General features: G+C 41.9%; 6 protein-coding genes and 2 pseudogenes across 6 annotated transcripts; all 8 read right to left on the bottom strand.

Moving 5' to 3' along the window:
- Positions 1–4,831: 4,831 nt before the first annotated feature.
- On the bottom strand, positions 4,832–6,315 carry LOC125899544 (trace amine-associated receptor 9-like). Its single transcript, XM_049593933.1, has 2 exons — positions 6,068–6,315; positions 4,832–5,651 (listed from the first exon to the last, which is right to left on the bottom strand). Exons 1-2 carry the CDS (start codon positions 6,313–6,315, stop codon positions 4,832–4,834), a joined length of 1,068 nt encoding a protein of 355 aa, XP_049449890.1.
- A 4,585-nt stretch (positions 6,316–10,900) lies between these two features.
- Positions 10,901–12,382, bottom strand: LOC125899543 (trace amine-associated receptor 8a-like; annotated as a pseudogene).
- Positions 12,383–16,959: 4,577 nt separating this feature from the next.
- On the bottom strand, positions 16,960–18,215 carry LOC125899318 (trace amine-associated receptor 13c-like). The gene is made up of 2 exons (XM_049593518.1): positions 18,046–18,215; positions 16,960–17,779 (listed from the first exon to the last, which is right to left on the bottom strand). Exons 1-2 carry the CDS (start codon positions 18,213–18,215, stop codon positions 16,960–16,962), a joined length of 990 nt encoding a protein of 329 aa, XP_049449475.1.
- Positions 18,216–22,835: 4,620 nt separating this feature from the next.
- LOC125899542 (trace amine-associated receptor 4-like) lies at positions 22,836–24,024 on the bottom strand. The gene is made up of 2 exons (XM_049593932.1): positions 23,855–24,024; positions 22,836–23,646 (listed from the first exon to the last, which is right to left on the bottom strand). Exons 1-2 carry the CDS (start codon positions 24,022–24,024, stop codon positions 22,836–22,838), a joined length of 981 nt encoding a protein of 326 aa, XP_049449889.1.
- A 7,225-nt stretch (positions 24,025–31,249) lies between these two features.
- On the bottom strand, positions 31,250–32,513 carry LOC125899342 (trace amine-associated receptor 8a-like; annotated as a pseudogene).
- Positions 32,514–33,538: 1,025 nt separating this feature from the next.
- On the bottom strand, positions 33,539–50,179 carry LOC125899305 (alpha-tectorin-like). Its single transcript, XM_049593499.1, has 19 exons — positions 50,074–50,179; positions 48,570–48,635; positions 47,899–47,996; positions 45,431–45,658; positions 45,216–45,299; positions 44,898–45,003; positions 44,617–44,746; positions 43,664–43,907; positions 41,598–41,754; positions 39,294–39,381; positions 39,103–39,165; positions 38,693–38,895; positions 37,792–37,926; positions 36,131–36,318; positions 35,484–35,638; positions 35,111–35,356; positions 34,857–35,019; positions 34,581–34,674; positions 33,539–34,032 (listed from the first exon to the last, which is right to left on the bottom strand). The coding sequence occupies exons 2-18, from the start codon at positions 48,613–48,615 to the stop codon at positions 34,582–34,584; spliced, it is 2,427 nt and encodes an 808-aa protein (XP_049449456.1). The 5' UTR covers positions 48,616–48,635; positions 50,074–50,179; the 3' UTR covers positions 33,539–34,032; position 34,581.
- A 4,136-nt stretch (positions 50,180–54,315) lies between these two features.
- On the bottom strand, positions 54,316–55,524 carry LOC125899312 (trace amine-associated receptor 13c-like). The gene is made up of 2 exons (XM_049593512.1): positions 55,352–55,524; positions 54,316–55,132 (listed from the first exon to the last, which is right to left on the bottom strand). The coding sequence occupies exons 1-2, from the start codon at positions 55,522–55,524 to the stop codon at positions 54,316–54,318; spliced, it is 990 nt and encodes a 329-aa protein (XP_049449469.1).
- A 6,902-nt stretch (positions 55,525–62,426) lies between these two features.
- On the bottom strand, positions 62,427–63,634 carry LOC125899315 (trace amine-associated receptor 13c-like). The gene is made up of 2 exons (XM_049593514.1): positions 63,462–63,634; positions 62,427–63,243 (listed from the first exon to the last, which is right to left on the bottom strand). Exons 1-2 carry the CDS (start codon positions 63,632–63,634, stop codon positions 62,427–62,429), a joined length of 990 nt encoding a protein of 329 aa, XP_049449471.1.
- Positions 63,635–71,177: the final 7,543 nt, after the last annotated feature.

Below are 71,177 nucleotides of genomic sequence, written 5' to 3'. Positions count from 1 at the left end.
AGGTAAACCTCAGTAAGTGTCTGTAGTTTGGTGTAATAGGCATATGAAAACAGGCATCCTTGAGTTCTACTGACACAAACGAGCCCCCCTGCATCACTGACTGGAAAACATCTGCCATCCATAACATGGATGCCTACTAAACACCTGTCCCTAACATTTGACCTGGAATGACTGAAAGGGGACAGAGGGTGTGTGGACATCCCTCTAACAGAGAGGACTGCACTAGCCAGACCTGGTGGTGTGCCAGTGTCATTGTTGATATCAACCTTCCAGACTTCCCGAAGATGAAAGCAAAAGCCTGAAGGGATGCATCACTGAGGGTCTGGGCAGAGGAGTCTGCACCAGATTGCTTCAGGGTCTGAGAGAGAGCCAGGATAAGGTGAAAAGGGAAATTTCCAGTATGTTATAACTCTCAACAAGGGGATCATCAGTCAGCCCAGACAGAGGATGGGGGCAGCAGGCATCAGGTCTGAGAGCCTAAATTAGTGACAATATCAAAGAAGCAATGGCAGGTTCATCTGGGGCCATAGGGTTTAAGCCATAGCTACCTGCCTCCTGCATGGCATTGTTGTAATGGGAGAACAATTTAGTGCCTGACCAACACCTCTGACACATTCAATGTAGGGCTTAAAAGGAAGGATCGAAAGGGCAACCAGCTGTAGCGTGAATAAAGCATTTGATGGAGCTGCTGCAACAGCAGTGTCATCCAACCCCAGGCATGCTGAAGCCATCCAAATTCTTCCCTTGATTGTGGTATGGACAACTTCTGATCCATGTCATGACCCACCAAAGTAACCCTGAGAAAAAGCATAAGGTACAGGAAGCTGTGTCCCCATCCATGTCTCTGCATACTTCCATCTTTTTCTATAAACACACTGCTGAAGGCTGCAGTTAGTAGCAAAACATCTATTTGGCACAGTGAGTTCATTGTGCCAGCGTCACCTCCAGGAGCTGGCACCCTATTATCAGGCTGGAGACTGAGCAGGAACTTCTTAACCTGGGCAAACTCAGAAGAACGACTACCAACCCAGAGAGCCAAAGTGTCCACCTTCTTACTTTTTTAGGTGGGCCGTGTAAGAGTGTGTTGCATCTCTTCCATACTGTTGGGTCCATAGCCATCCTTGCAGACAGCAGTGCAGAATCATCTTGAATCTGATCCACCCCTTTGGTTGTACATTGAGTCATTACAGTCTATGATGCGCATGTGTCAGAGTTTTGTTTGTCGGCCAGAAAGCTTTGTCACAATTGTATGGCTTTGTCATATTATATTTGACCAACTACGTGATCATTTGAATATTAATACTGAATAAGATAGATTTCAGTCTGGCTATTGGCCCAACCATAGCACTGAAACCACTTTATTAAAGGCAGCAAATAACCTGAGATTTTCAAATGATTCAAACAATGGAGCTGTCCTCGTTTTTTTAGATTTAAATTCTGCTTTTGATAGTATTGATCATAGCATTCTAATCAATCGACTTGAGAAATAGGTTGGTCTCTCAGGCACAGTGCTGGACTAGTTTTGTTAATACCAGTCAGACATTTTATTTATTTTTTTTGTTAGTTTTGGTGATTATGTGTCTCAGAAATTTGCTATTGAATACGGTGTTCCTCAAGGAAGCATTTTAGGTCCTATTCTTTTTCTTATTTAATGCACCCTCTTGGCAACATAATTTGTCACCATCATCTGAAGAACACTGCCACATTTCAGCCATTTTTAATTCACAACGATGCTGAAATGCAGATACATGCTTTCATCACAAGCCGTTTAGATTATTGCAACTCTCTTTTTACTGATTTCCCTAAAAAGTCTTTGACAAGATTACAGTTAATTGAGAATGCTGCAGCCAGAATTTTTACCAATATATATAACAAAACTCGATCACACAGCAGCTCTCCTTGCATCAATGCACTGGCTACCTGTATCTTTTAGAAGTGATTTCTGAGTCCTTTTCACTTATCTAAGAAACCTTGCATAATCTAGCACTTTCATGCATCAGCAACTGCCTTTCATTTTATGTCCCAACAAGAACCCTCAGATCTACCAGTGCTATTGTTTTATAACTTCCTAAAGTTTCCCACAAGAAATCTGGTAAGGTTGCTTTCTCGCTCTCCTTCGATCTTAGAAAGGCAAACTCCCTTGAAATTTTAAAAAATAAATAAAAGACCTGCCTTTTGAATTTGGCCTTCAATTCGGGCTAATTTTACCATTCTCATTGTAAAAGTTTTGGTTTTTTTGGAAACCAAATTGTTTTTGTTTTTTCTTATGTATTGCTATGGTTATATTTTCCACTTATTCTTATTTTATTGTTACTGTTCATTTCCATCTGAAATTTCTTGCTAAGCACTTTGGGCTGTATCTCTGTATGAAAAGTGCTACATAAATAAAGCTATTATTATTAATATTATCTTCAATTTCTGCAAATCCCATTCCTACTGTCAGTGGCATAAACCTACTGTTCATACAAGGGTTGTCAAAGTCACCTGTCCTCAGGTGTTCAGGCCCCAGACAGGCAAGGCATTGGTCATGGCCATCCTCCATACAGAGGGGGGCCATACAGGAGTTAAAAGCACACATGTGCTATGTACACTGCAAGTCAGAATCCATGGAAACACTGTGCTAATGTCCGACACACAACCTAGGCTGAGGCTAGGTGCCTCAAACACTCACACAAATACACAAGAAAAGGCTATCTTGCAGAAGCAGTCCTCTCTTGCCCACAACACCAAAAGTGCAAGGTACGGCACTGTTGACAAACTAAATTGACTTACTCTCAGCTTCTTTATTGCAAAAACATAGAGGTAGCAAATTTGGGTGACAATGTTGGGGTTTTGTACTGAGGCAGGTGACTTTGTGGGTATAACAACTTGACCTCCATATATGTGACATAGAAACACCCAGTGCCAAGGCATCACTGTCAGGAGGTCAGGAAGAATGTAATAATATATTCTGTATCGTCCCTTTATTGAACTGTTTTAGTACACAGCCTTTGTCAGGGTTTTTAGAGCAGATTTGTATGGCATATTGTCACCAAGTTATTTTATACAACAGACAGTTATTTTATGACAGTGGAAATGTTGTTCATGAATTTGGGTTACTGAATTCAACAATCCTATATTAGCTAAAATAATCTGAACATGTATGAGCATTATCATGACTCATTTATTCTGAGTATGTGAACCAACCCACATGAAAGATGAATTGTTTTCCCTTCATGCTGTTGAAGTTGCCTGCCTGGTTGTTGAACATGATCAATAAATTTGACTGATTATTTTAGTTACTACTTTGGCTTGTGAAAGGATTAATGCTGGGGGTGTTTCATAGTAAAGAACTGATTTTGTGTCAAACATATACTTTAATATCAAACCCTGTTGTGTTCTTATTATGGTCACAGTGTATTTATGTAATTGTGCATTTGTAGAAACAAAACAAGACAAAATGTAAAATGTATGCACAAATGAATCGTGGAAGAACTAGTGCAAATGTGGTTTCACAGGTTTACACTTTAAACTTGTATTTGTGAATTAATGAAGGAAGATTAATACTATAATTCTGTAATTTGTACAGATTAGTGATTGGTAATGCAGATTTGAAGATACTGCTTTTCCATCCATTACTTTTTCAATATTCAGTTGTTTTCTCTGACTTTAGGTTGTGTACATTCAGTGTAGTGACAACTTAAATAATTTCCACTTCAGAGGGAGAGAATAGTTTTAGTCTCTCTGTCACAGTCTGTCTCTACACTATGTTAGCCTCAGAGGAGCCAGGCTTCAGTATCTGAAGGGTTATAATGTGTTTAATAGCTTTCCTGAACCAGGGATAGAAAAAGACATATATCACAGGGTTTAGACAGGAATTAAAATACATCAGCCAAAGTTCAGTTGTTCCAGATGACGCCCCAACCAAGTTGTTCTCAGCTGCAACAGTGAAACAATAATATGGACAGTTGCACACAATAAACACAACTACAACGATACCAAGAGTCCTGGCTGCTTTCATCTCAGATTTCTTAGCAGTTATTGGCTTTGAACGCTGAAGTGTATCAGCTGCAGTTTGGGAGCGCATGGCACGAGCCTGAGTCACAGCCACCACAAACACTCTCATATACAAAACTATGATGACAAGAAAGGGGCCCAAAAAGGTAACAACAAGGTCAACAGCTCCATCAATATAATTAACTACACTTGCACACTCCCCATAACAGGAGATATACCTGCCTGGCTGTTTCAATGAATCCCTCAGCATCCAACTGCTGTGAACAGCAGAAAATATCCAACACAGACAAATGCAGAGTTGAACTGTTTTCCTTCATGCTGTTGAAGTTACCTGTCTGGTTGTTAAACATGATCAATAAATTTGACTGATTATTTGAGTGAGTAATTTGCACAAAACACCACAAGCTTCAATCCTATCATTAACATAGAGAAATCTCCAACTAAAGCATTGTTTGCTATTGTTTTTATTTCAGTTTGTTTTTATTAAGACTAACTTTCACATGATGTCCAACATAATGTTACTTAGCAAGTGACTTTGTGTCACACTCTTACATCAAACACTGTCATTTTTATGGTCACAATGACCTTTGTATCTGTGTGTTTGTGAAAATAAAATTGTATTAAAAAAATGCACAAATATGTTGTGGTACAAATGCTGTTTCAAAAGTATCCCCCATAAACTAATACTTGTCAATTTAGGAGAGAGGACTAGTGCTGTAATTCTATAATGTGTTAAGATTAGGGATTGATAACAATGATTTAATTGATTCTGCTTATAGACCCAGTTCTTTTTCTCTTTTGAATGGTTTTATAGTCTCTCTGTCACAGTCTGTCTCTACACTATGTTAGCCTCAGAGGAGCCAGGCTTTAGTATCCAAAATGTAACAATGTGTTTAATAGCTTTCCTGAACCAGGAGTAGAAAAAGGCATAGATCACAGGGTTTAGACAGGAGTTAAAATACATCAGCCAAATTTGAATTACTGCAGTTGACACCCCTACCAAGTTGTTCTCAGCTGCAACACTTAAACAATAATAAGGAGAGAAGCACACAAGAAACACAACTACAACAACACCAAGAGTTCTGGCTGCTTTCATCTCAGATTTCTTGGCAGTTATTTTCTTTGAACGTTGTGCTTTGACAGCTGTAATGTGGGAGCGCATGGCACGAGCCTGAGTCACAGCCGCTACAAACACTCTCATATACAAAACTATGATGACAAGAATGGGAGCAAAAAAGGTCACAACAAGGTCAATAGCTCCTTCAATATAATTTACCACAATTACACACTCTCCATAACAGGAGTTATACCTGCCTGGCTGTTTCAATGAATCCCTCAGCATCCAACTGCTGTGAACAGCAGAAAATATCCAACACAGACAAATGCAGAGTTGAACTCTTTTCAGAGTGACTTTAGTGGAGTAAAACATGGGGTCACAAATAGCAATGTAGCGGTCAACTGATATGAGAACCATGTTTCCTACTGAAACACTCACAGTAAGGACACCTAAAAAGTAATTTGCAGTACATATTAAGTCACCCAGAGTCCAACAACCTCGATAGAGGAGGATTTCAGCTGGCATCTGCAGGCAACCCACAAGGAAGTCTGCAACAGCCAGAGACAGGAGGATGAAGTTGGTGGTGGTGTGAAGCTGCCTGAAACGGGAAAACAACAACACTGAATACACTTGTTATATGTATGTGTAGAAATGAGTGTTATTAGCAGTTATGACACTAGGAGCATGAATTATCCTATAACAATGAGGCCTAAATATAACACAGATGTAAAAGCATTTGCAATAACCAGTATGCAGTAATGAAAGGCCTAAACAAGAGAACATTACTCTTATGCACTACTTATGAACATGGGGAGAAGGTTAGTGGATGTGCAGCAGCCTGAAATGTGTGAAATCATCACTAATTGTTTCAGTAACACATCTCAACAGCACCATAATCAAAGTTATCATCAGCTTAAATGTGACATCATGCTGCAGAGCTCAAAGCCATTTCTTCATGTAACTGTAACCAAAGAATAAACACTTTGTAAGCCAAGCAGAAAAGTGTATCTCTGCCTGAAGTGGGAGATAGAGGTGATGACCAGCAGGTTAAGAACCACAGTGAGCATAGTGATGCAGGACAGCACACTGAGAGTGACTGTGGCCTCCAAGTGAGGGCGACTTGTCTTCCTGCAGGAGGTGTTGACTTGGGGAAAGCAGAGTTCATCCTCCTCCATGGCCACTGACAGGGCTTTGATCAGAAAGCTGCCAGAGCTCAGCAGGTTCTCCTGTCTCGCTGATTCGTCTCTGTCCACTCTTCCCATATGCAAATTCTATCTATTCAGTAGGCCAAAGGTAATTACCTAATACTCATGGTTCCCAGTAGTAGTCAAGCAGAGTGACCACATGCTGCTTTGTGGGTCACATGATGCAATGATTTGCTATGTTTTTACACCAAATTTTGATGCAATGTTGTGTGGCAACTCACACTCAAATTTTCAACTTAACAATAAAAAAGCAAAAATAAACTAAAGATAACACATGGTTAGCTTTCAACAAAGTAAGCCTGCCTAGGATGCCGAAATTGCGAAGCACAGTACTGTCAACAAACCAAATTCACTTACTTTCAGTGTCTTCAACTGCGATAACATTGGAGGAGCAGATTGGGTGATGACATTGGGGTTTTGTACTTGGGCATGCACCCTACTTCTCTTCATGGTCAAAGCTGACTTTGTTGGCACGACAACTTTACCTGCACATGCGCGATATAAAGATATCCAGTGCTAAGGCACCACGAGCCAGTAGTCAGGAAGAGTAAAATAGAACATTCTGAAAATTAATTGTCTTGTAATAGACACATTTTATCCACAAATACAACATGCTAACATTATTAGCATAAGCCTATGACAATTTACATTGCATAAATTAACCTAGCTGCTAGCAGACTTTTTCTGTATTCACATGGAGCCAGGATAAATCACACACAGGACTTGAAATGCAGTTCTGCATTCAGTTGCCACCCATTTAGCAGCGCTGTAGTTAACGCCTTTGAAGTAGTTTCATCCACAGGTCTGTGGCAATGCACTCAATCCAAAATGGTGCTTTGCTGGCTTCGGCAATATGGTTGTCTGCTGACATGAGTTTGATCAGCTGCACCTGTGTGATAAGCTCGTAGGTGGTAGCTCAAACTTCACATTCTTCAGTGATATTTTAATTCCATTTGACACATGGTGCAGATTATTTTTGACTTTTGTCAACTGAACCGTCTACAAGCCTCTGCAGCTTGGCTACAAGTGAGGGTACATTAAAGGAGCCAGGTCTCATGCCGTTGTTGATATCCAGCACTTTGGCAGTGACTTGTGGTGTCGGAAACTAATGAAAAAGGCATCCTTTAATGTTGGCAAATGCGACTGGTTGCCGTTCTAGTTTAACTGCCCAACGGCATCAGGGGGACACGTGGCGGGACAAAAGTTAAGGTAGGGAAAGTCCGACGAGGGTGGGCAGTGAGGGGTGGTGCTTGGGTCCAGCAAGCACCCACTTTCACCTGAGAGAGCGGCTTTTGTGTCCAGTAAGATTCTCAAGCCTAATCATGTTCATTTTTCCTAAACCCAGCCACATATTTTTGTTGTTAAAGAAAAGAAAATGGTCAATTTGCAGTGTTGTACCGCCGTAGTGCTTTTATTTTGAAAGAGACTGTATGTAAACTGTACATTTCCTGTGAAAACAGAAGTGTATTTTGACAACAGACAATGCATGTAACAGGCTGAAGTTGACACGGCGTCCCAGAACGTCAACAACCAACACACCCAGGGTACCTTGGACGTCATATGTGGACGTGGAAAGTCCATGACCAAACGTGGACATGTGACGAGGTCAGAGTCAGAATGTGTTGCTTTAATACATTCAGCATCATACTTGCATTTGGCTACATCTTTGGGCTAGTTTGCTGTCTCTGTTAAGAAGCTGTCCGTTTGTCACTCACTCTACAGGAAATAGTACTTCAAAACAAATGCTTTGTGTCAGAAATTCACTTCACTTAAAAATTAAATGTTTTTTGTTGTATTTTTTTTCAAACAACACATTTGCGAGTCACTTGCAGTCCATTCAGAATGGACCAATGACCCACTTTTGGACCACGACCCACCAGTTGGGAACTCTAACCTGTTAGTTGCTTTCAGCATCAACTATTGCTGTGGATTTGTTCTTATTTGAATAATTTGAAACCTCAATTAAGATGCTAAGGTGCCCTTTCACATTGATATTGCACACTGACGGGCGTCACATGCGGCTGGTATCTGACGAAACGGGAAGGAGAATGGGTTAACAGTTCGACACTTGCTTTCAGATTGCACAGTATTAGTCTCATTCATTCGAATTTAGTGCCAGCAAAAGCTGCACAATCCATTTGTGAATTTGCTTTCAGTGTTTGTGTCTGTCCTTCATTTCTAACCAGACATTGTTTGGTTAATGTTTGTACCTTTTGTCCTTCTCTACTTGTGTAATTTCCCAGAAAATCCATCCTCAATTCATTAATAATTAATTAATAACTATCACAGGACTGACACATAGAGACAGACAACCATTCACACTCACATTCACACCTACAGACAATTTAGAGTCACCAATTAACCTGCATGTCTTTGGACTGTGGGAGGAAGCTGGAGCACCTGGAGGAAACCCACACTGACACAGGGAGAATATGCAGACTCCTCACAGAAGGGCTCCCTCCTGGGATTGAACCAAATTAAAAACAAATTCCAAACAACAGACAACTGGCAACTTGCTTCTTCACTTATTGTGTTCTGATTATTAAGTAGGCGAAACATGTGTGTCAGTATAGTAAATAAAACATAACCATATATCGTTTTATGTAACTGACTGTATATAGCCCCACATGACCCCCCCTGGACATGTGCAGTGACATGCGTAAATTTGCACCTCATGATAAACACCACAGCACTTTACAAATGTACCACCTCTTCTCAACCCATCTTAGCACACTCCAACAAGAAATCCTGTTCTGGTCTCTGCATTGTTGCACCTTCATTCCATCTATCCACCTTTGACAGCTCATTTCTCCCATTCTAAATTACTCAAATTCAACTTAAACTTAACCTTTACAGTGAAAACTGTTGTGAGCACTGCAGCACTTTATTACCTTCCTAATTATATTCATATGATACATTATGTCAATGATCATCTGTATTATTTTGCACTGTATGTATTGGTTTCGTTGTGTTTCTCAATCCATCTTAGCACAACTCCAACAAGAAATCCTGTTTCTGGTCCTTGCATTGCTGCACCTCCATCCCATTTCTCCACCCCTGACAGTTTCATCTCTCCCAATTTAACTTACTGTAATTTAATTATATTTAGACTTTTACTGTGATGACTTTTATGGGCACTGCAGCACTTTATAAATTCATATATCATATACACTATGCCAATGATTCATGGACTTGCATTGTTTCGTCTATTCACTATCCAAAGCCTCTCGATCAACTATTTTGCACTGTATCACATTGCACTGTATGTATTGTTTTTTTGTTGTGAATTATTGTCTCTGTTTGTTATTTGTTTCACATATTATGATGTTCCTGTTTTTGTTTATTTGTTGTTTTATATATTATGACTTCTGTGTTCCTGTTTTTGTGTTTTTTAATGGCCTGAGGTCTTTTTAACAACATGCCGGAGGACTACAGTTGAAAATTGGCACATTTACAGCAATGTTCATTAATGTGCACTGTCCTCTAAATAAATAAAAAAATAAAATAAAATTATGCATATTTTTATGATTTGAAAAATACTCTCCTGCTCTGTTGAATAATGTGATTTGGACAGAAGAATATGAAACAAAAACTTTGGTTTTTGAACAGAAAATACATATGAAAATGTAAATAAGTAAGTAAGTAAAATTTATTTATATAGCACTTCTCACAGAGAGGACTCACAAAGTGCTTCACAAGATAAAATACAAAAAATACAATAACAGAAACAATGCAAAATACACAAAAACAAATAAAAAGTAAAGTGCAGCGAAATACAGAGATGATACAATGCACAATTAATGGAACGCAAGCCTAAACAGATGTGTTTTTAACTGCTTTTTAAAAGTGTCCACAGAAGAGGCCACTCTCAGCTCATGAGGTAGTGCATTCCACCATTTAGGTGCAACAGCCTTAAAGGCTCTATCACCTTTCGTCTTGTACTATGTACTAGCCCATTTGTACACCAAACATATAAAAGTAGTCAGATATTGAAAAATTAAGTTTTTGTTGATGTCTGTCTGCCTTGAGCTAATCATGGAAATACCATATACACTGAACATGAAGAACACATGCTGTTAGGCCTCTGTTTTTTGCTGTACTAGTCCAGATTTTCAAAGAAAGTCATCAACTAGAACTGTGAGAAAAAAAAAAACACACATGCAGTGACATTTACTGAGAAACAGGTAATCTGGAGACAGTGTAATCACTCGCCCAGTCTTAGTTCTTGTATTTAAAATTGATTTTATATTTTATGAACACTCTTACAGTACCTTCAGCTGTTACACTTAGTCATACATCTGATGTACAAATATTATCCTTTTTGATTTTACATTGAAGATCTGTTTAAATGAATCTGTGATTATGTTAATGTTTCAGTGATTATTACCAAAACATATGAACCACAAGTCACAAGGTTTCACATCAGCGTCAGTGTGTATGTACATTCATACGTTAGGGATGAAAACTGAGAGCAGAATGTTTAACAGACAACAAGATTATTCACGATTACATTATGAGGAAAAGAACAGGCTTTCACTTGATCTGATATGTTTCTGCTCAAGGACAAAACAAACTATCAAATTTCCCCAGTCATAAAGAACATCTCAGTTAAAAGACAAAGTCCAAACACCCCTGCATGTCTCTACAAGATTTTAGCATCGCAGGAGCCAGGCTTCAGTACCTGAAGTGTCAGGATGAGTTTAATAGATTTTCTGAACCAGGGGTAGAAAAAGGCATAAATGACAGGGTTCAAACAGGAGTTAAAATGGGCCAGCCAGATCTCAAAGGCTGCAGAGGAAGCATCAACTGAGGTGTCTTCACCTGCCAGAGTCGGGTAATAGTAGGGACAGAAACAGAACAGAAACACGACAACAACAATGCCAAGAGTTCTGGCTGTTTCATCTCAGATTTCTTGGCAGTTATTTTCTTTGAACGTTGTGCTTTGACAGCTGTAATGTGGGAGCGCATGGCACGAGCCTGAGTCACAGCCGCTACAAACACTCTCATATACAAAACTATGATGACAAGAATGGGAGCAAAAAAGGTCACAACAAGGTCAATAGCTCCTTCAATATAATTTACCACAATTACACACTCTCCATAACAGGAGTTATACCTGCCTGGCTGTTTCAATGAATCCCTCAGCATCCAACTGCTGTGAACAGCAGAAAATATCCAACACAGACAAATGCAGAGTTGAACTCTTTTCACAGTGACTTTGGTGGAGTAAAACATGGGGTCACAAATAGCAATGTAACGGTCAACTGATATGAGAACCATGTTTCCTACTGATGCACTGACAGTAAGGACACCTAAAAGTAATTTGCAGTACATATTAAGTCACCCAGAGTCCAACAACCTCGATAGAGGAGGATTTCAGCTGGCATCTGCAGGCAACCCACAAGGAAGTCTGCAACAGCCAGAGACAGGAGGATGAAGTTGGTGGTGGTGTGAAGCTGCCTGAAACGGGAAAACAACAACACTGAATACACTTGTTATATGTATGTGTAGAAATGAGTGTTATTAGCAGTTATGACACTAGGAGCATGAATTATCCTATAACAATGAGGCCTAAATATAACACAGATGTAAAAGCATTTGCAATAACCAGTATGCAGTAATGAAAGGCCTAAACAAGAGAACATTACTCTTATGCACTACTTATGAACATGAGGAGAAGGTTAGTGGATGTGCAGCAGCCTGAAATGTGTGAAATCATCACTAATTGTTTCAGTAACACATCTCAACAGCACCATAATCAAAGTTATCATCAGCTTAAATGTGACATCATGCTGCAGAGCTCAAAGCCATTTCTTCATGTAACTGTAACCAAAGAATAAACACTTTGTAAGCCAAGCAGAAAAGTGTATCTCTGCCTGAAGTGGGAGATAGAGGTGATGACCAGCAGGTTAAGAACCACAGTGAGCATAGTGATGCAGGACAGCACACTGAGAGTGACTGTGGCCTCCAAGTGAGGGCGACTTGTCTTCCTGCAGGAGGTGTTGACTTGGGGAAAGCAGAGTTCATCCTCCTCCATGGCCACTGACAGGGCTTTGATCAGAAAGCTGCCAGAGCTCAGCAGGTTCTCCTGTCTCGCTGATTCGTCTCTGTCCACTCTTCCCATATGCAAATTCTATCTATTCAGTAGGCCAAAGGTAATTACCTAATACTCATGGTTCCCAGTAGTAGTCAAGCAGAGTGACCACATGCTGCTTTGTGGGTCACATGATGCAATGATTTGCTATGTTTTTACACCAAATTTTGGATGCAATGTTGTGTGGCAACTCACACTCAAATTTTCAACTTAACAATAAAAAAGCAAAAATAAACTAAAGATAACACATGGTTAGCTTTCAACAAAGTAAGCCTGCCTAGGATGCCGAAATTGCGAAGCACAGTACTGTCAACAAACCAAATTCACTTACTTTCAGTGTCTTCAACTGCGATAACATTGGAGGAGCAGATTGGGTGATGACATTGGGGTTTTGTACTTGGGCATGCACCCTACTTCTCTTCATGGTCAAAGCTGACTTTGTTGGCACGACAACTTTACCTGCACATGCGCGATATAAAGATATCCAGTGCTAAGGCACCACGAGCCAGTAGTCAGGAAGAGTAAAATAGAACATTCTGAAAATTAATTGTCTTGTAATAGACACATTTTATCCACAAATACAACATGCTAACATTATTAGCATAAGCCTATGACAATTTACATTGCATAAATTAACCTAGCTGCTAGCAGACTTTCTGTATTCACATGGAGCCAGGATAAATCACACACAGGACTTGAAATGCAGTTCTGCATTCAGTTGCCACCCATTTAGCAGCGCTGTAGTTAACGCCTTTGAAGTAGTTTCATCCACAGGTCTGTGGCAATGCACTCAATCCAAAATGGTGCTTTGCTGGCTTCGGCAATATGGTTGTCTGCTGACATGAGTTTGATCAGCTGCACCTGTGTGATAAGCTCGTAGGTGGTAGCTCAAACTTCACATTCTTCAGTGATATTTTAATTCCATTTGACACATGGTGCAGATTATTTTTGACTTTTGTCAACTGAACCGTCTACAAGCCTCTGCAGCTTGGCTACAAGTGAGGGTACATTAAAGGAGCCAGGTCTCATGCCGAAGTTGTTGATATCCAGCACTTTGGCAGTGACTTGTGGTGTCGGAAACTAATGAAAAAAGGCATCCTTTAATGTTGGCAAATGCGACTGGTTGCCGTTCTAGTTTAACTGCGCCCAACGGCATCAGGGGGACACGTGGCGGGACAAAAGTTAAGGTAGGGAAAGTCCGACGAGGGTGGGCAGTGAGGGGTGGTGCTTGGGTCCAGCAAGCACCCACTTTCACCTGAGAGAGCGGCTTTTGTGTCCAGTAAGATTCTCAAGCCTAATCATGTTCATTTTTCCTAAACCCAGCCACATATTTTTGTTGTTAAAGAAAAGAAAATGGTCAATTTGCAGTGTTGTACCGCCGTAGTGCTTTTATTTTGAAAGAGACTGTATGTAAACTGTACATTTCCTGTGAAAACAGAAGTGTATTTTGAAAACAGACAATGCATGTAACAGGCTGAAGTTGACACGGCGTCCCAGAACGTCAACAACCAACACACCCAGGGTACCTTGACGGCATATGTGGACGTGGAAAGTCCATGACCAAACGTGGACATGTGACGAGGTCAGAGTCAGAATGTGTTGCTTTAATACATTCAGCATCATACTTGCATTTGGCTACATCTTTGGGCTAGTTTGCTGTCTCTGTTAAGAAGCTGTCCGTTTGTCACTCACTCTACAGGAAATAGTACTTCAAAACAAATGCTTTGTGTCAGAAATTCACTTCACTTAAAAATTAAATGTTTTTTGTTGTATTTTTTCAAACAACACATTTGCGAAGTCACTTGCAGTCCATTCAGAATGGACCAATGACCCACTTTTGGACCACGACCCACCAGTTGGGAACTCTAACCTGTTAGTTGCTTTCAGCATCAACTATTGCTGTGGATTTGTTCTTATTTGAATAATTTGAAACCTCAATTAAGATGCTAAGGTGCCCTTTCACATTGATATTGCACACTGACGGCGCCACATGCGGCTGGTATCTGACGAAACGGGAAGGAGAATGGGTTAACAGTTCGACACTTGCTTTCAGATTGCACAGTATTAGTCTCATTCATTCGAATTTAGTGCCAGCAAAAGCTGCACAATCCATTTGTGAATTTGCTTTCAGTGTTTGTGTCTGTCCTTCATTTCTAACCAGACATTGTTTGGTTAATGTTTGTACCTTTTGTCCTTCTCTACTTGTGTAATTTCCCAGAAAATCCATCCTCAATTCATTAATAATTAATTAATAACTATCACAGGACTGACACATAGAGACAGACAACCATTCACACTCACATTCACACCTACAGACAATTTAGAGTCACCAATTAACCTGCATGTCTTTGGACTGTGGGAGGAAGCTGGAGCACCTGGAGGAAACCCACACTGACACAGGGAGAATATGCAGACTCCTCACAGAAGGGCTCCCTCCTGGGATTGAACCAAATTAAAAACAAATTCCAAACAACAGACAACTGGCAACTTGCTTCTTCACTTATTGTGTTCTGATTATTAAGTAGGCGAAACATGTGTGTCAGTATAGTAAATAAAACATAACCATATATCGTTTTATGTAACTGACTGTATATAGCCCCACATGACCCCTGGACATGTGCAGTGACATGTAAATTTGCACCTCATGATAAACACCACAGCACTTTACAAATGTACCACCTCTTCTCAACCCATCTTAGCACACTCCAACAAGAAATCCTGTTCTGGTCTCTGCATTGTTGCACCTTCATTCCATCTATCCACCTTTGACAGCTCATTTCTCCCATTCTAAATTACTCAAATTCAACTTAAACTTAACCTTTACAGTGAAAACTGTTGTGAGCACTGCAGCACTTTATTACCTTCCTAATTATATTCATATGATACATTATGTCAATGATCATCTGTATTATTTTGCACTGTATGTATTGGTTTCGTTGTGTTTCTCAATCCATCTTAGCACAACTCCAACAAGAAATCCTGTTTCTGGTCCTTGCATTGCTGCACCTCCATCCCATTTCTCCACCCCTGACAGTTTCATCTCTCCCAATTTAACTTACTGTAATTTAATTATATTTAGACTTTTACTGTGATGACTTTTATGGGCACTGCAGCACTTTATAAATTCATATATCATATACACTATGCCAATGATTCATGGACTTGCATTGTTTCGTCTATTCACTATCCAAAGCCTCTCGATCAACTATTTTGCACTGTATCACATTGCACTGTATGTATTGTTTTTTTGTTGTGAATTATTGTCTCTGTTTGTTATTTGTTTCACATATTATGATGTTCCTGTTTTTGTTTATTTGTTGTTTTATATATTATGACTTCTGTGTTCCTGTTTTTGTGTTTTTTAATGGCCTGAGGTCTTTTAACAACATGCCGGAGGACTACAGTTGAAAATTGGCACATTTACAGCAATGTTCATTAATGTGCACTGTCCTCTAAATAAATAAAAATAAAATAAAATTATGCATATTTTTATGATTTGAAAAATACTCTCCTGCTCTGTTGAATAATGTGATTTGGACAGAAGAATATGAAACAAAAACTTTGGTTTTTGAACAGAAAATACATATGAAAATGTAAATAAGTAAGTAAGTAAAATTTATTTATATAGCACTTCTCACAGAGAGGACTCACAAAGTGCTTCACAAGATAAAATACAAAAAATACAATAACAGAAACAATGCAAAATACACAAAAACAAATAAAAAGTAAAGTGCAGCGAAATACAGAGATGATACAATGCACAATTAATGGAACGCAAGCCTAAACAGATGTGTTTTTAACTGCTTTTTAAAAGTGTCCACAGAAGAGGCCACTCTCAGCTCATGAGGTAGTGCATTCCACCATTTAGGTGCAACAGCCTTAAAGGCTCTATCACCTTCGTCTTGTACTATGTACTAGCCCATTTGTACACCAAACATATAAAAGTAGTCAGATATTGAAAAATTAAGTTTTTGTTGATGTCTGTCTGCCTTGAGCTAATCATGGAAATACCATATACACTGAACATGAAGAACACATGCTGTTAGGCCTCTGTTTTTTGCTGTACTAGTCCAGATTTTCAAAGAAAGTCATCAACTAGAACTGTGAGAAAAAAAAAACACACATGCAGTGACATTTACTGAGAAACAGGTAATCTGGAGACAGTGTAATCACTCGCCCAGTCTTAGTTCTTGTATTTAAAATTGATTTTATATTTTATGAACACTCTTACAGTACCTTCAGCTGTTACACTTAGTCATACATCTGATGTACAAATATTATCCTTTTTGATTTTACATTGAAGATCTGTTTAAATGAATCTGTGATTATGTTAATGTTTCAGTGATTATTACCAAAACATATGAACCACAAGTCACAAGGTTTCACATCAGCGCCAGTGTGTATGTACATTCATACGTTAGGGATGAAAACTGAGAGCAGAATGTTTAACAGACAACAAGATTATTCACGATTACATTATGAGGAAAAGAACAGGCTTTCACTTGATCTGATATGTTTCTGCTCAAGGACAAAACAAACTATCAAATTTCCCCAGTCATAAAGAACATCTCAGTTAAAAGACAAAGTCCAAACACCCCTGCATGTCTCTACAAGATTTTAGCATCGCAGGAGCCAGGCTTCAGTACCTGAAGTGTCAGGATGAGTTTAATAGATTTTCTGAACCAGGGGTAGAAAAAGGCATAAATGACAGGGTTCAAACAGGAGTTAAAATGGGCCAGCCAGATCTCAAAGGCTGCAGAGGAAGCATCAACTGAGGTGTCTTCACCTGCCAGAGTCGGGTAATAGTAGGGACAGAAACAGAACAGAAACACGACAACAACAATGCCAAGAGTTCTGGCTGCTTTCATCTCTGTTTTCTTTGCAGTTACAGTCCCTGATCGCTGAGCTGCTACAGCTGCAACATGAGCGCGCATGGCTCGAGCCTGTGACACCGCCACCACGAACACTCTGGTGTACAGAACTATGATGACTAAAATTGGTAAAATAAAAGTCAGAACAAGGTCAACAACACCCGCCATGTTACTGATGACAACCACACACTCTCCAAGGCAGGAATTAGACCTGCCTGGTTGCGCCAGGTGGTCACGTAGAAGGAAAAACCCGTATAAAACTGAACAAAACCAACACAAACAGACACAAACTTCTGCTCTTCTCTTGGTGACTTTGGTGGGGTAATGCAGAGGGTCACAAATAGCTATATAGCGGTCAACTGATATGAGCACCATATTGGCTACAGAAGCAGAGGCAATAATGTAGTCTACCACATAATACAGAGTGCACAGGATGTCACCAAGAAACCAGCAGGCCTCTATGTAGATGATTTCAACTGGCATCAGCAGGAGACCTATGAGGAGGTCTGAGACAGCCAGAGAGAGGAGGAGGAGGTTGGTGGGAGTGTGGAGCTGCCTGGAAAAGGAGAATATTATCACTTCACATGGTAGTCATAAATTCATATCAAAAAATGACATAAGGGTTTCTTCACTACAGCAACTTTAAATTGAGTAATGCAACAATGTGTCTAAATGCAAGCAGGAAATGTTATCAAGAACTGTAAATCACTGTCCAACAGCCACAATATAACTTGTGTTTGTGATAACTTTTAGAAAGCAGATCAAAACAATGTCGTCTCAGTTATTTATAGACATTATCACATTTTAGATTATTATATCTGCCTGAAGTGGGAGATGGAGATGATGACCAGCAGGTTAAGAGCCACAGTGATCACAGAAATGGATGAAAGCAGAACATAAATCAGCATGGCCTCGGTGTGTGGTTTTGTAGGCTTCTTGCAGGAGGAGTTCAGCAGAGGAAAGCAGAGTTCAGCTCCCTCCAGCGTCTCCATCATCAGAGAGGAGGAGCTGCTGGACTGCGCCAGCTTTCTGGACAAAACTCTATGGCGCAGCTCTTTTATAACTCTCCTCCCCTTGCCTCCTCTACACTACTTCTTACGGTTTCTCCCCCTCCTCCCTCAACCTTTACATCAAACCTTGTTTTTTCATATTGTATGCCTATTCTCCTTTTTTGTTTTCTCTTTGTCTCCATCTCAACATCGTCAGCAGTTAATTCTTAAAGTCATCAAAAACTGTTGCTTTGTCACTGATTTTAGCACCAAAATCCAACTTTTGCAGGGAGTATGATACCCGGCTGGGCAGCGTCAGTGTGTAACGCAGCCTGTTGTAACCTTTAGCGGTGTTATGATATCTGCTGGTCAGCCATACGGCACCTGTTGCGGCAGTATGATACACAGAAGGGTAGCATCAGGTCATAATGTGGCCGGACAGCACTCATTGCGGCGGTATGAAATGCCTCTGAAAAGCCCAGTCTCACTCTGATGTCATCAAAATCTGGTGATTGGGCAGTGACTTGCAGCGTCAGAAACCAACGAAAAAAGGTGTCCTTTAACGTCAGCATGATACGCAGTCGGTTGCTGTCATAGTTTAAAGGCACCTGGGGGCATCAGGGGGAAAGGTGTCGGGACAAGGACGAAAGTTAAAGGACAACTTTGGTATTTTTCAACCTGGGCCCTATTTCCCCATGTGTATGTGTGCACATGATTCATAGGTACAACTCGTTCTAAAATTGGTTCAGTATTGAGGGAGCCAGCAGCCGCAAGGTAGATATGGGGGCAAATGCGTCCCGTATAAGTTTGCGCATTAAAAGTGCTTTTTTCGCCACTGACTGGTTCAGATCGGCAGTGTTATTATGTAGTTTGTTATGGAGTCCATGATTATGAGGCTCTGGCGTCTTTCAGTTGTCTCTTTGTCTTAAACGTCACACAGCTCGGCTTTCTCTCGTATGCATTCTTCCTACTTTCCTCTGTGCTCTCTCAAGTATTGACATAGATTGGTCGTGTTGCCGCGGGATGTGGCGACTTTAACTTTTAAAGTTTTAGACAGCACGTCTTTCTGTTCAACGTCGCCGTACCTGAATCCAAAGTATCGCCATGTAACAGACGTGTTTTTTTGCCACCAACTCAGCCTGTTCATGGTCGTGCTCATGCTCTTCTTCAGCGTCTGTGTTGGTCACTGCTGCACACACCAGGATAGCTTGTGGACGTGATGTCAACAAACTCCACACACTACAAGAGAGGCAGTCACGTTCACAGGCATGCACCTTAACTTTTATTTACATTAAATCGCAAATCGCAGCCTTTTATGCGGTTATGTAATCGCACAGCCTGACATTGCGATTGCGATTAGATTAATCGTGCAGCACTATTTGACTGTTACACAGTAGCCTACATTTCTCAAAAAGTAATGACCAGATTGCTGAAATTGATGATGTGTTAGGTCTACAACCAAACTGCAACGACAAAACTGCAGACTTGGAGAATGACAGTATGTGGAAGCCTCATATTGCAACACTATTTTCTCCAAAAGTTAAGATTGAGTTTTGATCAAATCCTCTTGTAGGTAGGTGCATATGGTGTAACATGGTGAAGATATTAGGTTTAAAATGTTCACGAATGTGAATGGAAATTATGAATCAGATAATTAAAAACACCTCACAATGTAATGAATTCAAAGACTGGTCTATTTAGTAATGTTTTAAATGTACTTCAGGCTATGCTAATGTAGCGGTTGTGTACTCTCTCTTGCGTTGTGTATAATCACGAGAAAAATCAGTCATGAAGTACTGTTGGCACCCGCCGTTTATTCCCGCATCTGGTAGAGGAAATGTTTTCACAGTCAGTCTTGGCCTCATTCATTCACGTGCTCTCACACTGGGAATATTAAATAAAAAAGGAGTGCAAGTTAGCTAAACCCTGAGTTATGCTAACCACGTTACACACAAATAATTAAAAACACTGTCAACTTTTACGGGAGGATGTGCTCAACCGATCGGGAGCTCCAGTTTTACAAAAGGTAACATACACAACCCCTTAGATATAAAGTTAAGATAATTAATGCAAAATAATTACGGAGCTGATAACATGTGCACCTACCAGGAAGACAGCGCAGCCAAAGTGTTGCTGTCTTCCGGGGTACACGACCCTAGTCTGCAGGGGTGTTGTGTTCACTGACCATAAAATAAATCAGTTTCACAAAAGGTAAAATAAAGCAGTGTGAGCCATGGCAAGTGGGATCATACATACTGTATATTAACTCCGTTACACTAACTTCCCATGATCATTTGCCATAACTTCGGACACTCTACAGACTAAATGATTAATCAATTAATCATTAGATTAATCTAATAAAACAACAGAGTATTCTAAAATGAAAATAATTATTACTTGTTGTGTGGTTCAGTATGTTGCAGCATAAGTGGGCCATACGTGACTTTCTGTGAACAGTGCAGGCCAGCGTTCCATCGTCCTTTTGACTGGAGGCTGTTCTTCCACAATTTCTTTGCGTTGCGTTGTGTGTCCATCATTTTCTTCACATCAGCTGTAGAAGATCGGTTGCTTTTATAATCACGGCAATGTTCGTTATTAACCTGCTTGAGTTTTTAAGCCTAACTCGCTTACATACCAATTATCCGCACATACTTGCCTCACAAGTATGAAATTAATGAATTACTTAAGTATGATTGCTTGAAGTATTAAGTATGAAATTAATTATCTTCGTGTTATACTCATTTTTTCAAGTAGTGCTTTAACATAATAATGGAACTCAGTACAACCTGTCCTTACACCAATTTAAGATAAAATAAAACATATTTTTTGTACATAATTCAATTACAAGGAAGTTACCATGGCAATCATATTTTACAGTGTTGGACTAACCGTTTTAAGCTTGCAATAAGGTTCACTTAGAGGAAGAAAAATGTTGCATTCACTGTAACTGTGCATTCACACCAAAAGTGTCATGAGCGCCAGCGGTCGCTCAGGTCACTGGCATCGCACTGCCTGGCAGCTCTAGCAGGGCTTGCAGAAAGCTGCCAAGGGGCGGGGCTTTCAAGCTGCACTGCAGATGTGTTGTGTGCATTCTAGTTAACCCACCTGTTCACCCAGCTTACATTTTATATGCTTTGCATTTCGACACGAGCCTATATTACTTACCAGACAAACCAACAATTTAAGATACCATTTTCCAGGCATCTGACTTCTTCTGGATGTCTCTGTAAATAAACAGAGACACATCATATAGCTCCGAGAAACCGGAGACCGCCACAATCAACTTCTCCTCCATTTTTGTCTTCTCTTTCTTTTTCTTTCACTGTCCCACCTAGAATATTAACGGGCTGCAATTGGCTGCTGCTCGCTGCTGCTCCGGCGGCGTCGCTGCTCATTTGCATAAAGTTGAGCTTCTCTCAACTTTTACTTGATGCTCCGGTCGCTGGCATCGCGCTGCTCACTGTCACTGACGCTCCAGACGCCCTTCGTAGCAAGCATACATTGAAAATGAATGGCTGCCGGCCTCTTACGACGCTATGGCGCTTTTGGTGTGAATGCACTGTAACTTTCTGCTGGCTTGAAATGAAGCACAGAGACAGCAGGTGCTGCCTCCCTCCACAGCCTGTTAAGTTACTGCTAACTTCAAAACAGCTAATGTAAGTTAGCAGCACGCTACTCCGGCAGCTAACAGCTAAGGGCTATCTATGACGGCGGGGCTGGTGCAGGAACAGGGGGAGACATGTTGCAGATTAACAACTACACTGGAGTTAGCTCCAGGCCGCTTAGACTGAGCCAAAGAACTTTTATTCTGGTTCACTCATGTTGAGCTGCTGCTAACTTTTTAATGTCTGCTCTCTGAACACGCACGCGTGCACACAGACTGACATGTCGGAGTTGGACCAAAAATTAAATTACGTATACTGACAAGATTACAAACAGAAGCTTTACACTTACTGATATCTACGTTAGAGCCACTCTTCTTCAAAGCACTGGCGCACCGCTTGCATGAGCTGCCTCGCGTTTGGTTCCAGTGGAGCATGCATGGATGGAGCTCTGGCGCTACGCCACAAACCGGAAATGGACATTTGCACAGGGGCGCACAGGTCGGTAACTTGAGTCCCACAATACAAACCATGCTACACACTCAGAAAAACCAAGTACACATAATTAAATGAAACGAGTAAGCGGTTAAGAAGTACAGAAAAAAAAACTAGTATAAATTAAGTTAAATGCACTATTTCATCTTTAGTCAGGACATTGTTTGCATTTACAGTGCAATTAAATCAGTACCTGATGCATTCATATTATCACACAAATATGAAAAAATCACACACTTGTTAAAGTACTGAATATGAGGAAAGGTTCCTCTGATCATCAGCCAAGTACGATGGATTTTATTTAAGAATCGTTTTAAAACATTGGGAGGAAAAAATTACCTTCAAACCTAACTCTAATCTTTTGAAGGATTATGTTCTCTGTATGTTGCTCATACACGTTCTCAGGAAATGAGTTACAGCATAAAACCTTTAGTCTATAATATACATTCATGTAGACACATGTATGCATTAAAATGTACACACAGCATAACAACAGTGATGTTTTCACTCATTCCACAGTGTCTCTTTACAGTATCACAGCCAAGTGGGAGTTAGACTGCAGTATCTGACATGTGACAACAAGTCTAATAGTTTTTCTAAACCATGGGTAGAAAAGGGCATAGATGACAGGATTTAGACAGGAGTTAAAATACATCAGAAAAATCATAAAGACCTCAGTTGAAGAACCGATCAAGATATCGTGGCCTGTGAGAGAGACGCAGTAATATGGAGAGTAACACATCAGAAACACAACCACAAGAACACCAAGTGTCCTGGCTGCTTTTATCTCTGATTTCTTAACTTGCACAATCTTTGAATGCTTGTGAGATACAGTTGCATTGTGAGACCTCATGGCTCGAGCCTGAGACACAGCCACCACAAATACTCTCATATATAGAACTATGATGATAGTAATGGGTGTGATAAAACCAACAGCAAGATCAACAGCTCCTGTAATGCTGACCACACATTCTCCATAGCATGAATTATGCCTGCCTGGTTGCTTCAGGTTATCATATAGAAGAATAATGCTGTAAAAAACAGAACAAATCCAACAGAGGAAAACACATATCGTAACAACTTTCTGAGTGACTCTGGTGGAGTAATGCAGAGGGTCACAAATAGCCACATAGCGGTCAATAGATATGAGAACCATGTTTCCTACAGAGGCACTGATTGTAATGATGGGTAACAGATAATACAGTGCGCACATGAGATCGCCCAGGATCCAGCAGGTCTCTGTCAGGAGGATTTCAACTGGCATCACCACAAGGCCCACAAGAAAATCTGAGACAGCCAGAGAGAGAAGGAGGATGTTGGTGGGGGTGTGGAGCTTCCTGCAGTGGAATATAATCATTGTGAGCATTGTCAGCAATATTATCAATAGCACTTGTTAAAAAAGCAGAAATGGAAAAACACACAGTACATCAAAATAGTACATTAGTTGTAGTACAAAAAGTCATGTGCAAAGCTGAAGCCACTTCTTCCTGTAAATCTAAAGACAGTGTAACAACATTTTAGCGTATGCTGTAAAGGGTTATGTGCCTGAAGTGTGAGATGGAGAAGACGACCAGCAGGTTGAGAGCTGCTCCAAGCAGAGAGATGGAGGACAGTAGACTGTAAAAAAGCACAACGTTAGAGTTAGGAGGCTCTGGCTTCCTGCAGGAGGAGTTGAGGAGTTGTGGAAAGCAGAGCTCAACTCGTTCCAACTGCATCATGAAAGAGAGGAAAAGGAGAGAAGCTGCTTAGCTTGGGCAGCGCTCTGACCAAATGTCAGATAGCTTACTTATCTCTACTCCTGATGGATGAGGAGGAGGAGGAGGAGGATGATGATGATGATGATGATGATGATGAATTGAGGTAATCTTGCATCATACTCTTCATCTGCTTTTCATCACTTTGTCCTTGAAGCCCTCCCCCTGATCTTGATCTGGGGCCTAATCAGTTAACGTGGCATACGCACAGAAGGCAGCGTACGCCACTTTCTACACAAACTTTGGGATTTATAAAAAACAAACTTGACAGGAAAATGTGCGGTCTTCCACAGAAGCTCTGACCCATGCGTATGCACAAAAACTGTAGACATGAGAAACTGCGACCCCCATGGTAGAAAGATGAAAAGGAAGAAATGTTGTGAATTTGACATCAGTGTGTAAAATAAAGACAGATATGACCGCTCACGTTTCATATATGACGAGTGCACTTGCAAAAATGGATAAACATGAATAAAGGAACAAACATGTCTTTGACTGATAGTCCCTGGTGTGCACACATAAAAAAACATGAGTTAGGAGATTAAATACAAGCAGATAGCTTCATTTTTAAAGAACTCCTCAGGTATATTCTTCAATCATTAGATAATCTGATGAACTTTAGTCTGTGAAACAATGATGTGAACAGTTAGACAAATCCAGTGTACACTGCTGCTGTTTCAGATGTCTTAGTCAGGCAGATACGCGTGACGAAAGCAGGCCTCATTTCCCCTTTGGGGATGTGGCTTTCAGATTATGATGCGTTGCGCTCTCTCTCTATATGCATTGAATTCAGTATGCAAAGTTTATCTGCATAACCTTATTTGTGTATGACGACTTAATGTCTTAGGGTGCAAAGGCCTTAATGAAGGTTACACTATTGTAACTCTAGTTCTATTAGCACAGGGGGAGCCCTCCGTCAGACTCTTAATACTCCTCTATAAAGAACACACATTCACACAGCTGGAAATTTAGGAGACGCCTACATGAAAATGTGTGGGTGTTACTCCACAGTCTAGGGGTGTGGGTGCGTAACATAAAGATACACAGGAACACGGGAGTAAATGTACCGGTGAGCAATTTATTGCTACACACTCCAAAAACACACTGTACAATATCGCACACAAAATGGAGCAAATGACGTCAGGGTGAGCCCAGGCCAAAACAACAAACAAAAAGCAACCTGCAAAAAGCACCGACCGGCGAAATAACTAATCCCTATCAAAAACAAAAGAAACAAAAATACAATACTAAGCCTAACTCCCTAGGCTAACGAAAAACAGGAGAAAACAGGTATAACAAAAGCTGCTCTGGTCTGAACAAAAGAAACATTATTTAGCAACGCAAGCTAAACGATCACACGATAGTCACACAGCAAAGTACTTATCAATCACAAAAACCAGCGAAATGATACAATGTGCTGCTGCCATGTAGGAGAGTGGTCTCGCGGCTTCCGTGTGGCCGGCATTATGAAGGCCGAGCCCCTTGCTCAACCAATCCAGCCGTAGCAACGTCACGATCGTTGAGCGAATCACCAGCACACCTGTTAACAAGCATACGATTTCCTGACAGAAAGAGAGGTCTGACTCTCCACTAAACATACAGGTTAAATGCATACACATAGACATACACACATACACATAATAAATACACAGATCACAATGCACATATACACATAATGAATACACGGGCAGAGGGACGTAACAGTGGACCCCACTTCAGACATCCTACACCCTCTTCAGTGAGCAGCGTAGGAGCGAGAGAGCCCCTGGGCAGATGATTCTGCTTGTGCTAATAGAACTAGGGTTGCACTGCCATAACCTTTGTGCTGTCTGTCATAGGCTCCGCCCCCTACTGGACTCATTTGGTACAGTGGATGGAGCCCGCTGAATGAATGCCCTGTTGCGACATAACATCGACCCGGCCACACTGATCCTGACTGGCTGAAGTTTAGTCGCAGTAGCCCACCTACTTCTTTATAACCCAGGTTACGGCAGCAGAGAAGTAGGGGGCCCCAGCCAAACCAGGTGGTGAGCAACCAAACTGGGTGGAGCTTTGGCCTGACTTTGCAGGTGTGTTTTAAGGTTTTTATCATTTTACAAAATGCATTTGTCATAATCATATTCTAATGATTATGTTTTTCACTGTCATATTATTTCTGCAACATTATAACCTGGGGACACTGTGTAGGGTGAGCATATTTTGATTTCCAAAAAAAAGGACACTCGGTCGGCCACGACATAGCCTACTTAAATGATACTCGCAGTTTACTCAAAGACACCTTATAATTTTAATATATTTAAAATTTATATGTATGGATAGAAAATTCAGTTATATTACAAAATAATATCTCTCAAAGACAGAAATTCAGATAGGCCCCAAAAGGGGACCCGTACACGCACTAGAGTGTGGCGATCTGAACCCGACGGTACCCGACAGATCGGCCGGGTTTGGTCAAAAATGTAACTATAAATTGTATTCGGGCTCGGGTTGGATTCAGTCAGCTTTCAGTGAAAATGTAGTGTAAAAATAAATAAAATCCTATTGTCTGTCCTGTTTATTGCTTGGGCACTGTTATTTATGTGACAACACCTGAACATAACACACACACACACACATTGGCTGTTTGTTTCTACCTCTCCAGGGAGACAGGTTTTTCCTATTTTATCTTATTTTGTTTTATTTCTCCCTCTCCTCTCGATGGAAGTGTCGGACCTCCTGCCTCCCGCTCCCGTCTCAAACACGGGCTGAGCACCCACAGCGCATGCCTGTTCTGTTAAATACCCTGTAACTGTAACCACTGTGTGACACAAACTCAGTGCTTTGGTCATTAAATAATGTCGGGCTCGGTTCGGGTTAGGACAGAAATATGTGGCCCGTGCCGCACTCACACACACACAAACACACGGAAAACCGGACATTATCATCAGTTTATAAACCCCCCCGGACGCCCCGGACGGGACGTGAAAAGTGGACATGTCCGGGCAAAAGAGGACGTTTGGTCAGTTTGCTTCTGTCTATAACACACTGCAGGTTGTAATCAATGCAAAGTGCATTTACCAGTGAAAAAAGTCCCTTTTACATCTCAGAATTATAACTTATCACCTATGGCACTAGTCTAATAAAATATATCTATTTTAAAATTTCAGTGGTGTTCTCCTTTAGGTAAAGATTGCATCATGAGTTACTGTGTTGAGATTGCATCACAAATGTTTAGTCATGTTTACTTTGTTGGTCTGTTTAGCAATGATTGCATCATGTGTTGATGTTAGAGCATTTTTCGTCTTACAGTAACACCTCTGATTGAAGTGATGTCATCATGTGACATTAATGAAAGCAGGTGTGAAAACTTTCTGAGCCACCAAGGTATACAGCCCCGAGGAGCAGCCAGTGGAGCACACACTGTTCAGAGCCCAGTGGGTCTTAAGAACACACACTGTGTGTGTGTGTGTGTGTCTCTGTGTGTCTGTGCGTGTCTGTGCGTGTCTCTGTGTGTCTATGTGTGTCTGTGTGTTTTAACACACTGGTGAAACTCTGATCTTGTTTATTGTGAATGGATATTTTTCAAACTGAAACAAACACTTATGCAGATGACATCATCTCATTTGGTCTTTGAAACTTTCAAATTATGCTTATGCTGTTTTCAGTTACACTGAACTCTGTGACCTGACCAAGAAAAACACACTTGCTTCAGTGGGTGTGGGGGGGGTTGGTTGATACACTCGCTGCATGAAAAGAAAGTATTCATTTAAGGTATTAAAATATTATTATAATAATTATTATTTTTACTTCATGTTTGTCAGTGTTTATTATGAAGATCCACATTTTGAATTCAAAACTGGGCCCCAAATGTGCAGCTTTGCTGTGTAGCAATTTTTATGCCTCCGCGCTGGCAATAGCCGTGGTTGGAGGCATAATGTTTTCAGGTTGTCAGTCTGTCCGTCCATCCATCCATCCTTCATTGAAATCCGCTGTTTGGTCAGTGACTTTTGGCATCAGAAACCGACGAAAAAATCTGTCCTTTCACTTCGGTTTGATATGCGGCTTTTTGCTGTTATTGTTAGACAGTTAAGGCTGCAAAATTTGGCACAAATGTCCACTGAACTCAATGATGAACTGATTAGATTTTGGGGTCAAAGATCAAGCCTTTGCAACTTTATCTATCTCATTATTGGGAAATGATATCTCGAGAATACCCTGAGGGAATTTCTTCAAATGTGGCACAAATGTTCACTTGGACTCAACTATGAACTGGTTAGATTAAGGTGGTCACAACATATGCTTTTGACCATGACTCAGGAATTCATATGATAATAAGACAAGACTTGAACCAAATGTCTAACAGGATAAAATAAGGAAGTGATGACTTTTTATATCCAAAAGGTCAAAGGTCAGCTTGACTGTGACATCATCATGTTTTAACATAATATCTCAGGAACAGAAAGGGAGACATTTGGTCAGATAGTGAATTAGTGACCTGATCTTGAAACTGCTGATTGTATAAATCTTCTATGCTACCTGGGGATAGAATGGCTGTGACTACCAGTTAAAAACACCAGATTTGTTTGTTTTGGAGAGGAAGAGACCTTTGAAGAGACCCTGTAGAAGCCTCCTGAACATCTAGATCTTAAGTTATCAGAGAAAAAAAGATGAGCAGACATCAGCAAGTGCAAGGCTAATGACTCGTCTCTGACATGCCAGACAGTCCCAAAGAAACATGGATTGGTAATATCAAACTGCTTTACTTTGTGTTTTAACTGGTTTAAACTATCTGGTCCATTTGTTTTGGAGAGGTGGAGACCTCTGTGGATAATCCAGCTCACTGTAGAAAACATCTGAATTTGTGCTAAACTTATTTCTGATCCAGTTATTAGAGAAAAAAGTTAATCACACAGCAGGCATTGGTCGAGCGGCATATCTGTGATGTGTCAGAGCCAGACCAGGCAGGGGAGCTTGCCAGTGAGCATCTGGTGGCCAGGCTCTGACCCAACATGGAGTGGTCCCTGTGGGCAAGCAGCAGGCAATGGCTGAGAAGTTAATCTGACTATTGTCCTGGCCTTCTTGGATTCTCTGGGTGGTGTCCTAGAGGAGATACCATCTTGCAACTATAATTTTACTGTGGGACTTCATGTGGGAAACGATGGGGATACCCTCGAGTGGTGTGACTGGGAGGAATGACCTGCCTTATCTGAACCCAAGCAGGGCTTTGTTATTGGACTTCTAAGGTCATCATGGATTGGCTCTAACAAACATCATGCTTGAGCATAGGTTGGTTTCTAAGTGTACTTGGTACCAAAACACCAAAGACCAAAGGCTGATTGACTTTGTGGTTGTACCATTAGATGTGCGGCTGTATGTCTTGGATACTCAAGTAAAGAGAGGAGCAGAGCTTTCAACTGATCACCACCTGGTGGTAAGTTGGAGCAGATGGTGGGGGAGAGTGCAGGACAGACCTGGTAAACCCAAATGTGTATTAAGGGTAAATTATGAATGTCTAGCTGAGGCCTCTTGTCTGCAAGGTCAAGGGCCTCGTTGAAAGTGATTCTCCTCAAGCTGCAGCAGTCAGATCAAAGCCAAACTTCCCAGCAGAGCTGCTTATGTTCCAGGGCGCCCATTCCCCAACCTTGTTGGCTAGTCCATTTTAGTTGCTCTAACAAGTTCCCTCCACCTCCATATCAATTTCAGGCTTCCTCTCCTCCTTCTGCGACAGCCAAAAATTGTGTTTGCGTTTGGTTTTGCGTACCAACTCCAATCCCTGCTCACTGGCCACCTGCCTCACACACCATTCTTGGCAGTCCATCACCGCATTCCCTTCTCCTGGCACCGGTCATCTCCATATCCACTGGACAGTGGTCTCCAATATACTTTAAAAGAGAGAGGCTTTCTCTTCAACTGCAGCAACAATGAGCCAGATTTTTCTATCTATACTCAGCTTCCATCAACATTCAGCCACAGCAAACATTGAGCCAGAAACTTCTCTCCTGTGTGTACAGGCTTTACAATATCCGGATGCACAATTATCCTTTCATTCCCCCCCCCTCCCAAGAGAAGATGAAACCGTTTTTGAATCTTACAGAGAGTTACAGAGACGTTGGAAATGAAATGTGTGTATGTACTGATTAGACTGTCATTTCCAACACTGGTGTGAATCTACAGCACAGACTATACAGTCTATGACATATCTGCCTGTGGTTCTCCAAATTCACTTCCACAGCAGTCAGAATGAGCATCTCATGTCCTTGGTTGTGTCATCCCCAGCATATTGCTTCAACCATGGCAACATCTAAATAGTTTCCATCAAGCTGACACTCACCTCAGCTCTGTTTAAATCTGTTGACTCTTGTTCTGGGGCCCTAATCACTTAGGGTGACTCCACCTCAGAGGTGGATGGCCCACACTGAGTGTCTCCGTGCACAGCCTTCATTCAGCCATTGCTTAATGGACAACCAGCACCCCCCTCCCCCCATACTACTCATTTCCTTCTACCTGAGCTTGGTGTGTTGATGCCAGAATTACAACACAGGAGTAGAAATTAGATGTGAACAGTTAGCACAAAGTTAAATTGTTGCTGCTACAGCTTTAAACATGAGGATTTATTTACTGTGAGCTGGAAAGAAATTAACAGCTCTCCAGTTCATACATTAATAGTATTTGCAAGTCACACTGGTGCTAAATAGTCACTGTCTGGAGCTGGTGACTTAAAAGAACAATGTGGCCATTTATACCTGATGTTTGCATTATAGTAATTTTAAATCAGTGGTTCAGTGATGTGGGAGCCCTTCTGTGTGGAGCTGACATGTTCTCCCTGTGTCAGCGTGGGTTCTCTCCGGGCACTCCAGCTTCCTCCCACAGTCCAAAGACATGCAGGTTAATTGGTGACTCTAAATTGTCTGTAGGTGTGAATGTGAGTGTGAATGGTTGTCTGTCTCTATGTGTCAGCCCTGTGATAGTCTGGTGACCTGTCCAGTGTGAACCCTGCCTCTCGCCCAGTGTCAGCTGGGATAGGCTCCAGCCCCCCCGCGACCCTCAAGAGGATAAGTGGTTAGAAAATGGATGAATGGATAATAATGATAATAATGATTATGCATTTTATTTGTAGGCACCTTTCAACGCACTCAAAGACACCTGGATAAATGTTTTCTGAAAGTACTTTTCTACACTTAAAAAAAGGAAAACATTTGGTCATGTTGTTATGCAATGGTTTTCACCAGTCTGGCCAACTTGAGATTAATTTTGGCCGCATGTAGCCTGTGAAATAAAATGAGTTTGACACCCCTGCTTTACAGTATGTTGGCCTCAGAGGAGCCAGGCTTCAGTATATCCAGTGTAACAATAAGTTTAACAGATTTTCGAAACCACGGATAGAAGAAGGCGTAAATCACAGGGTTCAGACAGGAGTTAAAATAGAACAAACAGATTACAAAGGCAGCAGATGAAGCGTTGAGTAAGGTGTCCTGGCCTGTAAGTGTGACACAAAAGTATGGGCAGAGGCATAATAGAAACACAACTATAACAACACCAAGAGTCCTGGCTGCTTTCAGCTCAGACTTTTTTGCAGTTACTTTCACCGAACGCTGAAGCGTGACTGCTGTAATATGAGACTGCATGGCACGAGCCTGAGACACAGCCACTACAAATACTCTCATATACAAAACTATGATGACAGTGACAGGACCGATAAAGGATAAAAACAGATCTGCAAATCCAGCAACATAATCAATAACAATAACACACTCCGGTGCAGGAATGATACCTGCCTGGTTGTTTCAAATTATCCTTCATTATGAGACTGTCGTATAGAACAGAACAGCCCCAACAAAGGCAAATACAGATTGTAACTCTTTTCACACTGACTTTGGTGGAGTAATGCAGAGGATCACAAATGGCTACGTAGCGGTCAACAGATATGAGAACCATGTTTCCTACTGAGGAAGAAGTAATAATGAAGTCTAAAACATAATACAGACTACACATGAGGTCACCGAGGAACCAGCAGCCATCTATGAGCATAATTTGAAAGAACATGAGAAGGCCCACGAAGAAATCTGAGACAGCCAGAGAGAGGAGGAGGAAGTTGGTGGTGGTGTGGAGCTGCCTGGATTGAAAGAAGAGAGGAACATACTCAACATTCTCCGTATAAGTTATTACATCAATAAATAAAAGCAGTTCTAAAACATGAAAAATAGTTTTTTAGAAAATGTTTTTCTCTCACAGTCATGTCTCTCTGTGCAGCTATGCTATAAACGAATGAAATGTGTGGCTACTTGAAGTGTGAGATGGAGATGATGACCAGCAGGTTGAGAGTTGCAGTGAGCACAGAGATGACGGACAGCACAATGTAGATAAGCACAGTGTCAGAGTGAGTACGATTTGGCTTCCTGCAGGAGGAGTTGAGTTGTAGGAAGCAGAGTTCACGTTCCTCCACCGTCTCCATCATCAGAGATTCAGGATAAACAGGCTGATGAGCTCTGGCAGCTTTCTGATGAAGTTCAGATGTTTTATAACTTATCTAACTTTTTTTGCCCCTCCTCTAAGATCCCCTCCTGCCAGGGGACTGATGTCCCTCCTATCATGCCATCATCTTCATTAGTTGCTGATGTGAATCTTAATCATGTAAACTGAATTTGCCACAGTTGTATGCAAATTAAGCACAGCGTTAGTTCAGGCAGGACATCAGATCAAGCTCAGCTCACATCCCAGCTACATCAGCTGATCTCCAACAGCCCAATCAACTGATAGATCAGCTGATTGATGGAAGGGAGTCAGCTGATAAATCACATGATTCTTTTCTACACAACCAATTGGCGAATCTCATTCAGGGCGCTCTATTTAAACTGCTCTGGCCTGCCTACTGTTGCTGGAGGCTCGTTGCAAGCCACTTTGCAACTAGCCTCCACCCCACCTCCTCCTTTTCATGTTGTGTCTGACTTATTTATGTCATTTCTGTTTGTCACTGATGCTGCTCTGCTCTGTACCCGGGCGGGTCTTTCCATTAAATCCAAAAAAATGATGCTTGAATGTCCAAAAATATTATGAGATTATTGAAAAAAAAAATTATTAAAATGTCCAAAAAAAAGTTGAAAAATGCCAGCGAAATACTAATAAAATGCCCTGAATAATTGTTATTAAAAAGTCCGGAAAAAAATTCCTGTTTTTTTGTTTTTTTTTTTACCATATGAAGTTGGTCATCTCCCACTGAGTCCACCATATTGTTCTACAATAGCTCAGGAGAGACAAACCAAAAACTAGCTCAGGCAGACAGTATCATTTGTGTTTTCACGTTGTCTTCCATACTGTTACATCCTTAACACAAAGGAGAAGTTTAAGTTCTGTAACCGCACCTCTAGATACCACTGAATACTTCTCACTGGACATTTAAACTGATCTTAAATAACAATAAGGAGGCACCAGGAAAACTCAGGCCTGTGACAGTGTTACTATTAGGTATACCTTAAAAAAAAACACTACAAAACTCATGTTACATTACCACGCATCTACGATGTTTATTGATCATAATAAAGGCAGATACAGTAAAGCATATATGTTCTTTTCTTTTTAAAGCTACAGATAGAAGCAGGTTATAATGTCAAACAATCCCAACATTGTTTGATTGCAGTTTTGTCCAAACTTGGTCAGAAGAATGCCACACATTCCACTGAAACATATTCCACATAAGATTTCCCTAAATATCACAGTATCCACGTTTATGGGATCAAGTAATCCCAGGTGCTTACTTCCAGACACTCTGCTGCCGATCAACTCAATAAGTCTCCAAAGCTGTAGAAATCACTTTCACCATCTCAGAGAAAGAAATCCCAGAAACCCAAAACAAGACCAAACAAATTTACAGATAGAACTGACTGGTTATTAGGATTATATGTGCTGGTATACATTCACAGCAATAATAACTGATCCCAGACTCAAGAAACGATTCACTATGACTTCTTGGTGAGTCCGAATCTCCATGGAAACCTAAAGAAGATAAAATCCAAGTTATTGTTAGTTCTTAATCCATAACACAGATGTGTCTTTACCAAAGCAGCAGTGAAATTAAAGAAAGGAACTGTTGATATCATTAGCTGTTACCTATTTTGGAGATATTTGTACTTTAATCTTTGGGAATTTGTTGTTATCTGTAACAGGGTGGGTGTTTTGTCAAGATCTGGAGGTTGAAGTTTGTATTTGTTTGAATAGTTTCCTTGTTGCTGATGTTAATTTCTCCCACATTTCGGATCCTATTCCTGCTGGATCAACTTTTATTGGTGATTTTTCATGATAAAAAGTTTCTCTGTTCTCTGTTACAGTCATTCCCCGAGCTGAATAACAATTGCAGAACTGCAGCGATTTGGAAGACCAGGAAATGCTGACCAATTAGAGCAGACTGCACTTTTTTGCAAGGGATGCTTAAAGAGGCAAGAAACCTTAAATACAAGTACAAACCCTGAAAGTGGGCATAATAGATCATGAACTCAGAAGTTGCTGAAGTAGGAAGAGTGAATCAGTTGGAGAGTTGCACTTACCCTAAAAAGTCCAGGCCATGGTGATAAAGGCAGGATTTTCATCCTCATATTTTGACATGACGGATCTACGCCTTCTCCTGGAGTGGCTGCATGTCTGTGCAGTTTAAAGACAGAGAGATTCAGTTTTAGGATTCGGTCGGCACAGGTTTTTGAGGCCCAACAGTGAGAAGCAAAACAACTGATGCCATTTATTACAAATATCTGTCTTTGTGTGCCAGTATTCCTAAATTTCACTATTTACATGTTTACTATTTATGTGAATATATTCATGCATACTGGGACACAGGCATCCCCATCCCGGACACACAGCTCCAATCTGCAGTGCAAGTAGACGCCATCATTCTTGCCAGAGAACTCGAACGCATTGAAAGAAAAGGAGTTGGACGTCCCCAGTCCATTGCCCTCGATCTTCACTGTGTCATCAGCAGGGTTAGGGCAGCTGCTCAAAAACAGGAAAGCAGACATGACACAGACTTGCAGACAACAATAAAGACAGGTTTAATTACCACAAGTATCTCTGTGTGTCTCACCCTGAGATTATGAGGTCGTATCTCAGGCTTCCACTTGGCGAAGGCTGATCAGTTGCCCAGCAGGAGTCAGTCACCAGAACAACCATTTGTTCATCCAGCCCATCTGACTCAAGGTCCACCCAGATTTTCTCATCCAGTTGGATGTCAGTGCTCGACTGGATAGCATTCATACGGTCAGCGCTGGTGTAGGCCTTCATGGTCAGATTGTAAGTCCATTCTCCAGAGGTAATCTGCTGGATCACTGAGCTGGAAAGCAGAGATACAGAGATGCTTCAGACTGCACACAATAACCAAGTTTAGCTTGGTCAACTTGCTCTTGGTGACAGAAAGGTGACAACCATGAAACTACATGATGTACGCAACCACCACACACCTGTGTTTGAGTTTGATGGCCACGGTCTTGATATCCGGCTGAGTGTAATAACAGGAGAAGTCAATATGCACTGGGCTGTGACGGTTGATTGAGCCAAACGTGGAGATGTTTCGTGTCATGATGCTGTTCTTGTAGATAATTTGACTGTTATTTGCCTACATGGTCACATGGAGACAGACATTGTCACTGCAATTTCAAATCGACCAAACAGTTCAACCTGTTCTCACTCCTAGGTTGTCAAATACCAAAAATATGTCAGGACCTTTGGCGTGTGATATTGATGCAACATTACAAAACAAACACATTTATTTTAACCCAAAACATAATCTTTTCTTGAAACCTTATCAAGCAGATTTGTTCCTTGAAACCACGTGTTGCAATGTGTGCGTCACATAGATACGTTAAAGGGTGCCCTGTGCGTTGCTATCAGTGCGTTGGTATTTGATGACCTGGGGATGAGTCCAAGTTGAGTACATTAACAAATATGAAGGTTTTAGGCTGCAGCAGTTACTGTACTGTACAGTGACGCTTTTAGTAAGTACAACAATAGTACTTTCATATCTTTAACTACACTCATGCAACCACATAATGACTACAAACACTAAGTTTCTACTATAAAAAGGGATTTAGTATCTAAGGATACCCACCATGACCACTGTACCACAAGTGTTGCTGCTGTCGAAGCTGAACGTCACCATGTGGGTCATGTTGTCCATTTCCCCTTTGCAGTCCTGGTCATTGAGGTGTAAGACAGAGTAGTCGATGCTTTTGTCCTCCAATAGACAATTAGCGAGAGACACTGAAGCAGATTTATGCCTGCAGACCGTTGGCTCACCTGACCATCAGTTTAAAAAACAATATGATATTCATTTAGCTTTTGTCCACAACAGCAAACATCAGGAACATGTACACATAAATTCAACATTGATTTTTTTCCCCTGCAGTCTTTTTTCAGTTTTGGAAAGGACCCTTTGAGAGTTTTGTGGATTTTTAAATTGTACCACTTTAACACCTATTCTTAATGCTACTGCATGTGATTTTATGGATGAAATAATTTTTAATTGATAGCTCACTGTTATAAGTATTCTGTGCTCAAAAAAAATTGCCTAAACATGTCCAGTGAACACCTGTCTGCTAGCTATAAGGCCAAAACACACTGGTGGCAAATGCAAGAAATGCCAGGCACACACTCTAAGACTCGATGCAAAAATATTTTCTTTTATTCAAGTACCAACGTTTTGACTAGACCGTCTTCATCAGGGTCATCAAAAACCCTGATGAAGACGGTCTGGAGGAAACGTTGGTACCTGAATAAAAGAAAATATTTTTGCATCGAGTCTTAGAGTGTGTGCCTGACATCTTTTTTCAAATTTGTATTGTCTTGTCAATGGTCAGCACCTCTCCAACCCTGGTGTGCACTCCCCCTTTCTCTTCGAATGCAAGAAATGTGCCACTATTTCAATGTACAACCCCACACCGGCAGCTAGATGCCTGTCGATGCTCCTAGATATTGCTGCCCCGCGGCACTTCACATTACTGTCCTATTTCCAGCCTCACTGCCCCAGGAATTAAATGCATTATCCCCCCACTGCTCTCTGCTTGTACAGACCAGCTCCCACCATAACAGTTTTTTTTTAAAAACAATCTCAGCTCCTACAGCAGCTCAACTCCTCTCCTCACCCCTGATGTATAATGAGAACTCTTTAGCTGTTGCTGTGTGCTGTGTCTGACGATGAATCGATGAAGAGAGGCTCATTGTTGAGGTTGAGAAATCTCCCAAGCTAAATGACTCACAATACTGTCATTATAAAGACAATGGCCAAACCGATGCTTTCCTGTGGAGTCACAGCTCTGGAGATGGGCTCTTTAGGTGAGGCATCAACTTTAATTATGGGTTGAGTTTAAGCTAATGCAGAGATCTGTCAGTTAATGTAGTAATAACTTCGTGCGGTTATCTGTTGACCAGCTGCAGCGTGACGCGTCCAGTGTGTGCTCGCAGCAGCACTTGACGCATGTCACATGATGCATTGTGGCGTGTTTTCACCTTCAGTCTGTAAAATTAAGAAAATTAAAGCCATATTTTATAAAGTTTAACTTTTCTTACTAAGTGTTATGGGAGATGACAGCAACAACCAAAAGCTACTTGATTTTTTAAAAAGGAAAAGGTTGTCCCATCCTCTGGGTCCAATCCTGGATGTATGGTCCGTGAATGTTTCACATTTAGCCAATGAATCTGAAACAGCTGCCCCTCTGAGAAATCCTTCCAGCTGCTAATGAAATAGCAGTTGACACAATTGTAATGGCTCACCAAAAGTGCCTGCCGACTTGTATTTGGAGGCAAAAAGGGCCCGACAGATGCAGCGGGGTTCCCCACGATATATCTCACTACAGAACTCATGAGCACTGCAGAACCTGTCCTGGCAGACGGCCTGATGCACAGCAGCTGCAAACACACATCAGGAAAGCTACAGATGAGAAAACAATAGCCCTCAGTTTGAAGATGAATTCAATTCTGAAATGGGATGGTACCAAACAAAGAAATCTGCCAATTTATAAAGTGGACATAGACAAGGTTTGTGTTTTAACTCATCATGAGGTAAATATTAATTGGACAATGTCATGGCTGTAGAATAATGACACCATTGACAGTTAGATTGGTTCCCTATAAACCTCACTTTCACCATTCTGTCTGCCACCCTGAATAATCTCTCAGGAATGTGAAAGCTCTGTTTCCAGCACAAAATAAGTGCTTCAACCATTTTGCAAGAAAACAGGAAGAGATAGCGCTTCTGTTTTCTCTGGTAGCTACTGATAGCTATTCCTAGATGCCAAAAACTATCAATGTAGGGTATTTGCAGTTACTATCCCCAGTAGTAAAAAAGTGAAGTAACTGTGGAAAACAAATGCATACTGTGTTGTTGGTACTGGCAAGGCTCTGAGGAAAGCACCAACAATAACAATACCACTTGAAAACCCTAGCTGGGGTAAAGCTGTCTGTTTCCACGTTTAGCATAATGACTTGACAATACAATTCTGCTGTCAAACACTATTCAAACTAAAGATAAATTAAAAGAGCAACAGAACTTCAGAAGACGAAGATGTGTTTTAAAATAAAGTTGTCATATAATAAATTAATTTATTTATTCACAAGGTACTGTCAGGCCTATTAGGTCATGTGAACAACCACAGATACTGAAAGACAGTCTTACGGCATTTGGTCTTTGTCCTCCAGCTCTCCACCGTGACATTGCTGTGGTGGCTGCAGGCCCAGGCATAGGCCTCCAGGAACTGACACTTGAGCCCATCCACTGCAGGGTATTTGCACAAAGTGCGTGTGCAGGCAGTAATGAAGGGCTGTGGGTCGATGTGTTTATTGCAAGCAGTGAAGGGAGCCTGCTTCAGGTGATTGCACCTGTTCAAGTACGAAATGTAAAAGTCCAGTCATCAAGGACAGTGAGACATGTACCATAGTAAACAAAGTAAAGGGGGTTTTGGGTGTTTTAAGTTTCAAATTCATCCCTATTTAAAAGAGACCACAACATGTTAAATGTTGTGAAGTGTGCCCTACAGGTTAATGATGCCTGTTTATTAATCAAAATAGAGTTTAATCTGTGTTTACCATTTAGTTGTGGTGTTGCAGTTGATTGAACTGTCAGCAGGGTCATTGTACTGTGTCTCACAGCTGTGGGGCAACAAACATTAAAAGATCAAAGACTGGTCAACAACTAATACTTTATCTGCAGTGTATTCCAAAGCTATTCGCTCAAATGAGAAGAAGTTGTCATCAAGTTATTGTTTTTGAGGTCTTACCCAGCAGCCGAGTGTTCGGTAACTCTGCCTTCAATCAAAGATGCACTGGAATTGCCACATAAGCCATGCATGGGTGATGCACTTGGTCCTGGTCGTTTTCAGGAGAGAACATATGACAGATGAATAAACTTTTAAAGTGGACACTCACAGGAGCACACTAAAGGACAGCCGATAGTCAGTGGTTTCAACATGAGATAAAGTATCAGCACTATAGATAGAAGCTTCCATTGGATCAATACCAAAAATACAGAATAATGGATCCATACCACATTACCTCATCGGGTCCGAGAATTAACACTTCTTTTTTGTATTTTATTAGGTAGGTTTTTAGGTAATTACCAGAAAATAGCAAGAAAGAAAACTATAACCATGATTTTACCTCCTACATAATGATACATAGCTCTCTCTTATTTGATTGTATAAAAGCTTGCTTTTGCTAAGAATATAATTAGTTTCAGTATTGCTATTCTTGGTCCATTATGGTCCTTGGTCCATTAACATGATACATGCTGGAGGAATTATATATCTCATCTGGCCTGACAACGCCTCAGGATCCCCCAGAAGGAGCAGGACAGTGTTGCCGGGGAGAAGGGTGTCTGGAATAGTTTGCCGCTTTGGATAAGCGGTTGAAAATGGATGCTTGGCTGGATGATTTCACCCTGCATAACAGTGCTGCGCTACCCCATGATTGAATTTGCCACATCTCATGCAAATAGTAAGTTAGCAAATCAACATGAATAAAACCTACTATCACATTAGAATGATATGACATAACGTAAATGAAACTTTCATAAATGTTCTTGTTTGTGAACATGATTTCTGCCTGAGTCACATCAGATCAGCAGTGAATGACCCCACGTTACTTCATATTTTGTTTGACTGAGAAATGGCAGATTTTACTCACTGTGGTTGTACAGAAAGTACTGACCATGGTTGAGTTTTTTCTTTTGTCTCTGTCTTTTGTTTAAATTGTCACAAAATGTTTGAAACCATCTGTACGTAAGGTTTAACATGCTACTGTTTCATTAATTGACATTATTTTGATTAGAATTGTTTTGGATCTGTGGCATGGTGGTTCAATGGTTAGCACTGACAGCTCACACCAAGAGGGTTCCTGGTTGGAGCTCAGGGTGGGGGGGTTCAAACCTGGGGGTGGGGAGCCCATCTGTGTGGAGCTGACATGTTCTCCCCGTGTCAGCGTGGGTTTCCTCCAGGTGCTCCAGCTTCCTCCCACAGTCCAAAGACATGCAAGTTAATTGGTGACTCTAAATTGTCCGTAGGTGTGAATGTGAGTGTGAATGGTTGTCTGATAGTCTGGTGACCTGTTCAGGGTGAACCCTGCCTCTCCACCCCCCTGCGACCCCCAGCAGGATAAGTGGTTATGGAAAACGAATGAATGTTTTGAATCTAACTCAGACTTAAGAAGTGTTCTGCTGTTTGGCAAACACTTGTCATGTTCTGATCTAACAGTTTAAACCATAACTACTTGTATGGTTTAAACTGTTTTCTCTGAGGAGCAACAATTGGTGTTTTAACTCAAAAGAAATTTGATATTTATCATGATAGTTATTGATATCAACTAATATGAAAATGTTTTATCATGTCAACATTTTCAGCCATCTCACTCAGCCCTCACTTCACCTGCATGCTATCGCCACATTGTCTCCAACATTGTGAAATGAAAAGAAAATGCAGGAAGAGGGCAGAGATTCTACAGGGAAACAAACCACCACTCAAGACTAATGGGTCATGAGTGATGACTGAGAGGGATTACTTCCGAATGAGTCTTCACATTATCTTCTTAGGAAAACCCTGCATAGTATGCCTCTAAAGCTGGGGTGTACATTTGTCATGGAATCGAAAGATCATGTACATTCATGATTTACCCACACAACTGGTTTTAATAATATTGGCTGATTAGACTTTCCCTCAGGCCTGTGTGGATATGTAAAGACTGCTTGACTGACATCTCTCTAATTCTCCTGTTTGCTTCGTTGAACCTGTTAGAGCTGGACAAACTGGATACCTATATAATTACCAGCACAGCTTTGCCCCCCTGCAACCTGAGTAGAGGTCAAATCAGCCGGAATAACAGAAAACACCTGTGTGGGTGTGCACAGCCTTTAATGTGCCTTCTGTCTCATCTGCAAAGAGAAAGCTCCCAGGAAAACTACACCAACCAGCAGTGCTCTACTAAGCAAATATATAATAGTAATGTCCGTGTGAGGAAGTAAACGGATATGACATGAACCCACAATTTTATCACAGCCCCTCAACCTCCTTTAGCTTTGAATTCATGTGTACCTGTCATGTGGATTAGTGCGGTGTAACCATCAAAGAGGACAGACACCATATGGTTGGAGGCTGATATCTTAGCAGTCACCCCTGACCGGCCCCTGGAGAGCTCCACACCGTGGACCACCTGAGCTGTGGCGTTGAGCGTCAGCACTTTGTCATTCAGCTTCATAATAACAGAGGAGTGAAGTGACAGAGGAGATATTTACTCACACATCACAAATACACAGTGACACTGGGTCTGTTTACATGCACGCTAATATTCCACTATTTTTCCGAATGGGACAACATTCTGAATTCAACACATCCTCACTCCGACCTCGTCATATATCGATGATTGGTCGTGCACTTTCCACGTCCACATATGACATCCGTTGTACCCTGGATGTGCTGGACATTCTGGGACGCCGTGTCAACTTCAGCCTGTTACATGCATTGTCTGTTTTCAGAATACACTTCTGTTTTCACAGGAAATGTACAGTTTGATACAGTCTCTTTCAAAATAAAAGGCACCACGTGGGTACAACACCATAAATTGACATAAACCACTCGCATGTGGTTGAGTTTAGGAAGAGAGAACAGGGTTTGACTCTACAATCTTACAGGAAGTGAACACCTGCCTCTTCGGTGAAAGTCAGTGGTTGTTGGACCCATCTACCACGCCTCCTGCCCGCCTTACTCCGACTCCTGCAGCTCTAATTGTCGTTGTTGTCCCACCGCATTTCCCCCTGCGCTGTTACACAAAAATGACAACTGGCCGCATATCATACCATTGTGAAAGGACGGCTTTCTTCATTGGTGTCTGATGAAGTCACTGACCAAGCGCTGGATTTTGACAACTTCGGGTTGCTGAATTGGATATGGATCATCTAAGCAGCATATTCCATTTGGGCTTTCAGAATTAAGCCTTTTTCCAAATGTAGCATTTTCCAATTAAGACATGGGATATGCTGATATTATTCAGGTTTTAATAGCATTATTTTGGCACGTAAACATTCAGTAAGTTAAAGTTAAAGTCCCACTGATTGTCACACACCTGAGTGTGTGAAATTTGTTCTCCACATCTGACCCATCCCCTGAGGGAGCGGTGAGCAGCAGCGGTGCTGCGCTCGGGAATCATGAGGTGATGTAAACCCCAATTCCAACCCCTGATGCTGAGTGCCAAGCAGGGAGGCAATGGGTCCCATTTTCATAGTCTTTGGTATGACCCAGCCAGGGATCGACCCCACGACCTCCCAGTCTCAGGGCAGACACTCTACCGCTAGGCCACTGAGCTGCTGTGCTATGTGTCTCACTTGGGGTTTTACTGCAACAGTCTGCAGCACACAGTCTCATGCCTGTTTATGGTCAGCTCTGTGTGTTGTACGCAAACTGACTAGCCAACAGTTAGCAAGAGCGGGGTACAGATGCATGTCCAAAAGAAAAGCCCATATTTCTGGTCAGAGGAAGACACACAACTATATTTGAACATTAAGAAAGACTTGGTGACTCGGTTTATGCTACTGTGGAGTCTGTGTGTGATGGGCTGCAGGTGAGCTGATTGACTGTGTGATTGTGCAGGTAAATCCAGGGAGCTGAGTGGTTCTGGTCTCCAAGTTTGTGGTATAAAAGGCCGGTTTCCTCCAGCTGCTGTGGGCTCCCCTCTCACCACCTCCAGCCTGACTGCCAGCACAAATGCTTCTGTATAAAATGTAGTCCATTTGATAATTGTTATTGGCCCAGGCTTGGTAAGGATGGGTAGCATTTTTGTTCAACACCTTTTCTCCTGTTACTGATGTGGACCCTTTTGTGAGTCTGAAGCAACATTTGAATTGAACTGAATCTGCCTTTTTATTTTGTCTCACTAAAAGTAAGACATTGCTGTATGCAGCCTGCATTACAGGCCACACTAGAGTGCGGTCATTTGTTATCCAAGCCTGGCTGTCCGTCTGTGCCTGTGTGTTTCTGTGGGTACAAAAAGTGCAGTCTGAGGAACCATGACCACCTTCACCAGCCACTGCCTGGAGTGTACTAAATGTCAGCAACTGATGATCTAAAACACATGACTCAGGCGAATGTAGTAGTAGGTAACTTACCCGAACTCTGCCGCCTTGTTCCAGGAAAATCTTAACCCCTGCCCCGTCCAGCTGCAGTATCACATGATCCAAAAAGCTAACATCTCTACGGCGTCTTTCCTGAAAAACCCCTAGCACCCGGAAGCCTGGGATCGATGAGCACTCCATCAGAGTGTACCCGCATCGGTCCGGGACAGAGTGAACTCTGCCGATGAAATCGATGACAGTGGAGGCGGTCACAGTGCACATGGTGGTCAACATGCAACTGAAGGGGGCAGCGAGAAACACATACAAACAGAAAATAACACCATCAGTGTTTGGTAAAGACTGGAAGCAATATGCAGCCCAGTCACCAGAAAAAATGTTGGTGTTTCCTCAAACCCCAGATAAGCGACACTTGCCTGTCATTATGTGAGATACGTTAACTTTACATTTCAACAATGCTGTAGTTAATGTGTGGCTAGGTTGAAGCACAAAACCCAGCTGGTTATGGTTAGGAAACAATCATGTTTTGGATTAAAATACCAATATTTGGGGGGAACAATCCCCGCTAGACATGCATGATGTCTGGTTAAAAAACTACCATTTGTCATGGCGCTGTCCTGCTGCTAACACAGCAACGACTCGCTAAAAAACAACCTGTTTTTTGGTTTGTTGGTCTTGAACAGTGGTCTGCAGCTTAGCAGGCATCTTGCCTAGGTGTCATATCATCCACAAGCCCCTCAAACTCCCAGTGAAAACATCAACCCACTTTAGAAGAGTTGAAGTGTAACTCATTTGTGGTTTACAGAAACATACAATGCCAGCATTTTCTTCCGGCGACTGGGCTGTGACATGTGGAATGGAAAATGTAGCACATGTTGTGTAGCACAGCACAACAAAATTGGGATACTATCCACTTTGGTGCAGAAGAAGGCGTATAAAAAACAAGATAAAAAAAATGAAGAGTAGAAAAATATATACAAAATATTTACCTCCCATCGCCCTTGCAACGCTCCATGGGACCACAGTCACTAACAGCAGTAGCGACTCCACTCACATCACAGGTTACAGTAGAGCAGATGTTTGGGTTCCATACTGTCGTGTTTGTCTTATAAGCAGCACCTAGGAGTTAAAAAAAGTTTATGTCGGTAGCTTAAATAGTCAGACATTGTTCACGGGTATATAAAATGTAGGCCAATTAAACAAAATAAAATGTCCCAAATTTGCTTTTGAGTCATACAGCTCCACTTTAGGACCTCCTGGATTTACTAACCTGAGAGTCTGCACCCACTCACGTCTGTGATGACACCTATATTTGCGTCAGCTGTCTGGAATGTCTGTTTAGAAACCGAGAGGCCACTGACCTGTGAATCGGTCTCCTAAAAAGTAAAAAAAAACAAAAACGCCCATACACAGATTAAAACACTTAGAGGAGGCTCATCAAATGCAAAAAGAATAAATTTCTCCTATGTATAGACAATGGCACAAAATGATGGGTCATTGTTTTTTGTCTGTTTTTATTGGGGTGCTAGAGGAAGCTAGTCTAGGGTTCCAAATGTGCAATGTCCAGCACTTTAAACATGATACTTACAACAGTAGCATTTGGGTACCCAGAATAAGTCCTGATTGCCAGAATCGCTTGCGTCCCAAAGTTGCCAAGTTCAACTTGTTCAATCTGTCAACAGGAAATGGACACAAAGACACAGAGACAACTAACAAATTTTTAGAAGAGGCCATAATTTAAAATGGACCTTTCTTATATTTCATGAAAACTACAATGACTGATCAAAACTGAAAACAACTCACTTCAGATTGTTGACTGTCCTTTAAAGGAATTATGTTGACACATTTCCCAGCATTCTTAAGGTTTGGCAGAAGGTCATGAACCCCAGATCCTGTGGGTATTTCTTTAGTCAGTACCGCCAGGTCACCTCTGTCAGCGGTTCCTCCAGACATCAGAATACAGTCGTTTTTGATTCCAGGTTTGTATAAGCCATTGAAGCAAACTGCAAATCTGTCAGCATCGAACGCCACCTGTAACAAAATCACAGAAGAGACACAACCAATGAAAAGGCTTTTTTTTCTTATTCACGCAGCTGAACATTTTTGTTTGAAATATTTTTTAAAATCTTTATTTGCAGAAGCAGTGTGTAGGATTCATAGGATTTTGTGACATCTAGCTGAAACTTCATGTACATAGCATGAGCTCACATGTTAAATTGCTATAGTGTTCATTGCACGGGGTTGTGACTGGGAGCTGAGTTCTCTGCAGAGGTCTCTTCCTCTCCAAAATAAACAGACCAGCAGCCGTATTCATAAACATTATGATTTTTACCGTTTTCCAAATATCTTTGTGTTGTGATAATTTTGTTTCTGGCGTTGTATGTGTGTATCTCTAATAAGATCGACCAGCATTTCATTTTCACACTGTCATTTGGTGTTTGGAGAATATTTCTCTGACCACTTTGTGTTTTCACCATTTTCTGCTCTGATTAATAACTCACCTTTAAAAGCCCTCCATACGATTCCTCACAATTTTTCACCTTAGGAGCTCTCTGAAGGGCTGAGAAGCTTTGTAATTAATTTTTATCTTTACCAGGATCTAGTCTTAACCTTAAGGGTAAATTCTTAGAAAACATCATAATTCTAAGGTGATTTAAACACGTTTAAAAAACTCAAAGGCAGTTTCACATTTAAATTTTTTTCTTACATTGCTTGTTGCAGAGGAGCTGCTAACTATGTTCCCCAAGGTGAAAATGCAAATTGCCCTTTCTAGAGCCAATATTTGGTTTATCCATTCTAGGCTACTGTAGAAACAAGGCAGAGCAACGTGGGGACCTCTGTATACGAGGACCTGCTCCCTATGTAAATATAAACAGCTCATTCTAAGGTAACAAAAACACAGCGATTCTTATCATCAGGGAAATATACACCAGAGAAAACAAAATTAATATAATGGCAGAAATGGACTATAATATATCACCCTGAATTCAACATACTGGACCTTTTAATGACTGCAAGTGTTTGATATCACCAGTCTGATTTTGGAGCCACATCTCTATTACTGTGTATGTAAGATGAAAGAGTTGAAGCTCTTTGAGAACACATCAGCTTCACAGGTGGGACATTTAAAAATGGATGAGGAAACCCAGATTTGGCTTTGAATATAACAGAAAAAATAAAATGTCTTAATCACCTAAATTGTCCCGAAGGAGAGAGTTTGGCCTCCTGCCAGCCAATTACTATGCAGAAAAAAACTCTCACAAAGTTTTTAAAAAGTATTTTTACTTCACAAAAAACTTGTGTCTTTACACTATTTTATATTGTGTAACAATAGTATGTAGCAGGTCCTCATTGTTTGGTACCTGCTGTCAAATCCCTTTTTTTCAGTTCATTTCTGGCTTGATGTCACAGCTCCACAGAGTTGAGGGTAATTCAGGGCACCTGTTGTGCAGGTGTGGGCACTGACTGCTGATTAAGAATGGAGAGCAGGTTGGTGCATTTCCACACTGGGCCAATCAGGGTGTGACCACGCCCTCTCTGAGGGCTGAGGAGAGCTGAGAACAGGTACATTGTGACTCTTCCTCGATTGAATGCAGACCTCATGTTAGCAAACAGAAACTCTGGTCTTCAGGCCTGTTTGAGAATTCAGTGCTGTCTTTTGCTGTTTGAGGGGATTCTGTGCATCTTAAAACTTCAGTGGAGGGGACATTAAAGAACCCCTTTACGCTGGGTCACCTGGGCTCCTCTTGGTATTTTTGTGCAAGAATTTTTCTTGCAAAACAATCACTTGATGCCTGCTGGCTTTATAAAATGATTTTATTCATTGTTTTACTTCACTGAGACCCAACATAACCACTACCATATATATAATTTATTCATTATCAAAGAGGCACTTGCTTAATATCGTTGTTGCAGAGGCATCTCCATGGCAAACACTTGAGACTTGTTTCTAAAAGTAAATATTTTTTATTATATAGTTAGGAGCTGCCTCTCACACTTCTTCCCGACCTGCTGAAATCTAAAGAATGAAAACTGCCATAAGTTTAGATATTGGATTGTTGTCTCACACATCATCTTCAGATGTGATGGTTTTCAGCTGCTCTCACTCTACGCCGCTGCATTTACAAGGTACCCACATCTTGGTCATATATTGTGCCACATCGTGAGTCACCGGTGAGGTGTAAATGGCACCATGTTCTGGTTTATTGAATCTTGTTTTTTATGCATTGGAAAAGACCAAACGCAGACTTCAGTGCATTTATATTACTCACATAGACTTTATCATATTGCTGTCCATAGTAGGTGATGGGGCAGGAGGCGATGTTTATCTCCCCAGACCTGGTAAATGCCTGGTTTGTTGCTGCAGCACCTGAAGATATGAAGACACATTAAACACGAGATAACATTTTGTGGAGGTTTATCTCATATGGATTAAATTACAAAAAAAAAGTAATTCAAAAGGTTCCAGTCAAGGACCAATTATGAAGTGATCTCTTTGGGGTGACGGGTAGCTCAGTCCTTAGTGGGCATCCAATGTACAAAGACATTGTCCTTGCTGTAGTGGCCGTGGATTTGATTCCAGCCTGCAGCCCTTTGCTGTGTGACCCCCTCTCTTCCCCTTCACGTTTAAATCTGTCCTGTCTTGTAAAAGACAAAAAGCCCTCCGAAATAAAATGGCAAAAAGCTAAATTTGTAGCTGAAGTCAGCAGCTTCTTAGCTTATGTTAGCTCAGGTTAGCTTTCAAACTGGAATGAGGGGGGAACTATTAGCATTGCTCTGTTCAAATGTATCAAAATCTACCTTTGAATTGACATTTTATGGGGGTAATGCACTACACTATTGTTTGTGAGGCAGAATAACTTTGGAGACCGTTCTGGTTACAAAATGGATGCACTGTGAAGAAAGTCGGTTTGGCTATGACTCAGCTGTGAAGCCTTCTTACCCGCCAGCAGGCTGAGTCCGGCCAGGTGGAGCATGAAGCCGAACATATTGGTCTGCTGACACGAACCTGAAACACAGTAGACATAATTAAGACTTACCTATACATGCATATAATAAATGTCTGAATACTGTCATGCAAAACACGTTAACTGAAATATTTAAATCACGTTCTTCTTTTCTTAATTTCCGTCTTCAAAATAAAGTCCTTGAAAGGGGAAGTTGTTTCAAGAACACGCTGATGGATGAATGGTAAAATGTACTCTGTTAAATCCTTACTGTATGACTGAATACATAGTTTCATACTTAGGCAAAACTTTGTCTCTAAACAGTTTAAAATAAAGCTGCTTAATGACCATGAATGATTCCTGTCGTGAACTAACTTTAATGCTGAAAGATAACATATTTCACTCTCAGCCAAAGCATTTGACCAACAGATCAACTGACTTTACTATTCCTATAAGCCCACAGTGGCACCCCCAAAGCCAACCTGAAAAAAATGCTGGCTCCCCCAACTGGCCCCCCTTGTGAAAATAATTATAATTAATTAAACTAGGACAGTAGTGGTATCTCATGAAACTAAACAACTTAAGGTGTTCATTGGTACCAACCATGTCGGCATAGGTCATCGGAAAGGGGGCTAAAAAGCAAAACTTATGATGAGGGATGCCTGCTGCTTACGGTCCGGCACCTGGTCGCTACCTTTTTTATAAAGCCCCGCCCTCACCTGAGCGCTGTGGGGTACACGCCCATAAATGTCCCAAACACAGAAAAAGAAAAAAAAAATACAGGCAGAGGGCAGTCTCTGCTGATGAAACACCGCCACACATACATATTTTTTTAAAGAAAATCCTGCATTGTATATCTTTATCTGGAACAGTATTGGCTTATATACATCAGATAATTAGTAATATTTATTATAAAATAAGAAAACAAATAATATCAGTTTGCTATTCCTTAACTCTCATACTAATGTTTCCAACTAGCTTTCATACTTTAGTTTCGTTACTACTACTATGTTTTGGTGTGCCACCCCAAGATTTTTAGTGTCCCATCTGGCTGCCTCTATGTGAAATGTTCTGGAGGCAGCAAAATGTAGTCAATTTTTCCAAACCTATATTCAGCAGATATTGGCCTTTTTGTCTGCTATTAGTAACTGATGAACAGCCTCTTTTTAAGATGCTGTGATTGCAACAATAAATGCAAATTCAGCCAGACCTAATTTTATCTCCTGCACACCTGTCTACATCAAGGTGTGTGTAAGAGCACTCTTTTTGCAGTAACAGTATCTTAGCCAAGTTTTTGGGCTGTCCATGTGGCCAAAAATCACTTATTTACCACAATTATTAATTATTATGTTTTGTAGATTTTGTAATAATTTTTCTTTTTTTGACTACAATTGTTTTTTTCTTGTCTATATTTAGCTCTCCTAAAACCTGTAGCAAGAATCAAACTGATGTAAAAATGTGCAGACAAGATGTGAGCCGAAAGTCTCTAGGTTTTCTTACCTTCTGGAGGAACTGTAGAAGAGTAGGGGCGTCAAGCAGCTTTCACTGGATGTGCTCAGACTGATGTGTCAGCCTCTCTACCTGTGCGGAGGTCACAACAGACTCTTTGTCATTGTCCACAATCGTGTTTACTCACCAGCACAGTGAAGGAATTCTCACAGATTCTTCTTTTGTCTTTTGCAGAGTGGCTTCTGTCATGGAACATTCCAGTTTCCAAACACCATGTAATTACCCAAGAGATACTGATGCAGACTATGATAAGAACTTGACAGTGTCAGGTGTCAATGTATAAATGATTCATGACTGTCAGTAAAAGATCCATTCTGAGGGAGCACAGAAACATATGAGGCCAACTTATTTAGAAAGATTTAGAGTCTGCTATTTATCAGCTAGATTAATAAAATGTCTCTTATAACTTATTATAAAGAAATGCAGCTGAATGAGCCTTTTTATATATTCATGAAAACCTTAAAATATCAACATAACACATGGCATAGACAATACAGTATTGACATATAAACATGAAAAGTAGTTATGGAATGGGTCCAGGGTCAGATAAGTTAAACATTTCTTTGATTCACAATAGAGCGTCTGAGTTATGTCTATATTTACTTTTCAAATCCACATTGCGTGATGTGCAACTGGTTGGACATGTGGTGTGTTAAAACTGCACAAGACAAAAGAAAACCATCCTAAAGCTCAAATGTTCAGTTCTAACCAAAAGAGATCTAGTCTGGAATGTAACAGCGCAGGAGAGAGCCTGACAGATCTATTATAAGTGCTGTCACTTTAGTTTCACCTCCAAGGAAGAATTCTGACAGATGCAAAAGGCCAGGTGTGGCTAGGTGAGGCCAGCCAGTCACAAGCAACAAACAATAGTTGTGGTACTTTAGAGCGTTACATCATGTACCGAAGTGCGTGCAGATATAAATTCCAGTCCAGATTCCAGAGTGAAAAACAACACACTGTTTGCATGGTTGTATTTAGCTCTGTTTGATTCACCTGGACTAAAGCCCAGTTCGGACCAAAGGTGCGTGATGAGATGTGTTGAAACAAACAACTAACTGTCAACACTCTGTTCTGCAACGTTCTTAAAAGCTGCAGGTTCACCCTAAGTCAACCAAGTCAGTTCAGACTTATTTTGTGGCTGAATATAATTTGCAGCTTCTTAAAATTTGAATGAGGATAGTGATAGTGAGATACTGGCTACAGTGATGAAACAAAACCAGCATCAGATGGACTGTATTCATAATCAATACGCCACAATACTATAAATAACCAGCGTGTGTGTTGTAGAAGGAAAAAACATGAATATACAGTGCTGTACCAATGTAGCGCTTTTATTTTGAAAGAGATTGTATCAAACTGTACATTTCCTGTGAAAACAGAAGTGTATTTTGAAAACAGACAATGCATGTAACAGGCTGAAGTTGACACGGCGTCCCAGAACGTCAACCACCAACACACCCAGGGTACCTTGGACGTCACATGTGGATGTGGAAAAGTCTATGTAACAAGGTCAGAGTGAGAATGTGTTGAAGGTTGGGGTGGTTGATGGATGGGTCACAAAAACCCAGACTTTCTCCCGGGATGATCCCCTGGAGATGTGTGTTTGGCACTATGTGAACATTGAGTCATTTTATAGATACGTCCTCACCATGTTTCTTTTCCTAAACCCAACCTCTGTAACTTTACATTGATTACCAGTGATGGGAATAACAGCGTTATAAATAAACGGCGTTACTAATGGCGCTACTTTTTTCATTAATGACTAATCAAAAAAGTTACTGTCTCCTAATGAATGATAAGTTATTCAAACACATGATACTATGTCGGACTGCAGGATGTTTCCACAGCTCCGCTCCCTCCACCCCTCTCCTCCTCCACATACACACAGGTGACGGTCAGCCAATGAGACTTTTCACATTGAAATTGTGCGATTAATGGAGGTTCTTTAACTATTTCGCTAACAAGTGGGCGAAATATGGAAACAACACAATAAAGAAATGTAGAAAGAGAGAGATTAAAAGATTCGACTTCAAGAGGGGGACGATTCAAAGGCTGTGTGCAGATTCAGATTCTGTGTGAAATATGTACTCATCATTCAGATCTTGTTCAGCATACCACCACTGTCAGTGAAAGTAAAATGGCTCGTTATATGCAACTTCTTTCATTCATTCATTTATTCTTTCTACGTTTTTGGTTGGCAAGTTGGTTGTTAGAGTTACAGCTGACTTTCATTACATACAGTTCCATTAAGGGGGGATGTCCAAGCAATTTGACATATTTGAGCATTTTATTTTTAAAAAAGTAATGCTATAGTAACTTTTCCAGGTAATTAGTTACTTTTATAGTGCAGTAACTGTTACTCACTCAGTTACTTTTTGGGGAAAGTAACGACTAACGATAACTAATTACTTTTTTAAAGTAACGTCCCCAACACGGTTAATTACGTAACTGTACGTTAAGGACATAACGTCATTACTGGGGTGCATAGTCATCGGATATCATAAGAACCATGAGGATACATTGACACGACACCTGGGTGACCATACAGCAAAACTGGTTGTGATCCAGCAAGTCATTGCTGTGTTTCCAGTGGCTGTTTAGGCACCAATGTGGGTGTTTTGAACTTCCAAACTGTGGACTGCTACCACATGGGCAAATTCAAGGTTCTGCTTCCAAAAGATGGTGAAGGAAGCAGAGCTGGTGACTATCTACAGAGTCCATTATGGTCAGACTGTACTGCAAAGAACTACATGGTCTCCATTCCCTGTGTGCACTCCCCTGGTGGGCTGAGTTACTGATCAGGTGTATTCTGAGCACAAAGGCACTCTGAGTATTCTGCCTTTCTGTACTGTCATAATGATTGTTGTTCTTGGGGTGAAACTTTGTCATTAGTCGAGACAGGACACAGGAGAAGGTTTTACCCTCCACGCTGAGCAACAAGATAGATCTGAACTGCCACAGGTTTATCAAGTCTTACTCCTTGGGACTTTAGATACCCTCAGGTTGCCCCCACTGGTCTGCAACTGCTCCCTTGTGCCAGGTGACTGACAAGAAAGATGTTCCAGAGTGTTCAGAGTTCAATGTAGACCTGTTCTGAAAACTACTGCTGTTGAAAAATATATTGTCCAATTGTAAGAATTAAAATAAATAATATTATTGTCATCACGAAACCATTTTATGCCACTGATATTATGATACTTTAAGTATACCCTTTCAAAGCGCTTTGACCTCAAAAGAAAAAAAATTTGATACAAATTTTTGAACAAATCTTGTCCAGATATCGCATGATAAGTCTAAAGTAATTTTTGTGACAGGCCTTGTTATGAGCACCATTTTTGCAATATAGTGATATATGGAACCTCTGACGATTCATTAGAGCACTATTCCACAAACGTGCTGTACAGTACATTTCAAGCAAATGGTTATACAGCATCAAAGGAGGTTATTGTGACTACAAGCAAAACAACCAGTCTGTGGTACTGTTTAGCACCATATTTGTTAGAGCAATATTGTAAGAAATGACAGCTCTTTATGACACCATTTGTCAAAGGTGTCATAAAGCACCTTTAAAGATGGGTGCCAGGTAGCTCCAAAACAGGTTGATCGGCTGCTAAAGAAGTGATTTTGGCTACTATTTTGTACCAGTTTTGTACCACTACATTATATTTTACTTTAGGCAATTTAATATATTTGGATACACCTTTTGAATATTAAATAAGGAAGCTTAAAGCAAAGTTTTACATACAGAAATTAATTTCAGCCCAACTTGCAACTCTTCACAATTTATTGCAATACATATGTGATTGAAGTATTCTCAACTGCCAACAAAGACAGAAACAAACTTATTATAAATGTGTAAAACAATTTCTGTAATAAAATGTTACTTGAATCATGTAGCCAAGAAATTTGTTTAACCACATCATGGTACAGAAATATGTATAAGCTATAGAGGTAATAAATATGAATTTTATAATTGCACACTAACATATTTAAGTTGTGCAGTGCAATGCCAAATATATCGGCTATAGCTGTAAGAGTACAACTGTTCCATAGGCAAGAGCTGCAGTGATCACTGTGTTGTGGTTGTCACTTGAACATTTCCACAGAAACAATGAAACAAACTTGAGGCCTGTCTTTCAGCATCTTTTACAGCCTTGAAGTTATGTCCCCTCGCTGACATGACATGATGACAAGTCTAATGGGGAGACACTTGGATTCAGCCACAGTCTCCCACTATAATATGTTGGCATTGCAGGAGTCAGGCTGACATATTTTAAATGTTACAATGAGCTTCATGGATTTCAGAAACCAAGGGTAGCAAAAAGCATAGATCATTGGGTTGAGACTAGAATTTAAATAGAACAGCCAGGTCTCTAAGGGCACAGAGGTCACGCCAAACAAGCTGTCCTGGCCTGCAAGAGAAGAACAGAAATATGGGCAAAGGCATGTCAGAAACACAACTACAACCACACCAAGAGTCTTGGCTGCTTTCATCTCAGATTTCTTAGCAGTTATTTTCACTGAATGTTGAAGTGTGACTGCTGCAATATGAGACTGCATGGCACGAGCCTGAGACACAGCCACCACAAATACTCTCATATACAAAACTATAACGACAGTGACAGGACCAATAAAGGTTAAAATCAGGTCAGCAACTCCTGCAATGTAGTTAATGACAATCACACACTCTCCTGAGCAGGAATTATACCTGCCTGGTTGTTTTAAGTTATCCATCATTACCAGACTGTTGTACAGAAGAGAACAGACCCAACAAAGGCAAATACAGATTTTAACTCTTGTCACAGTGACCTTGATGGAGTAATGCAGAGGGTCACAAATGGCTACATAACGATCAACTGATATGAGCACCATGTTTCCTACTGAGGAAGACGTAATAATATAAGATAGATACAGATGCAGGACACACATGATGTCACCGAAGAACCAGCAGCCGACTGTGAGGAAAATCTCAAAGAACATGTGGAGGCCCACAATGAAATCTGACACAGCCAGAGAGAGGAGGAGGAAGTTGGTGGTGGTGTGGAGCTGCCTGGATTGAAAGAGGGGCATAATGCATTACTGTTCGTAGTTGTAGAATGAATTACAATTCCATTGTAATATACAGCAAATATAATCCACACGTTTAATGTAACATCAGTATAAAAAATCATAAACACATAGCAAGACATGTCTATTTTTCTATTCTTTTCAATGAACCATTCATTTCTGTATGACTATCATTTTAATAAATGAATTAGTATTTTGTTACTTGAAGTGTGAGATGGAGATGATGACCAGCAGGTTGAGAATCACAGTGAGCAGAGAGATGAAGGACAGAAGACTGTAAAGAAGCACAGCCTCAGTGAGTGAACGCTTTGGCTTCCTGCAGGAGGAGTTGAGGAGTTGTGGAAAGCAGAGTTCACTTTCTTCCAGAGTCTCCATCAGAGAAAAAGGATGAGAAGCTGCTGAGCTCTGGCACCACTGTGACCAAACCTCTCTCACATACAGCTGATTTATCACTTTTCTCCATTTCATCCCATCGTCCCTTCTGCCCTACAACAGGTGTGGCCAGTTGAGGCCAGCCAGTCACAAACTGAGCTTCAAACAATCATACCACAAGTGCAGTTCAATTTAAATGAGGTATTCAGCCAGCAAACAAAAAAGCAATCTTGCTACTGATGTAGACAAGACTGCATGCAAACTATATATACTGTAATAAACTGTATTTTGAAAACAGACAATGCATGTAACAGGGGAAGATGCGGCGGGACAAGGACAAAAATTAAGGCGGTGGAAGTCCGAGTGGGGCGGGCGGGAGTGTTGCTTAATGGGTCCAACAAACACCCGACTTTCAACCCAGGAAACGGTTGCGTCCAATAAGATTCTAAAGCCAAAGCCTGTTTTGCACTGAATTTGCGGTGTTGTACCGATGTAGTGCTTTTATTTTGAAAGAGACTGTATGTAAATGTTAAATTTCCTACAAAAAACGAAAGTGTATCTTGAAAGAAGACAACTTGAAATGGTGTCCCAGAACGTAAACAACCAACACACCCAGGGTACCATGTTCATTGTATCTCGACATGGAAAAGTTGATATGTGACAAGGTCGGATCAAGAATGTCTTCCTTTTCTTAAAGGTAGTGAAGGAAGCAGAGCTTGTGACTGTCTGCAGAGTCCATTATGGTCAGACTGTACTAGCAAAGAACTACCAGGTCTCCATTCCCCGCGTGCACTTCCCTGATGGGCTGAGTTACTGCTCAGGTGTGTTCCGAGCACTAAGGCACTCCAGGGATTCTGCCTTTCTGTACTGTCATAGTGATTGTTGTTCTTGGGGTGAAACTTTCTCATTAGTCGAGACAGGACACAGGAGAGGGTTTTACCCTCCACGCTGAGCAACAAGATAGATCTGAACTGCTACAGGTTTATCAAGTTTTACTCCTTGAAAATTTAGAATGTTTTCACGTAGTCTTTTTCTAACAGACCGAACTTAGTCCTCTTAAAGTGCACCAAAAAGTGCACCAACAGAAAAGGGACTCAATTCTTTCCGTGTTCACACTGTCAGTTCATTTGATAGAGGTTTCTCTTTCCGGTCAACTTCAGCTCTGATGGGGCCTCAGTCCTCTTTCTGTTCACACTATATATAATATATATTGACATAGTTTTGTTTTTACTTTGACGTGGCACTGCAATTAAGTTATGAAGCCCCTTGCTTTCAGATGAACTTAAAATTGGAGAAAGACCTTAGGGCTCTGGTTTCCCGGCGCAACGCAGGGTGGCGAACCTCGCGCAGAGCTAGTTTCGAGCAGCGCAACCTGAGGCGCGCTCAGTTTGATAGTTTGGCAGACCGAGGTGCGCTAAGATGGGTGTGGCGGCGCAGCAGGGGGAGGTGTCGACAGATCCAGCTTGGCGCAGTGACAGTTTCGTGCCAAAAGGCTTCGCCGAAGGTGCGCTAAGAGCTTGCCAGCTGAAACCAGGTCTACTGTCATCTCAGGGGGAGCGCAGCCGGTGTAAGCTGAAGTTTGGCTGACCGGCAGACACTGCGCACACGTCACCAAAACCTCACAGGCAGGTTTCCAGAATATCAGGCACATTAACGATGCAATAAATAGCCACAAAAACCACTATTTAATGCAACTATCTGCAATCAGCACATAAATGTATCTCTATATCGACTGTCCCGTCACATCTGATGTTAGATCAAAGGGGATTGGCACCGTTTGGCACGCGTAATGGAAACCCAGCCTGATTTGATTAACACAGCTGCAAACAAATGAGTTCACATCCCTCTCAGCCAACCACAAACAGCCACAGCATCAGATAGGGAGTATATATTCAGCATCTGTCATCTTAGAAAAGTCAAAAGAAAAGAAACAGAGTGACCTCCTCCCAGGCTACCTTTGCATCATCAGCCCGTGGAGGTCTGCTCGCAGTTCCGTATATTGGGACACTGCGAGCTTGGACCTCCCGGACCAAAACATCAGTTTCCTCCTGGGAGAAGTTTGGCCATCTGACGCTGCTGCTCTCTTCTGCCATGGCGAATTGAGTAAACTCTCATTACGCCTTCGTGCGGCGCATTTAAGGGCGAGGAGAGGGACTCATTTGATTGGTGTGATGTGTGTAAAACCCACTCCACGCCTTCTCTCCTCCCTCTTTCCGACTTGCGCAGGTAGGATGGACGGAGGTGGGAAAGAGGAGTAGCTGCGCCAGCCGCATGGTGTGCCAAACTTGCAAAATCCGCCTGGCCACACCTAGTTGGCGAAGCGCAGGTGCGTTGCGCCCTTGCCTCGCCTGGTCTGCGAAACTAGAGCCCTTAGTGTCTCTGTGTGCTGTAGACTGGTACATTCTACATTCCACATTTGGAGATGTGCAGTATCTTCCATATAGCAAACTACTCCCTGTCCTGCATTCTTGCAAGCATTACAGGCCAACATGGTTTCATCTGTTTTTTTTTTTCAAGCATCCCAGGTCAAAAGCATGTGATCTAGAGGGCTGAATACAATGGCAAAGAGCAAAGTGAACCTGGAGCTCTTTGTGTTCACAATATACAGGTTAAGTGAACCACACCACGGACACTGCTTGATGATGTCCCCTGGTGGGTCAGCAAATCTCCTGCTCTGCTGAGCACAGCCTGAGACAAGCCTTGCTTTCCCTACCTGAGGCATCTAACAGGCCGAGTGTCCTGGACACTTGGCCGCAGATCTGATGACACAACCATCATGTCAACCATCAGTCTTTGGCCTGGTGTTCTGGTACCAGGTCCAGCAACCTGCTGAGGTATCTGCTAATCTTCCTCTCCAGCATCTCCACTGTCACTCGGAGTACCTCATAAATCCACAAAGGCCAGAGGTAGGATGCTGTGTTGGTATATCCTGGCATTGAATTGTCAAGTAAATCTGACTTGTCCACAGTGGTGAGCTGTGACTCAAATTCCCTACTGGTTGCTTGGATAACAGCTGCATCCCTGATACTACAGCTGAAGATTTTGCCAACGATCTTGACTTCTTTCTCAATGAAATAGTATTTGTTCAACACTTTGCCCCTCTTTCACACCAGAGACATGGATTTAACTACTCTGAAGCTCATCCAAGCCCAGGCAATGAACTTTTGGATCCTGGAGGATTTGCCCACTGCTAGATGCCAATGTTGTGGTGACAGTCAGGTCATTCATGTAAGCACTGATGGGAGGCTGCCACACACCAAACTTGGTCAGTGGGCTGTTGCAATCGGCCTATGGCTTCCTTGAAATGCAGAGTGTCAATGAGACAGCAGGATTATTTCAGTGATTTTATGTAGAGAAAGCTTACATGTGGCATGGCCAACTGTGGTTCCATGGCACTGGGCAGCTGAGTCTCTGTGGCATTGGTTAGCTGAGTCTCTGTGGCATTGGCTAGCTAAGTCTCTGAGGCTCTAGGTAGCTGAATATCTGGGGTGCTGGGCAGGGGAGTCTCTGAAATGCTGGATAGTTGAGAGGTATGGTGAGTCATTGGGATCCTGCCCTCATGGGGACTCCACAGTACCTTGTGAAGATTACAAGGTGAGTCCCTTCAAAAAGTGCCATTGAAATTTCAGGGTGGCTCCTCAACATATCCATAGAAAGTCCAGAGAATGCAGGGGATAGAGGCCAGAGTGAAGGCTGGAGGCTAGCAAGCTGGAGTGCAGACTCAAGGCTACCAGTCAGAGAGCACTCTGGAGGCTAGGTGATTGGGATGCAGAGAAGACTGGAGGGACAGGACCACAAGCAACAGGATAAGGACCGAAGCTGGCATGGAAGTTCCACCTGTAGAGTGCTCCTATCTGGGCAAAATTCAGGGTTCTGCTTCCCAAAGATGGTGAGAGATGCCAGGAATCCTACCCAAAAGTCATGCTGGGAGAAAAAGGAGGCAGGACTGGTGACTGTCTGCTGAGTCCATTATGGTCTGACCGTATTAGCAAAGAACTACATTTGCTCCATTCCCTGTGTGCACTTCCCTGAGCTGAGTTACCACTCAGGTGTTTTCAAGGCACTCCAGGGATTCTGCCTTTCTGTACTGTCGTGGCAAATGTTGTTCCTTGGGAGAAACTGTCATTAGTTGAGACAGGACACTGAAAAGGGGTTTTACCCTCCATGCTGAGCAACAAGATAGATCTGAGCTCCTACAGGTTTATCAAGTTTTACTCCTTGGGACTTAAGATATTCTTAGCATGCCCCCACTGGTCGGCAACTGTTCCGTTGTGCCAGATGACTTGTAAACAAGATGTTCCAGAGTATTTGGAGGAGCTTCTGGCGGTGCTTGTACACCCTGTAGGTAGGCCTGTCAGGATAACTACTTTTTGAAACCATTTTATGCCACTGACATAATGATACTATGAGTACACCCTCTCAAAGAGTGACGGATAGCTCATTCTTAAGAATATTTAGACATTATAATATGAAAAAAAAAAAACAAAACATCTTTGACATACTTTTATAAAGTAATTAAACACCTGTTCTAAAATTATATTGCATTTTATAGTAGTAGGCTAATATTTATAATTTTGAGATCAAAACTTGGCCAACAAAAACAAAACCAGTTAATTCCTGTTGCAACTAATAGACAATGTTGGCACAGTTATGGTACATGTACACAGTCACACTGGATACCCTTGATTTGCATATAGTAGCCTAGATGTAACTTTATGCAGTTAAGGAGCGGATACCCCATCCTTGAAATGCAACACTGCACTACCAGAATAGGGTATCCGCTCCTTAACTGCATAAAGTTACATCTAGGCTACTATATACAAATCAAGGGTATCCAGTGTGACTTGTCACCTCTGGAAATTCTTGAAACTATTAAACTTACTATTGTTATCTATGAAACAGAATCATCAATCGTCAACTGCAGGGCTCATTTCTCATCTCAAATGTTCCAGAAACACATCTCAATGTTACTTTAAATGTGTAAAACAATTTCTTAAGTAAAACATTATTTGAACCATGCAGGCTAGAAATATTTAACAACATCATGATACAGAATGTATAAGCTATAGAGGTCATCAGTGTGAATTTTATTATTGCAGACTATTATATAAAAGCTATGCAGTGCAATGCCAAATATATCTCTCAGTGAAATTGTCACTTAACTCAAAACCTCATCCTGCTCCACTGACACTATCCCCACTCACCTCTTTAAAGAGGTCTGGGAGACTGTTGGGCCTAGTGTCCAAAAAATCATAAACAACAATCTTGTGTCAGGTGTTGTTCCCGCACACTTTAAAAAAGCAGTTGTGACACCATTGATTAAATTACAGACCCATTTCAAAGCTTCCATTCATCTCTAAAATTTTAGAGAAAACTGTTCTCACACAGTTGCAGTCTTTTCTACATGATCACAACATTTTTGACACTTTTCCATCATGGGTTTAAAGCATTTCACAGTACTGAGTCTGCATTGTTGAGGGTTTACAATCATTTACTCTTCACTACAGATACTGGGGATTCTGCAATCCTTATGCTATTAGACCTTACAGCAGCTTTTGACACTGCAGACCACACAATTCTCATTTCCCGTTTAGAGCACTGTGTTGGTATCAGGGGCACCGCTTTGGATTGGTTTAAATCCTATTTATCTGAGAGATGCTTTTCAATTAGCCTTGGTGACTGTGTTTTGTCCTTTGCCCCCCTGTCTTGTGGGGTCCCCCCAAGGCTCCATTCTTGGGCCCATTCTCTTTCCCCTTTACCTTCTCCCCCTAGGACACATTTTAAAAAACACATGGCATCTCCTACCATCTGTACACAGATGATTTCTTAATTTACATGTGAAAGGCTGTCAAACCCATGGTGTCAAACCTTGGTGTCAAAATGGACAATGCTTTTCAATTTGACAAGCAGATAAATGTAGTTAGTTCCAATTTTTATCATCTGAGGCTTCTTGCTCAAATTAAACCTGTGTTGTCTTTTAATGATTTTGAACAAGTGATACATGCTTTTATTTCCACACAATTAGACTATTGCAGCGCACTTTATGCTGGCTTAAACCAGACCTCTGTTGCACGTTTGCAGTTGGTTCAGAATGCTGCGGCACGGCTACTAACCGGAACCCGCACGTATGACCATATCACTGTGATTCTGGCCCGTCTCCACTGGCTCCCTGTTTGCTTCAGAATTGAATTCAAAATCTTATTGTTCACTTTCAAATAGATACATGGTCTGGCGCCTCAGTACCTCTGTGACATTATTCATGCTAAGACTACCCTAAGGTCACTGTGCTCCTGTGACCAGCTGCAACTTGAGGTCCCATATGACACAATTGAAAACCAGAGGTGACCGTGCTTTTTCAGTTGCAGCACCTAAATTATGGAATGCACTTCCATCCCATGTCAGATTGGCTCCAACCCTCGACTCTTTAAATCTCATCTAAAAACCCACCTTTACACCTTGGCAAACAGAGTTTTGTGGTCTTTTGCCCATTCTTTTCTGGCTGTTGACTAGACGCTTGTGTTTCTTTGTTTCTGTGTTTGTGTTTTTAGCTATTTTTGTGCACTTAATTTGTTCTGTACAGCACTTTGGTAATCCCTGTGATTTGTAAAATGTGCTGTACAAATAAAGTGGAGTGGATTGGATATCAGCTATAGCTACAAGAGTACAACTGTTCCATAGGCAAGAGCTGCAGTGATCACTGTGTTGTGGTTGTCACTTGAACATTTCCACAGGAACAATGAAACAAACTTGAGGCCTGTCTTTCAGCAGTTTTTACAGCCTTGATGAATTGCGCCCTCGCAGACTTGACGTGATGACAATAGACATGTCACAGTACAACTGAAGTCCATGAGAGCTCAATCTGCAAGTCTAGTGGGTGGACACTTGGATTCAGCCACAGTCTCCCACTATAATATGTTGGCATTGCAGGAGTCAGGCTGACATATTTTAAATGTTACAATGAGCTTAATGGATTTTAAAAACCAAGGGTAGCAAAAAGCATAGATCATTGGGTTGAGACTAGAATTTAAATAGAACAGCCAGGTCTCTAAGGGCACAGAGGTCACGCCAAACAAGTTGTCCTGGCCTGCAAGAGAAGAAGAGAAATATGGGCAAAGGCATGTCAGAAACACAACTACAACCACACCAAGAGTCTTGGCTGCTTTCATCTCAGATTTCTTAGCAGTTATTTTCACTGAATGTTGAAGTGTGACTGCTGCAATATGAGACTGCATGGCACGAGCCTGAGACACAGCCACCACAAATACTCTCATATACAAAACTATAACGACAGTGACAGGACCAATAAAGGTTAAAATCAGGTCAGCAACTCCTGCAATGTTGTTAATGACAATCACACACTCTCCTGAGCAGGAATTATACCTGCCTGGTTGTTTTAAGTTATCCATCATTACCAGACTGTTGTGTAGAACAGAACCAATCCAACAAAGGCAAATACAGATTTTAACTCTTGTCACAGTGACTTTGGTGGAGTAATGCAGAGGATCACAAATGGCTACATAACGATCAACTGATATGAGCACCATGTTTCCTACTGAGGCAGCAGTAATGATATAAGATAGATACAGATGCAGGACACACATGATGTCACCGAAGAACCAGCAGCCGACTGTGAGGAAAATCTCAAAGAACATGAGAAGGCCCACAATGAAATCTGACACAGCCAGAGAGAGGAGAAGGAAGTTGGTGGTGGTGTGGAGCTGCCTGGATTGAAAGAGGGGCATAATGCATTACTGTTCGTAGTTGTACAATGAATTACAATTCCATTGTAATATACAGCAGATATAATCCACAAGTAAAATGTAACAGCATTATAAAAAATCATGAACACGTCACTGTTCTGACAATGTCTATTTTCTTTTCAATGCACAATTAGTTCCTGTATGTCTATCGTTTTAATAAATTAATTAGTATTTTGTTACTTGAAGTGTGAGATGGAGATGATGACCAGCAGGTTGAGAATCACAGTGAGCAGAGAGATGACGGAAAGGAGACTGAATATAAGCACAGTCTCAGTGAGTGGACGCTTTGGCTTCCTGCAGGAGGAGTTGATGAGTTGTGGAAAGCAGAGTTCACTTTCTTCCAGGGTCTCCATCATCGGAGATGGCGGATCAGACGAGAGGCTGCTGAGCTCTGACCAAACCTCTCTCACATACAGCTGATTTATCACTTTTCTCCACTCCATCTCATTGTCCCTTCTGCCCTACAACAGGCGTGGCCAGTTGTGTCCAGCCAGTTACAAACTGAGCACCAAACACAGTTGTACCACTTTGGAAAGTTACATCACATACACTCATGAACTGCAAATTCTAGTAAGATGCAACAACTGTGAACAGTTTTCATGGGCATTTAACTCCTTTGACTCAGAAAAACTGACATTCCTTGTTTTTCTTAATCCTTTTGAAATCAAGTTTCACATGCAAGGCAGGAGGGAAAGATCAGTTAATCTTTGTATTTCACATGTTTCAGAATGTATATTCAGAGAAAAGAGATTTAACCCAAACACTGACAATTGACTGAGTTGCGCTTGTTTTGGGTTGGGATACTTCTATGCACTATATCCTTCATTCAGAGAGGATTTCAGTCTGTCCTAAGACAGCTTAATCATCTCCTTTTGAAATGCTGATTCATCAACTACCACTGGGACTTTCAAACAGTGAAAGGGTGGAAGACAAATGTTATTTGCAGTCTTATCCACATGGATAAGCATGTATATATCAAATTTCCTTAAGTAAGATATATGTACATATGATGTAAAAAAAATATGCACATACATGAACACTCTTAGAATTAATGGTTCTCTATATAACTTTTAAGGGGTCTATACAGCAGTGGTTCCCAACTGGTCCAACCATGGGTCCAGATTTCTCCTTAGTTATTAGTTCAAGGTCAACACCATTTTATATATTCAGCGCATTTGGCCACGTCGTCAAGCTAGTTTTATGTCTCTGTCAAGTCATTGTCCATTAATCATTCAATGTACAGCAGGAAATGGCTCTTCAAAATAAAAGCTATGCACCAGAAATTCACTGTAATTCAAATTATAGTGTGTATTTTACAAACTTTACACATTGGCGACTCACTTGCAGTTAATTTAGATTGGATCCGCAACCAACTTTTGGACCATGACCCACCAGTTTGGAACCACTGCTATATAGGTTTCTGCAGATATAAAAGGTTGGTACTCATTTAACATCCTCAAAAGGTTCTATATAGAACCGATTCAAGGGTTCATTAAAAAAAACCCTCGGGGTTCTTTTGTTGCCAAAGAAAATGGTTCTATATAGAACCTTTTGAAGGTTTCATCAATATCCCAAACCTTCTATTGCTTTTTTGCCTTGGTTGGCCACATATTTTAATAATTCTGCAGAATTACCAGGATATGAAATTAATTCAATAATGCAATGTGCATACCAACCTAATGTAAATTGAAGAAAAAGAAAAGAGGTGGTTTCAACTTGACTGTATTGGTAATCAAGTAATAGTTGCACCATATTAAAACATCACTATAAACAATATGATTCATATTCTACATTACACTATATAAATCAAATATTACATTAAAACAAAACACTCCATGCACCCACAATAATTATAATACATCAGCATTACATATGAAATACAAATACCTCTGGACTATCCTCACCATTTGAAATGACCAATACATGTAAGTAAATAGACTGACAGATTAAAATGAACCATCAGAAACAGCACTGGAATAGACACTTTTCTTACCATTACCTAGTTTGAAAAAGCTAGAGTGAAAAAAAGGGTGGTGTGTTTTCCTCAAGCTCAGGTCCTCTACCAGAGACCTAGGAGTTTGCGGGTTCTGAGCAGTATCTTAGCTGTTCCTAGGACTGTGCTCTTTTGGACAGAGACCTCAGATGCTGGACCTGGAATCTGCTGGAGCGACTCTCACAGTTTGTGGCTGCTCAAAATAACACTGGCACCACTGTTGCCTTTGGTTCCCACATCGTCCTTGTCAGCATAGATGTTGGGTTTCGAAGCATCCATTTATTCCACAACCTCTGCATGTAGCCCCTCTTGCTGGGGTTACTTGAATAGTAGCATTCCAACAGGTCCATATTCTCTGCTCTAGTCCCTGGTTCCTCAACAACGGACACAGACCTTGTTGACCTGAGCGATGTCTGAACCAATGTGCACATACCTAGATCAGAAGTTGTTGTAATCTGCTGCCCGGGCAATGCCTTGCGGTGTCAGAATCCAACAAAAACCTGACTTTCACCCAGGAGAGATTCTAAAGCAAAACCCTGTTCTTTTTTCCGCAACCCAACCACGTGTTTATGTTGCTAAACCTAAAAACATGTTTTTATTGCCTAAACCCAACTATGTGTTTTTGTAGTTGAAGGGGAAAAAAAAGTCAAGTCACATTGTTGTACCGACTTAGTGCATTTATATTGAAAGAGACTCAGTACGTTTACATGGACAGTTTAATTCCACTTTTATTCAGAATGAAAGGCCATTCCGATTAAAAGTGGTCATTTAAACAGTCATTCCGATTCAAAAATGGCCATTCTGATTGAAAATTAAATCTGATTAAAGACGAAGAACGGTTCAAAAGACCCTTCATGATGGATGACAACAGGAGAACGTGTACCTGGCCTGGAGGGTTACCGGGGCCCCGCCCTGGAGCCAGGCCTTGGGTTGGGGCCCATGGGCGAGTGCCTGGTGGTCGGGCCTTCGCCCAAGGGGTCCGGCCGGGCCCAGCCCGAACCGGCTACATGGGCTCGTCCCCCTGCAGGCCCACCACCCGCAGAGGGATCCAGAAGGGTTCGTGCAATGTGGATTGGGCAGCAGACCAAGACGGGGGCCTTGGCGGTCCGATCCTCGGTTACAGAAGTTGACTCTTGGGACATGGAATGTCACCTCTCTGGTGGGGGAGGAGCCGGAGCTTGTGGAAGAGGTTGAGCTCTACCGGCTAGATTTGGTCGGCCTCACCTCGACACATAGTTCCAGCTCTGGAACCCTAGTCCTTGAGGGGGGTTGGGCTCTCTCCTTCGCCGGAGTTGCTCCGGGTGAGAGGCGGAGGGCCGGGGTGGGCATTCTGATAGCCCCCAGACTCTCTGCCTGTACGTTGGGGTTTACCCCGGTAGACGAAAGGGTTGCTTCCCTGCGCCTTCGGGTCGGGGAACGGGTCCTGATTGTTGTCTGTGCTTGTGCGCTGAACAACATTTCAGAGTACCCACCCTTTTTGGAGTCCCTGGGACGGGTGCTGGACAGTGCCCTGACTGGGGACTCCATTGTTCTGCTGGGGGACTTCAACGCTCACGTGGACAATGACAGCGGGACCTGGAGGGGCGTGACTGGGAGGAACGGCCTGCCTGATCTGAACCCGAGTGGTGTTCAGTTATTGGACTTCTGTGCGGGTCGCAGTTTGGCCATAACTTCTATCATATCGTATCATTTGACCTGCGGCCATATGTTCTGGACACTCGGGTGAAGAAAGGAGCAGAGCTGTCAACTGATCACCACCTGGTGGTGAGTTGGATCAGATGGTGGGGGAAGACGCCGCGCAGACCTCGCAGGCCCAAACGAACAGTGAGGGTCTGCTGGGAACGCCTGGCGAAAGAACCTGTCCAGATGATCTTCAACTCCCACCTCCGGGAGAGCTTTGACCGCGTCCCGAGGGCAGAGGGGGACATTGAGTCCGAATGGGCCTTGTTCCGCTCTGCCATTGTCGAGGCAGCGGTTGCGAGCTGTGGCCGCAAGACCGCTGGGGCCAGTCGCGGCGGTAATCCCCGAACCTGCTGGTGGACACCAGAGGTGAGGGGAGCCGTCAGGCTGAAGAAGGAGGCCTACAGGGCATGGTTGGTCTGTGGGTCTCCGAAAGCAGCTGACAGGTACTGGCGGGCCAAGTGGGGCGCAGCGGTGGCAGTCGTGGAGGCAAAAACTCAGGCGTGGGAGGAGTTCGGTGAGGCCATGGAAGAAGACTATCGATCGGCTCCAAAGAGGTTCTGGCAAACTGTCCGGCGCCTCAGGGGGGGAAGGCGGCAACTTGCTCACACTGTTTACAGTGGGGGCGGGGAGCTGCTGACGTCAACTGGGGACACTGTCGGGCAGTGGAAGGAATACTTTGAGGAGCTCCTCAATCCCACCAACACGTATTCCAGTGAGGAAACAGAGACGGGGGTCTCAGGGGTGGGTCAGCCAATTTCTGGGGCAGAAGTTGCTGAGGTAGTGAAACAACTCCGCGGTGGCGGAGCCTCAGGGGTGGATGAGATTCGTCCTGGATATCTCAAGGCTCTTGATGTTGTAGGGCTGTCCTGGCTGACACGCCTCTGCAACATTGCGTGGACATCGGGGGCAGTGCCTCTGGAGTGGCAGACCGGGGTGGTGGTCCCCATTTTCAAGAAAGGGGACCAGAGGGTGTGTTCCAACTACAGGGGGATCACACTCCTCAGCCTACCCGGTAAGGTCTACTCCAGGGTGCTGGAGATGAGGGTCCGGTCGATAGTTGAACCTCAGATTGAGGAGGAGCAATGTGGTTTTTGTCCCGGACGTGGAACCATGGACCAGCTCTTTACCCTCGCCAGGGTGCTGGAGGGGGCATGGGAGTTTGCCCAACCAGTCCACATGTGTTTTGTGGATTTGGAGAAGGCTTACGACCGTGTCCCCAGGGGCATCCTGTGGGGGGTGCTCCGGGAGTATGGGGCTGGTGGCCCCTTGCTAAGGGCCATCCAGTCCCTGTACTGAAGGAGCATGAGTCTGGTTCGCGTGGCTGGCAGTAAGTCGGACCTGCTCCAGGTGAGGGTTGGACTCCGCCAGGGCTGCCCTTTGTCACCGGCTCTGTTCATAACGTTTATGGACAGAATTCCTAGGCGCAGCTGAGTGGTGGAGGGTGTCAGGTTCGGTGATGGGAGGATCTCGACCCTGCTTTTTGCGGATGACGTGGTCCTCCTAGCTCCATCGAACAGTGACCTCCAGCTCTCGCTGGGACGGTTCACAGCCGAGTGTGAAGCGGCTGGGATGAGAATCAGCACCTCCAAGTCTGAGGCCATGGTCCTCAGCCGGAAAAGGGTGGATTGCCCACTCCAGGTCAGGGGGGAGGTCCTTCCTCAGGTGGAGGAGTTTAAGTATCTCTGGGTCTTGTTCACGAGTGAGGGTAGGATGGAGCGGGAGATTGACAGGCGGATTGGGGCGGCGTCAGCAGTGATGCAGGCGCTTAACCGGTCCGTTGTGGTGAAGAGGGAGCTTAGCCAGAAAGCGAAGCTCTCAATTTACCGGCCGATCTATGTTCCAACCCTCACCTATGGTCACGAGCTCTGGGTAGTGACCGAAAGAATGAGATCGCGAGTACAAGCGGCCAAAATGAGTTTCCTCCGCAGGGTGGCTGGGCTCAGCCTTAGGGATAGGGTGAGGAGCTCAGACATCCGAGAGGGACTCGGAGTAGAGCCGCTGCTCCTCCACATCGAGAGTTGAGGTGGTTCGGGCATCTGGTAAAGATGCCTTCCGGACGCCTCCCCTGGGAGGTGTTTCGGGCATGTCCAACTGGGAGGAGACCTCGGGGCCGCCCCAGAACACGCTGGAGGGACTACATCACCCGGCTGGCCTGGGAACGCCTCGAGGTTCCCGCGGAAGAGCTGACGGAAGTGGCTGGGGAGAGGACTGTCTGGGCTTCTTTGCTGAGGCTGCTGTCCCCGCGACCCAGATAAGCGGAGGACAACGAGCACGGACGAATACGAGTAAAGAGGGTTTTTCCATTTGTCATTCCGAATGAAAGAATTTTGTTTGCACGTTTACAAACATTTCTCTTTAAATTCATTCCGGTCTTTCCACTCATGCTTGTTTCCTTGCCCTTCTGGCGCGATGACATGTATAGCGCACATAGCAAAGGGCTGAGATAGAGCAGTCGGACTCGTTGCACTCACCGGTTTCCATTCGCCACAGCACGGTCTTCTATCTCCCTTCTTCGACCTTCTACCTCCCTTCTCCTCCTCAACAGATGAAGCATTAGCAGAACAAGGTTGTTGTCGTACTGCTGCTTCAAGACTATAAGCAAAACAAGCCCGAAAAAGGCACTAAGAATGACATCGTCAAGCATCTTGTTATCTGGAGTAAGACTACAATGTTTTCTTCCGGTAAATTTAAACACGTAATATCCGCCCCGCCCCCTATCCAATCAGAAGCCTTCCCTGCCCCAAACCTTGCACGGACTCAAATACAGGCGATTAAACTGATCTCTGTGTAAACCCTCATTCGGAATGAATATTTCTCATGTAAACTACCTGGAAAGACTTTAATTCCGAATGATTTCATTCAGATTTATTTCATTCTGAATGAGAAGCCATCATGTAACTGTACCCAGTGTATGTAAACTTCAAATTTCCTGTGAAAATGAAAGTGTATCTTGAAAGAAGAGAACTTGACATGGTGTCCTAGAACATCAACAACCAATGCACCCAGGGTACCCTGCATGTCAGATGTGGACGTGAAAAGTCCATGACCACAGGTTGATGTGTGACGAGGTCAGAGTGAGAATGTGTTGCTGTGCTCCACATACTGCATGTTTCCTATTCTTACTCACTTACCTACTTACTCTTAAGGCCTTTGCACACCAAATCCATATTTTTTTGCCAAAAATTGTGGCACATTTAAAAGATAAATACAATCTCATGTTGTGTCAATCATGTTTTCACAGCAACTCAGAAACTTTCATCTGTCAGGGTTTTTGGAATAGCATCAGTTGAAAACCCAGAGATTTGTTCAACCAACAAATGTGTTACAACCTGTGATCAGTGAGGGAGAATCAGACATGAGTGTATCATAGGTATTTTCCAAAAGGGTTTTTTATGTGGCTAAATCATTTAGAGTAAAATGATTGGACTCTTTGTCTATAACCAACTCTTTACGGAGTCTACAAGGAAGTTAACAGTACAAAACTGTGAATTAAATTATGCTAGATTATGTTATATTGTCATATAACTATAAATATCAGGGTCAGGTATAAATGGATCACATGTAACAGATTACTGGCATTATCACCATCACCCCAACTTCAAAAATATGGATGCTGTGCAATACAGACACTATTTTGTGCCAGTACTGTTTTGGTAGGGGTAGTTTAATTTCATCAACTACCAACAAAAATGTCCATGTAGTTTCTTTTCAGTAACTGACTACATTTCAAATAATCTCACCCAACCCTGTTACCTTTCGAATAGTTTTCTATATCTGTTATTTACTTAACTCATTGTCATATACTAGATTTACTGACCGCTGTCATTAATCATATCGCAGCACTTTTTTCCTTGTAATTTTTTCTGCACTTTTGTCTGTAATTGCTCTTGCACAGTTTCCATGATTACTACTACTCCAATTTTGTTTTATGCAACACATACTATTTATTTATTACTTTCTCTATCTGGACTTATTTCTGTCCTTGTGCTGCTGCAACAACCAAGCCCCTCTGGACCTCACAAAAGGCTTATCTTACCTTATTATCTTCTTAAAAGAAGTGCACCTGTAAGTTCACAGTGACATAAAGCTTATGTTGTTCAGATCTGATTTTTCGGCCACCATGAAAACCAGATCTAAGTGTTTACTCCTTTTGTGGACAACATTAAATGGAGGCTGGTGTATCAACAGAAAATGAATGACAATATTAATATGAATGTATT

This window comes from Epinephelus fuscoguttatus, linkage group LG13 (assembly GCF_011397635.1).
Source record: "Epinephelus fuscoguttatus linkage group LG13, E.fuscoguttatus.final_Chr_v1".
NCBI classification, from domain to species: domain Eukaryota; kingdom Metazoa; phylum Chordata; class Actinopteri; order Perciformes; family Serranidae; genus Epinephelus; species Epinephelus fuscoguttatus.
This window is presented reverse-complemented; position numbering and strand designations above follow the sequence as displayed.

Excerpts from the sequence above, each read along its gene's own strand:
- LOC125899315 (XM_049593514.1), bottom strand. The coding sequence starts at position 63,634 with ATGGAGACCCTGGAAGAAAGTGAACTCTGCTTTCCACAACTCATCAAC. Across the intron at positions 63,244-63,461 it reads ATCTCCATCTCACACTTCAA|GCAGCTCCACACCACCACCA; the intron begins GTAACAAAATAC and ends CTTTCAATCCAG.
- LOC125899318 (XM_049593518.1), bottom strand. The coding sequence starts at position 18,215 with ATGGAGACGCTGGAGGGAGCTGAACTCTGCTTTCCTCTGCTGAACTCC. Across the intron at positions 17,780-18,045 it reads ATCTCCATCTCCCACTTCAG|GCAGCTCCACACTCCCACCA; the intron begins GCAGATATAATA and ends CTCCTTTTCCAG.
- LOC125899305 (XM_049593499.1), bottom strand. The coding sequence starts at position 48,615 with ATGTTCGGCTTCATGCTCCACCTGGCCGGACTCAGCCTGCTGGCGG. Across the intron at positions 45,300-45,430 it reads AGGACAGTCAACAATCTGAA|ATTGAACAAGTTGAACTTGG; the intron begins GTGAGTTGTTTT and ends TCCTGTTGACAG. Across the intron at positions 45,004-45,215 it reads GGTACCCAAATGCTACTGTT|GAGACCGATTCACAGGTCAG; the intron begins GTAAGTATCATG and ends TTTACTTTTTAG.
- LOC125899544 (XM_049593933.1), bottom strand. The coding sequence starts at position 6,315 with ATGGGAAGAGTGGACAGAGACGAATCAGCGAGACAGGAGAACCTGCTG. Across the intron at positions 5,652-6,067 it reads ACCTCTATCTCCCACTTCAG|GCAGCTTCACACCACCACCA; the intron begins GCAGAGATACAC and ends TTCCCGTTTCAG.
- LOC125899542 (XM_049593932.1), bottom strand. The coding sequence starts at position 24,024 with ATGCAGTTGGAACGAGTTGAGCTCTGCTTTCCACAACTCCTCAACTCC. Across the intron at positions 23,647-23,854 it reads TTCTCCATCTCACACTTCAG|GAAGCTCCACACCCCCACCA; the intron begins GCACATAACCCT and ends ATTCCACTGCAG.
- LOC125899312 (XM_049593512.1), bottom strand. The coding sequence starts at position 55,524 with ATGGAGACTCTGGAAGAAAGTGAACTCTGCTTTCCACAACTCCTCAAC. Across the intron at positions 55,133-55,351 it reads ATCTCCATCTCACACTTCAA|GCAGCTCCACACCACCACCA; the intron begins GTAACAAAATAC and ends CTTTCAATCCAG.